General features: G+C 41.3%; 1 protein-coding gene across 1 annotated transcript; it reads left to right on the forward strand.

The window, feature by feature from the left end:
- Positions 1-9,555: 9,555 nt before the first annotated feature.
- Positions 9,556-31,999, forward strand: LOC104516568 (hormonally up-regulated neu tumor-associated kinase homolog A-like; the record flags this gene model as incomplete). Its single annotated transcript, XM_010160975.1, has 8 exons — positions 9,556-9,807; positions 10,753-11,045; positions 15,486-15,541; positions 16,670-16,808; positions 21,237-21,364; positions 23,471-23,606; positions 25,073-25,250; positions 31,780-31,999. Coding segments are annotated over exons 1-8 (1,402 nt in total), but the record flags the coding sequence as incomplete, so codon positions are not given.
- Positions 32,000-52,204: the final 20,205 nt, after the last annotated feature.

Genomic DNA, 52,204 nt, shown 5'->3' on the forward strand with positions numbered 1-52,204 from the left:
GAGGCCTATGTGGATGAACAAAGAGCTCCTGGACAAACTCAAAACCAAAAAGTAAGCCTGCAGAAGATGGAAGCAGGGACATGTAGCCTGGGAGGAACACAGAGAAATTATCCAAGCAGCCAGGAATCAGGTTAGGAAAGTTAAAGCCCTGATAGAATTAAACCTGTCCAGGGACATCAAGGGCAACAAGAAGGGCTTCTGTAAGTACATAGGTGATAAAAGGAAGACTAAGGAAAATGTGGGCCTTTTCCAGGAAGAAACAGGAGACCTGGTTACCAAGGATATGGAGAAGGCAGAGGTACTCAATGATGTTTTTGCTTCGGTCTTCACCAGGAAGTTCTCAAGCCACACTGCCCAAACTGCAGGAGGTGAAGACAGGGACTAGGAGAATGAAGAACTGCCCACCGTGGGAGAAGACCAGGTTCAAGACCATCTAAGAGACCTGAAGGTGCACAAGACCACGAGACCTGATGAGGTGCATCCATGACTACTGAGGGAATTGGTGGAGGAAGTTGCTAATCCACTATCCATCATATTTGAGAAATGTAGCAGTCCAGTGAAGTTCCCACTGATTAGGAAAGGGGAAACATAACGACTATTTTTAAAAAAGGAAAAAAGGAAGAACTGGGGAACTTCAAGTCAGTCAGTCTCACCTCTGTGCCCAGCACGATAATGGAGCAGATCCTCCTGGAAACTATACTAAGGCACATGGAAAATGAGGAGGTAATTGGTGACAGCCAACTGACTTCACTAAGAGCAAATCTGAAAAATTTGTTGGCCTTCGATGATGGGGTTACAGCACTGATGGATAAGGAAAAGCAAATTATGTCATCTACCTGGCATCGTGCAAAGTGTTTTACATTGTCCTGCACAACACCCTTGCCTCTAAATTGGAGAGACATGGATTCGATGGGTGGACCACTCTGTGGATAAGGAATTGGCTGGATGGTCACACTCAAAGAGTTCTGGTCAATGGCTCAGTGTCCAAGTAGAGACCAGTGATGAGTTGCGTTCCTCAGGGGAACAGCGCTGTTCAACATCTATGCTTGTGGCACGGACCATGGGTCAACAAGTTTGCCAATGACACCAGTTGTGGTGTGGTTGACATGCTGGAGGGAAGGGATGGCATCCAGAGGGACAGGCTGGAGAGGTGGGCCTGTGGCAACCTCATGGAGTTCAACAAGGCCAAGTGCAAGGTCCTGCACATGGATCAGTACAATCCCCAACACAAGTACAGGCTGGGCGGAGAATGGATTGAGAACAGCCCTGAGGAGGATGTGGGGCTGTTGGTTGATGAGATGCTCAGTATGACCCAGTAATGCACGCTTGCAGCCGAGAAAGCCAACAGTATCCTGGGCTGCATCAAAAGCCCATGGCAGAGGGAGTTGGACTAGATGATCTTTAAGGTCCTTTCCAACACGAAACATTCTATGGTTGTATGATTTTTCAAATCAAATTCTACCCTGGAGCAGAAAAATCATTCTTAGTGGAATTGTTACATTCCCATGAAACATCATTTTAGTATTTGCCTACTGCAAGATATTTCCATTTAAAAAATGCCAGCTTGTTCCAGTTTTACAAATTACAGTCAATGCTGGCTATTCAGTTTGGGATCTGTACTGTTAACTGCAAATTTTTGGTGAAATCTCACACAATAATCAAAACCTTTGAAAGAATTGCAGCCTGGGACATGTTGCACCCAATTACTACTTGCACCAAATCTGCTGCTGTGTACATTCTTTTTAATGTCCAATTCAGCTGTCAGCACAGTAGGACCAGGATTTCAGGTTTTATTTTGGGGGCACATGGTGCTCCCAGCTCTTGATGTGTTGCGCAGCATTTCACCATACCGAAGCTTGTGACTCCTATTTCACCCTCCTTAATTTCAGCAACTGCTCCTATAGGAATACATGCTATCACAGTGGGATGTCATCAGCACTACCCTGCATGACACTTCTTTCCTCAGTTCAAAGTCTTCCAACTGGGGCTCCATTTGATCAGAGATTTACTGCTTTCAGATTGTCTAGATATCCTGTGGATATCCTTGACTTAGCAGCTGCTGAGAAATTAATATGAAGGCTGAAGAAATTATGCTGAACATTTGCAGTTCTGACAGGTCCAGAACTTCTTTCCACAGTGCTGCTCAAAAACCTGAACTCTTTAGTAATAAAAATACTAACTAATTAAAAAGCAGAAATACTTCATAGAAGTCGCTAGCCACTGAAACAGCCCTTCATTTTTGTTTACCTTATTTCCTACCAAAGGAATTTTTCTCTCAGATTTATCACATCAAATTCTGTGAGTGTCCTAAGAAACTATATGAATAAAATATTTTAAATCCCCCAACTATGCAAGTAGAAGCGTATGCCTCTTGAATATAACCTATCTAGATTCTTGTCTAGACTCTTCAGCTTATTATTATTAAAGTCAGGAGCATGCATCCTACAGTGTTTCCTAATCTATTTACTCATCGTCACACATCTGCTCTGGGACTTTACATTTTTTAAATGCCTTTTATTGCCTTTTTAAATGGTCAAGCACAATTTTGGTTCTGGTTTAGTCCCTTAATGGAGTTATTTCACAGGTGGCAACTCAGAGGAGAGTTGGCAATGAGTGCCTTTCTTTATCAGCACTCAGAATCAGTAACTTCAAAGCTATCCTTGTGTCTCTACAGCCCAGAGTAAACGGTGGTTGCAGACTTACTCCTCTGATGTTATTTTTATCCTCTTTGCCTACCTCATCCCTGTTTAGGACACTGAAAAAAATATTTATAAAAGCAATGAAGACAAAACCAGAATGCTGCCTTACCCTCCACGCAGCCATGATGTGTATTTGACCATGAGCCTGCAATGAACCTTTCTCAGCAAGGGCTTCCAACCGACTCCTGGCATGAGTGGGAACATTACCAGCAAGTTGAGGAAGGCAATCCTTCCTCTCTGCTCAGCTCTGGTGAGACACATCTGGAGTGTTGGCTCCAGTTCTGGGATCCCCAGACTCTTCCCAGTGGTACCCAATAACAAAGCAAATGGGCACCAACTGAAACATGGGCTGTTCCCTCTGAGCACCAGGCAACATGCTTTTACTGTGAGGTTGACTGAGCACTGGAGAAGGTTGCCCAGTAAGGCTGTGGATTTTCCATCCTTGGAGATACTCAAAACTCCACTGGACATAATCCTCAGCAACCTGCTTTGGCTGATCCTGATTGACCAGGGATGTTGGACAACATGACTTCCAGAGGCCCCTTCCAAACTCATCTATTACATGATTCTGTGATATATGACACTGGATTCTAAGCTGACACTGCTGACAAACCACACTGAGCATCCCAAGGGAAGGAAAGCATGGCTGTGTGAAATATTTTCTCACATCTGCAAACTTGTCATCAAGAAAGCTGCGGAAAATGGGGATAGTCAAAGAGCAGATTATTAAACTCTAAGTTTTGGGGTGGAAAGAAAACATGTTATATAAATTTCTCCACAACTTTCATAGATAACTTAGTTTATGATATGAAAGTTGCATGCTGCTTATTTGGGATATTATGTTTCCACTAAGTCACCCAAGACAGTATTGACATCTCTCCTTTTCTCATCTGGTAGGAAGGAGAAGAAGAGCTGTCTCCCTCAAGACTGATTAACCCCTCAGTAAGAGGGAAACCCAAAAGGTGCATACTCTTTTCCCACTGCAGGAACCAGGTGTCAGTAACACCCAAGATTCATGCTTTCTCTTATGTTCTTACACTTCAGCCAGGTACATGTGACCAGACTCCAGCTTGTCTGAAAAATCATACCACTGGAGAAGCTTGGCTATTGCCAAAGCACTGGCTATCAGTTTGAAAGATCACAACAGGTAATTCACCCACTCAAAAACTGTGGGGCTTGCAAAAAGAAAGATTTCTCTGGTTTTCATTTTTCCCTGTGGTCAATGACCATGCTGTAGTGGCCAGCTGCCCTCAAAACACCACCACTGTAAAAAAAGCAACCTGTATACAGCATATTGCATTGCTTGTGAAAGATAATTTGGCAAACAGAAGATGCAATTCCATACAGAACTCTTATTACTTCAGCTGGTAGATGAACAAGCAAGAACATGGACACTGTAATATAAAGAAATTATTTGTATTCTTGACAGAGCAAAAACTAGCATTGTTGTTGTACAGTTTGTGACCTTCATGTGTTCGGTATGTCAGTGATCTTGGGCACTGGACAGAGGGTACCACTCCTACATGGTACTTTATGCTTGGGAACTCTGGATGGTGAGGATTGAAAGAGAGAAGAAAGATAAAGAGAAGTCTCACAGTCATACAGACTAACAGCTCCCATTTGCCTCTTTGCCTCCAGCAGTATATTAAACCTGTGAACAAGAGCAGAATGTATAAGGCACTTTTTTTTTTTTTAATTGTCCATCCTTCTCTTGGTCTCCAGTGATCATTATTAACTGAAGGTCCAACATATGTTTGCATTAAAGTGTATTAGGAAATGGTATGGTCTCCACCTATCTTCAGTGGGATTTCAGGGCTGTTTGTCGGCATGATTCGGCTCCCATTTCAGTGAGAGGTAGTTTTTCATTGACTTGAGCAAGGACAGTGTTAGGCCTATACTGAGAGTTTTAGGAGAAAAAAAAGTTGCTTGTTACAGCTGACTCCAGACAATAGCAGTATTGCTTTCTTATATTCAGAGCAGTAAAGCAAATATAAAACAAACAATAAAAAATTGTCAAAAAAAGGAGTTCATTCTAAGTTCAGTCCATTAAGAATTACAGTTTGACGCTTGATTTCCCCTGAGTTCAATAAAGACAAACTAACAAAAAAGTGAATGTATCTCTCCTTTTCCAAAAGACATTAATGAAGAAGGGTTACAATGAGATCTGACTTTATCTAATCAATTAGTAACTCCAGCAATACAATTTTGTCTTCTGAAGTCATACCGCTGCTAAGGATCATAGCGTTACATGTAAACATTACGATGATGCAGTGATAAAAGCTGCTTTTAAATCAGCAAGTTATCAAGGGCACAGAACTATCTTCACACACGCACTCATCACACTGAGGAGTGGTTTCTGCCTGAGACCAAAACCCCTATGTGGAAGGATCTACATGCCAGGGTCTGTGGGCAAGAGGAGGGTCAAAGCTCCTACTGTACTCAGTGGAGATGCTAGTACATTTGGAGAAGCATTGGCAGTGATTCACCTCATCCTTAGATTGTCACCGAGAGCTCACTCCAATTGCCTAGTGTAGATGTCTAGTGTCATTTGAGATGCTCCATGGTATCCAAGACACCCTCAAGGGGCTGGTGGATCTGATGTGGGACCTCAGGGATGCCTGTGACTCTCTTGAGCAGAAGCTGATGGGATACCTGTGAGTAACTCAAATACCACTAGGTGCCTAAGTTTAGGTAACTGAGCCCCTTTACCACCTCTCCCTCTCCCATTTCAAGACACTTAATTATAAAGTACTAAGTTAAGGTATCTTATTCTTGATCTTAACCCCACCAAAGACAGCTGAAGATGCCAGAGGTCTAAAAGTAAACAAATACCCACACCAATTCCCCCTTTCATGAATGCATAACAGTTTGGGCCTTCATCACACTATAGGTAAACAAATAGAACAATCTGGATGCCGTAGTCTTTGCAGTCACCTTGATGAGTATCTTGCCCCAGTCAACAAAAAAAAAAACCCAAAAAACAACTCTTCACAATCTGCACTGGATGCTTATGGTTTAGGAGTAAAGCTGAAAGTGTTATTTTTGGCTTTGAAAGTTAAGCTCTGCAAAATCAGGTCATGTTGGAAATTAGGATTGCATTGCCTAGTGGTGCATTCCTAGAGGTCCACTTCATTCCTTTCTCCCCATTTGCACCCTCATCCATCCTGGGGGTGATGCAGCACAATACCTTTCCTCTGTCCACGTTTTTCCATACGTGGCAATGCAAAATCATAGAATTCTGAGAGGACAGTCTGGCTCACCCTTAAGCGCATGCCTTCTTACCCCTTAACACGTGGCCATAAGTAAATCCTGCAGAAAAGCTGCTGAACTTGCACATGCAGCAACCTCTAAAGTAAACTCCATGGCTGCCAAAAAGCGTATGAGAACTCAGAAATAACTTACAATATGGCAGGTGTTACAGTGCAATAAGGGCATGTCTTAGGTATGTTATAAAACACAGACTGAAATGGTTCCAGAATCTGAGAGTTATTACAATAACGTTGCCATTTAGATGAAATTCCTCCTACCATGTTTTCAAACCATTCTTTTTCTCCCCTTCTTTCTCCATTCACCACATTTAGATGCCACCATCTTGGATTTCCTTCTCTGAAATGGAAATCCCCACTTCTCAGCATGAAACTTGAAAAGCGTTCAGTCTTAAGAGGAGCCGCTGAGCCTAAGTCCTACACCCAGGTAACATAAGCCATGTGGAAATATGAACTGTTCACAACCCTTAAGTCCTCCAAAGCGGGCCAAGCTCAGGACCTACGCCAGAACCATTAGAACCTCAAGCAGCAGATGGCAGTGGTTAGTGGGAAAGTCAAAAGTCAAGGGAGTGGGGAGAATTTCCAAAGCACTTAAGAATATATGTACATTAAAGCACCACTCTTGGAAAAGCGATGTTGGCAGTCGTTCTATGCATGCCTGTACATCCCTATGACAATGTCACTCCAGCAGGAGAGGCTGACTTTTGTCCTGAGAGTAGGATGCTTCCCCCCAACTAACGAGTCCTGTTTTGGATGTGATGCTCCCTTCTGACTAAGCAGCCTTGTCTCGCAGCCCACCGCAGCATTGCTCCCGCACAGCAACACAGCCCCCCACCAGGTCGGCACACCCTCGGTGCCCGTGCAAAGAACACCTTCAGGTAGGGCATGTGCCCTTCGACCACAAACAGCCAGGCTTCAGGGGAACTCTTGAGTCAGATCAGTGGGACTTCACAGCTCTAAGAATCTGACTTTTCGGCCCTTTGGAAAAATCTCACACTAGATCTTACGGAACTGGCAGTATTCACAAGAGTATAAATTAGGACTTCAAAAATAATTACTCCAAGAAGTAAAACCCAACCTTTCATTAAGCCAAGGCTTCACCCTGCAATGGTAAAAAACAGAAACCAGGACCACGTTGCCTCATCTCTAACGTGAGACCAAAAATGCTTTGTATAGGGCTACAGTCAGGATTTTGCTTCACAGGAGGAAATCCAAGATGGTGGCTGCGAAGTGACAAATTCTTGCTCGTGCTATTTTATTTCTGCTGGACGTAATGAGGTTTTTTAACTAGCCTGGCCTCCACATAAAGTTAACTCACACACACACGGCTTCATATTTTCTGGATGAGTAGCACAGATATTGTGAGAAAAACTTTTCATTTCAGTTTCCCTAGAAGGGCACTAAGAATACGGAGTGATAAAGCAAAATTTGCCTTCTCAAACATGGAATTAGTCTCCAATTTATATAAAACCTTTTTTCACTTGCTGATAGGAAAACTGCATACCTGCTTCAGATCTGCATTTTTGTTGGTTTGGGTTTGTTTATTTCTCAAGGAAGCAGAACTGCCTTCCCCTCCCACCCCTCCAAATGAGTGCAAGGTGACCAAAATAGATGACAGTTTATTCTGAGGTTTGTTTGGGGAGGAGGTCTGTTAGTTTTTTGAAGCCCTTAAGGTGGTCATTCCTTCTATGGTGCTAATCTTTCCTCCTTGATGGAGATCATTCCTTATTGACATTTCTCTTCTATCAGAGATCTGCTTTATTAGGTCTCTTCTTACACATTTTTCACACTGCGACACAGCACATCACGCAGCAGCCGTATCACAGAGCAGGGACACTACTAGCACTGGCGAACAGCTCCCTTCTCTTCCAGGATTTCAGCTTCATTTGGCTTGTGATCAGTAGTTGTGGACTCCCTAACACAGAGGTGGACTCTCTTTTGCTCTCTTTTTTTTTTTTTTTCTTAAATCCTCCACTGTGCCAAAAAAATTACTTTGAAAAGTATTTGGAAGCTTTTTGACTTCAACATTTTTCAAGGTGTCAGGCTGGGACTTTCCCCAAAAATAGCAATAGTTAACTTAGCTAGCTATCATGTTTTAAATGTTTGTTGTATTTTTAAAGAGGTTTTTTCCTTTCTTCTGAAATGTGCCAGAAATATCGGGTTTCTGTTCCATACAGCGGTTCCCCTCACTTTTGTTCTCTTGTTTTTAGTGGGAAAGTCAATGAACAGCGGTTTAGGAAGATGGGAAGGAGGCACAGCAAATAGTAAGCTGAAATCAAGGACAATTTCCTCGTCCTTCCCTCAGCAAACCATGTCTCCTTTGTTTCTGGCTTTCTGTAAAGAATAGAAAAAAGCCACTTAAGTTAGCAAACAAAGTCTCATTCCAGCTGGGCAACTGATATAGTTCAAAGCGTGACAACTGAGTATGTCATGAAGAGAAAACCTGCTCAGCTTCGTGGGACTTTATCTTCTACTTAGATGCTAAAAGGCAAGGGGTTGCCCTGGCCCACAAGCAGCTGCACGCAGATGGCGATGTACTGAACTCGCTCACAACAGTCTGAACTGTAAATCCATTTCGGATTTTAAACACTTCTTAAAAATCCCTTCTCGTTTTCACTCGTCCTGGCAATTTTTATTCCCTTTGTGAGCTTCACAAGTCAAATCAAGCAAGCAGGGCACCGCTTATTGTTCAGCTCCAATTGACAAAGGGTGGAGAAAGGATTCGTCATCGTACTAAGTTCTGGGAAGGGCTTTGGAGAGAGATGGCAACTCCCATCTCAAATTGCAGGTATGTGAAAGCACTCTCTGGAAAGGCTCTTTTCTCTCTCCATGACTTTGGAAAGAACCCAGGTAATGAAGACAGATATAGACAGACAACAGCTGTAGAAAAGAAAACCTCTTTTCTTCTATCAGCCATTGCTGTAAGGAGGAAAACGCTCACACACATACATACACGCACACTCTGTCCCCACTGCTACATTTTACTGAACAGGAATCAAGTCCCAGGACATGCAAAATACCTCTGTGAGACATGGAGTCGGGCCAGGACCCTGGGACTTAAACGTGCTACAAGTGCATATGTATTTATATGCTTTACACAGCAAATGTGTAAATGCTTGCACAGCATCAGGGACTAACTCAGCTTTGCATTCATGCTACCACAGGGTTTTTAAAATAAACTCGTGCCCTTGCACACCAGCAATATTTATTCCAGGAAAACTGTGGCTTGGTTTAGTCTGGTGCAACGTGCACCGAGCATGTGCTTTAGGGAGCTGTTGTAGGAGGAAGAGCGCTGTATATTCCAGGCTAATACTGGGATTATGTGTCATCTCACTTGGCAGCCCTGGGGCATTAACTGACATCGCCTATCAGGTTAGCTTAATAATCTACCACTTGGTTCTGCTTGAGCAGATCTGCGTGCTCAGGGTAGAGATCAGTGACAAACACGGAGGCTCGGAGGGAAAGGATTAGTTGCTGTGTGATCAGCAGGATGGCACTCGCACCACAAGATGTACAGACTTAATGCCTGGCTCTGCTGTGAATCAGAAGCTACATCTGGAAAGTAGCAACATAAATCTGACTCTCCAGGGATGCCCACAGCAATGAAAGGAGGCTTGGATGACAAAATGACAGATACTGGTAACTTGGACAGACTACTACCAGAATGGGAGAAAAACATAAAGGATATAAAAATCCCTGCTTGCTTTAACAAGATGCCCCAAGAGACTGGGAAGACATTCCCTTACTCCAAACAAGTTGGGAATTACCTAGTAGGTGAAATGATCAACAAGGGCTCCTTTGCCAAGGTGATGGAGGGGCTGCACATCCCCACGGGGGAGAAGGTAAGCTCCTAATGAGAGGGAACGACGCATTAAGAATTGCGAGTAACCTCACACTAACTTATGTCAGAGAATTTCAGACCTTTTAATCTGCAAACCGCAATCTACTCAGTGAATTATCCTCTGAACTTTATGCTCATAAATTAACCTCATAAATTGAGTTCATTGCTCATGTATAATCAGTCACGTGTGAATATGTACTGACTGCAACTGTTTTCACAATTATAAAACAATATAGACAACAAAGATATCCTCCAGCTAAAAGAGAATAGGATGATGGCATAAAGACAATTTCCAATCTGCTTTCCCTGATAATCCTCACTGAACAATTAGTGCCACGTATCCAACCTTTAAAGCTATGGACAACACTTACTGAAAAGCCAGCCAATCCAACAGCAGTCATTTATATGGCAGGACAGAGATAACATCTGTTATCTCTAGATCAGTCGGTCTAAAAATACCACTAGACATAACTATGGAAAGGTGAATTAGTAGCAATTGGGTTTTTGATTTTCACTTTTATTGTGGCTTCAGTACTGGCTGAGTAGCTTCCCAAACTGCAGAGAGCCTAATCCCAGCACGTTATAGTCAGTATCTTCAGTGGCTTTTAGATCAAGTCAGAAGGGAGCATGTTAGAAAAAATGCGTGGTACAGTGCAAATGCAGTTACCAGTCAAGCATGTAGTGATTTCTTTGCATTTGAGAACATTTCATATATGCATATTTATAAATCAATCAAGAGGTATAAATATGACAGAGTTCAGCCTTGCTGTTTTGGCCTTCAACAGAAATAAAAAGTGCATCCTTCCATTGGGAATGCCTCCTTCTGTGGTACTGATTATCAACATCATGTCAAAAAAATCTTCTCCCACGTCATCTTACTCTGAGTAATGAAGATTAATCTGGGTTGCAAATCTTGTTGCCAATTTGCATATATCCTGCAATTTAGGTAGCCATAAAAGTCATTGACAAGAGAAAAGCCAAGCAGGATTCCTACGTCTTAAAAAACATGAAGCGCGAGCCAAGGATACACCAGATGATTAAGCACCCCAACGTTGTTCGGCTATATGAGACCTTGGAGACTGACAACTCCTATTACATGGTGATGGAGCTGTGCCTCGGCGGGGACCTCCTGGACAGAATCTGTGACAAAAAGAGGCTGGCAGAAAGGGAAGTAAGGAGATACACCAGGCAAATTCTGTCTGCAGTAGAGCACCTGCATTGCCAGGGAATTGTTCACAGGTAAGATGTTTCTCCCCTTCCAAACAGTCAGAAAATGTGTGCAAGAACGTAGAGTGCTCTTCTTCACAGAGAGGATTTCTTTAATTTTCCCTTGTGAAAACAGGGATTGCAAAGAGGATGATGTTCTTTCAGCCCATCTTTATAAAGCATTTTATTCTCTGTGGTGGTAGAAGATAAGCTGTTACTCACTCCTTGGGAGTAAAGCAACAAAGTCCAGTGATAAGAGCTGGTAAGCACAACAAATTAATACTTTCCCATGATTATCTCAGAATTTACTTGTGGCAAGCATGCACCTAATGCAAGTATTTCAGTGAGGCTATAATACAAATACGTATAAATATTGATTTCACTGGGTTAGCCACAACACATTGAAATAACTACACGTCACTCAGGACAGGAGATTGAGGAATGACTGCTCACTGTTTGCACAGAGGACACGGTCTTGCGGGTGCAGGTCTGTGGCAGGTCTCTGACCTTCCAGACTGGCTTTTGAATTATAAGGGCAGATCACAACTTCAGCCACCGCCAGAGGAACCTGAACAGCTCATTCAAGGAGTGCAGATCTTCTAACCCTCGCCAGGGATCTTGGTGCATATGCCAAGAGCAGCAGAATAAGGACTTCCATTTTAGGTGGGAGAACAGGCAAGAAGCATGGTTTTTTCCTCACCACTTTTCTGCTTTACTTAATAATGCACCCATCAAGAAAGCCCCAGGACCTAATAAGACATCCAGCTGACCGTATCATTAAAGTAACAAATAAGCTGTGAATGTGATGGCTCAGCATTTACAAGCACTTCGTGACATGCAATACAGCCCTTAAGTATATTGGGTTTATTAATTAATAAGGAATAGACAAGAAAGAAGTAGTCAGTATCTGACCTAGGGAATTTGAACAAAAAAAAAATCCCACCAGAAAATAAACCCATGGGGCTTAACTCATTTAGTCCAGGCTAACATCCCTGCCTTGCTAGTTCCCTAACTAGTTTACCTTACAGCATTTCTTCAGTGCTCATTAACATAACATTTACCTTCTTCCCATGACAGCATTCCTCATTAACTTCCCAAGCACTCTTGACTTCTTTTTGTTTGGAAACAACTCTTCACAGTGAGCAGGGGCATATTCTGACTTCTTCTCCTACCTCTCTCTTCTTCTGTTGGTAACATTTTGCTGGGAAAGCTTTGTGAGAGGGTAGAATTTTGCTGCACACCCTGAGAGCAGCCAGGTACAAAATAGTATGAGCTCCTTTGGAGATCTGCTTTACTATCAACCCCTCCTGATCAAAAGGAAACTCATTCCTGGCTCTCAAACACCTTGTCACAGGGTTTATAAAGTTGCACGGCTCATCAGGAGCCCAGCCACCTTGTCAGGTTGCAGGCATAGGTTGAGTCAGCAGTACCTCAACTCGTGACCTGCTGCTAGCTTTGAGACTCAGAGCTGTGGCCTTGACCTCATACCAGAAGCAGGCTGGGAAGGACCTGGAAGGGCTTCCCTGCTCAGCTCCAGCTGCAGTGATTTACAGCAACTCGCTGTGGAGATTAAATCAACGAGAATAACTGCGGGTGTGTCCTCTTCTGAAAAAAAAGAAGCAAAATTTCCAGAAAGATGAGCACAGAAATAGGAAAGTTACCACACAAAGTTGATCTGATTTTCTCACCCAAGCACTAAGCAAAGCTCAACACTTTGCATCACTTTAACACAAAGAAAGGAGGGTTCCCAAATTGCCTGTTGGGAACAGCTGCTGGTAAAATCACACCAGGTATCATGGTTCAGGGTAATTGTGTGCCAGTGCTCGGGTCTATGCCTGGGGGACCTTAATTTTGCTCAAATCGACAGGCCTGGTGATTGCAAAGTCTCATTCTTAAGTCATGAGCTTAGGAAATTGCTAATTTAATTTACTTTTGCTCAGAAGTTTCTTATAGGCATTCCTGATTTTTACTCTGGGATATACCTTGGAAAAAACCAGTATTTTCTATCATCTTAATAATATACTTGAGGAAAAACTGGTCAGTTTTGCAACTATTTTTAGTCCAAATTAATATTGCTGATGAGAAATCTTGTACTGTGTTTTGACAGCTATTTTGTTTCTTGAGCTTTACTTTTCCTATTCAGCAGTAAAATCGACACTGATCCAACAAATCATTATGGCTTAAATTAAGGTTGAGTCTACTTTTCACAGCAAATGTAGTACCTTTCTTGTCCATGAAAGATCACAGTTGATTTTGATGCCACAGTTGCCAAAATGATCCAGGAGACGGATCATTAATTCACTTGCCTATTCTCCCAGCACACAGTATTTTACTATGCCAGATATAAAGTGGCTCAGGCACAAGATCAGGTTCAACAGATTCACAAGCTAAGACTCATCAGCTGAGCTCTGCTAACTATCCCTATGACTGCTCTCGGCATGGCCAAGTGGCGAGGTAATGCATTTGAGCTTAATGACCTCAAATAAAGACATATAGGCTAAATCACACTACCTTGTAATTGGATTAGGCTAGTGCATACACACAAGTCAGCTACCAAATCCTAAAGCTGGCACATGCCAAGTGACAGTAGCCTGCCTGTATGTACAGTTCCTAATTTTTCCTGGACGTTTTCCCTTCCCCCATATAAAAATGTCATATACCCTTTTGAATCACTACTGTACCAAAGACTTGGCAAAGCCTCACCAGCCGCCCTCTAGACACTCTCTCTGAAGTCCCCATGAGAAGAAAAAAAAAAACCACACACACACACCAAAAAAAAACAAAAACAAAAAAAAAAAAAACCAAACAACAAAACACAAAAAAACCCACACCACAACACCACCATGATTTGCTTAAACTTACCACATTTCTGGGAAAGCTTCCTTCAGAAAGAAAGAACAAGATGTATCTTCCATGCAAGAAAACTTCTGATACTGTGAAAACTTTAATAGTGACGATTATCTTTCATGCAAGAAAACATACATTTTTATCAACTGCATGAACACACAGCTCAGTCTACAGAACAGCAGTTGTGGCGATCCAATGTAACATTATTTAACTGTAGTGTAGTAAAAGTCATCAGGGTGCACTGTGGGGTGCTAAATCCAATAGAAGTGTCAGATTTGCAGTGGTCTGAAATACGACTAGTTTTAAACCACACAGTTTTAGTGCACAATTATGTCACAAGGATAGGCTATGAACAAAGTTATCTTAAATCTACCTCCCAGCTTTTGGGCACTGGCTTATTTGCCACTCCAGAAAACATGCTATTCAAATTAAAACCGATTAAAAAGTTATCATTAAAACCATCTCCATCCCATTGTCAGCCTGGGGCGGCAGAGGGTTTTGAGCACAAGGCTGTCCCATCCAGAACCATGGAGATAAAAGGACACTCCCATAAAACCACCCATCGGGACCACTGGGTAACCTCTGGACTTCATCCCCTGCCGCAGTGCAGTGCTGTTCACGCAGCATTGGTCCTCTCTGCCCTTGCTCCTTGCTCCTGTCCTTGTTCCCATCCCTCCTCCTGGTTTGTCCTCCTGTACTCTCCAAGGTCTTTAGGCTGATGAAAGCTCTTCACATCTTCAGAGAGGGCAGGAGGGAAACCCACATACCTCAAGCTGTTTCTGAAACTTGCTCTCTCCCCCTGTATCCCCCATGGAGCCAAGGGAAGCCCCCAGCAGAACGCGGGAGGCTGTGGTGGGGATCAGCAAAGCATCACGGGCTTCTGGACCATCTCCCAGCACCCAAGTTACACTGGCTGAGGATTGTCCCGTGCTGCGAAAGATTTCAGCTGCCACTTCAGGCGCTCCCCACAGTGGAGCAATATTGCAGCTTTTGGTTTGAATTTGTAAGGATATGAATGTTCCCACAATAAGCAAGTAAGCGCCTGAGCCAGTGAACAGCATTTTTCTTGCAGCTCTGAATTATGTCCTCCCATAGGGGTGGCTGATACTGGTTGACCCTGTTTACATAAACATCACTGCGGAGATGTCTCCACCTTCAGGGTATCTGTCCCCAGTCCAGCCTTGGTATGCAAGATCTTACTTTCCAGTTCCCTTTTCATCCTGCATATCTCTCAGGCACAATTTACTCAAAAAGAAAGCAGAAATACTCAACAGTACTTCACACAAAGACAAAAACCTTCCGAGTCCAAGTATGCACAACTTTCTCTTTACTCAAAAGAAGAAATAAATGCTGTTCATTTAAAAAAAAAAAAATCAGTAGAGCAACTGATTCCTAAAATGAATGGTCTCTTTAAAATACATATGCATAAAATATTCCCTGAAATACAGAAAACTTCCATTTTTCCCAACTGAAAACTTCAGGAAGGAATAAGGATCTTATTACAATTGTAGGCAGAGCTGTGCGGAACTATTGTTGTTATTTCAATTAAACTTCACTAAAAACTGTCTGCAAATGGTTAGCTGGGACATCAGGCATCTTAAAGTTTGCTTTCTGTCTTCATTTCAGGGACCTAAAAATTGAAAATTTTCTTCTTGATGAGAACAACAACATCAAAATTGTTGGTAGGTGCATATTACCTGTGAAGCTTGTTTCCAGCTTTTTACTTTGTGTGACATTCAGTGACAGTTCAGCTACCATTTACACAGCACATTTGATGAGTGAGCTTGTGATTACAATAAACATATTTGAGCTTTTAGGATAAATAAAAGTTATGAAGTATAACTTAACAGCTTGTTTATTTGAGCTTTAACTGAAACATATTTTTAAGAGAAAAAGGAAAACAATTTTGCCTATTATTTTCCCTTGGGTATTGCTGGCAAAACAAGAAACAATTACAGCTTTTATGTGTAGAAAGCTGTTCCTAGCAGAAGTGATTTGTAGACAAAGAAATAAATCTTCTGGGGTGAAAGGCAGGTAAGGACACAGCTTCTGTCATTACTCCAACTAGAAACTTCATCATTTGGTATGTGTAAAAAAAAGAAAAAGACTGTTTTGGTCACTAACAGAAACTTTGCTAGGGTTGTGAAGCAAATGTTTATAAAAATGAGGGAATTTGCACCAAGCAGTTAACACAGCTCAGAGAAACATCAATTTTATTCTATGGAAACCGCACAGAAAAAAACCCCGCAAGGGAATCTCACTTTTAGAGACGCCACATGTTTAACTCAGTGTTTCCCAAACTTTTAAAAGCTTAACACCTCTGGGAAAAAAGGCACCAACTCTTCACCCCTGTTTTATAGCCAGCCAGTCCTTTACAATCACACCTTTCTCTTCCCTCCCCCATGCACACATGCACATAGGCAGAGAAAAGGGCTTAAGTTAGCACATTTTACCCCACGTTCTTTCGGGCTAAAGCACACCCAGCTGAGCCCAGTGCATGAACCCATGGCTCATTAAGCCATGCTAATGAAGCTCTGTAGCTGTGCTCTTGTACTAGCATAGCGTCAATCGAGGCAGACTGAAATGGCTAAACCAAAATCAACCAAACGAGACCCATGGCTGGGTCACTTCACTGTTACTCCTCTGCCAATTCATGGCACATTTATTTGAAACCATTGCCATCCAGAGCAGAGATGTGACCGGATGCTAAAGCCAGCTGCTGTTTTCACCTTTCTCCTATCTTCAACCAAGTCTAAAATTATTTTGAGAAGAGACTAAAACTTCTTCACCTTTGTTTCTGTGACCATCAGATTTCGGACTGAGCAATACTGCAAAGTTTGACGGTCTCTCCCAGGAGTTGTTACATACCCAGTGTGGAAGCCCAGCTTATGCTGCCCCAGAACTCCTTGCTCATGGGAAATACGGTCCAAAGGTGGATGTCTGGTCCATGTGAGTAGATCTAACAATACACTTACTGAAACATTCTCAGCACTGAATGGTTTAGTGAAGATATAAATAGGTTGGTGACACCCTGCATTGCGGCATCAATGGGGAGAGCAGAAATATATCAGAGAAGGGTTGTCAGAAAAAAAAAAATTATTAATGGGGGCAAAAAATATGTCTTGAAATGTGTATCCATTGCAGAAACTGGAGAAGAAAATGAATGACCATGCACGTGCTATTCTGGAGTAAGGGAAGCCTGCAGAATTTAGGGTATCCTGTCCTAGGAGTCTGTTCTGAAAAGGCAGAGAAAGTGCTTGTACATACCAGCCCCCTCAGATGAACCCCCCCACCCTCCTGTCCTTCTGGCACATAGGTACAGCTGTTATCTGAGTAACTTATGTCAAGATCAGAAGCCCTGGAAACTCTGGGCTGACAAATGGCATTTTTTGTCTAAGGCAACTTTTGCCAAAGGAAGAAATCTGAAGAGGAAAATTGAGTCTCAGGGAGACACAGACAAAAGATGTGTCTACAGCAGAGCTTGAAGACCTTCATCCATACCTGGACTAGGTCCTTTATATCAGATTATGATAAAAAAGTGGACCTATTTACTCCACAGGTGGCACAGACCTGAATGGAGTCCATTTTCCTTGTTCACTAGATCTACAGGAGATGTCTCATAATAAAGAAAAATGCAAAAGGTGCCATCAGAAAAGTAGTCTTTCACATAAATAATCTCAGGCTTTTCAATTACACTTGCAGTTTGTGGTTCTAGCTGTCAAGCTTGTGGGTTTTTACTTTTCTGACAGTTTTTCTGGATGGAGCTGGGGAAAAGTATATTAAGCTCATTTTTGTATCCCTTGATCTTTACGGATCTAGATAGGAGAGCGGCTCTTCATGGTCATCATTTGTTGAAAGGCAGTTCATGTTTATCTACATGTATATGTGCCCACATATCAACTTCTTAGATGTTTTGATAGTGATCACTTGCCCATATCTGAGTGTTCCCTGTAGAACAGGGTTTTAAGCCTGTTTCTAGCAGGTATTATTCAGGGCATAGAAGTTGAGTTGGAGTAATATAGACTAAGCCAAATCTTCATCTAGAGTATTAAGAGTCAAAAATCCAGTGGCTGGTCAAACATACTTTTGTCCAGACTCTTCCCACCTATTTACAACCGCAACTGTAATTCGTTGCAGTATCTTAACTAACAAGTGGTAGGCTAAAAATCCAGGCCAATAATAAAAACCTGTGGATTTCAAATATCTCATAAGGCTTGTAAGAGTAATTGGAATTTTTGACATAGTAGTGCTACCTCCTATCCCACCCCACAACTGTATTGATGTAACGGATCATAATGTTCTGCTTTTGTTCAACACAACACTGCATTTGATCCAAACCCAAACCACCTTGTCTGGACACCTGCCAGCAGGAACAGGAGGTCTGGATGCACAGAGCTGCTTTGAACCTAGGTGTCCCACCCGCGTGTCCAGATGCAAGAATACGGAGTCTCCTTGAGGAGTTCTCAGCAGTCTTTACTAAACTGTGTATCTACAGAGGACAAAGCATTTTAGTGTGATTGACAAGGTTGCTGGTACCTACATATAGGCATCTGATTCAGGCGTCTAAAGTAGAAGCTTAGCATTCCTACACGCTCTAAAGAGAAAGAGGATTTATATACACATAAATAAATAATCTACACTGTTCCTCTCATGACCTGCTTCTGGCAGACATACTATATATTCAGGTTTTGAACCTCAGCTTCCTCTAAATTTATAGGATATGCACAGTACACAAAGTTAAGGATGAAGGGACAAATCATACTAAATTACTTAGTGTAAGTCTGGATTTCAAGAGTGCTAGTCTGAATTTATGTAGACATAACACAGACCAATCAGGTCTAGAGGATGCTGTCAGCACTTAAATAGGATTATACTTCAGATGTCTGAATAAAGGCAAAACAGTAACCTTAGAATCATTTACTGAGCTCTCTCTGTTAATAAACATCACATAACAGGTCAAGGGCTACTTAAAGCTTATACACGGTCCTTAGTGTTTAACATAGACATATGCATCTTACGCATAAAACATATTTTCAATTTAAATCTGAATTGTTCACATTATCATAGTGGAAAAGGGAATTTTGATGGGCTAAAATATTAATTAGAAAGATAAGTTACTTCTATTGTCACAAAATAAGTAAATTTGATAATCAAGTAAATTGATTACAGATCAACTGGACTCTGGGATCAAAAGATTTCAGTGAAGTGGAGAAACACCGACTTTATGCAGCAGGGCTGACAAGAAGTTGTTACAACAGGAACTAGAAAGCCGTATTCAGTCAGAAGCACATTCAGAAAACCAGCCAGATTCAACTGCAATGCAGCTGAGGCTCCTATGAGGCAACAGTGAACAGCAGTGCCTATTTTGCCTAATCATGATCTTTGTGCATACGATTTTAAAGATTCTTTGGAAGACTGGAAAGTGACTAGCTTTCATGCACCAGCTGAACTGAGGAAACAGCTGCTGTATTCAAACAAATCCAGATAGTTCAGTTGAATACAGGAGAAACAGTCTGTTACAGCTAATAAACTTTCAAGTTTAACATACCATCAAATTCCATCTACGATTAACCACTAAGTGCAGTACTGTTAACTAGCTACAATTTGTATGTAAGATTTTAAAAGACATTTTAGGATGGCAGCTCCATCCGCTCCCCAAATTCCCGTACCTTGGGGATTTCCCCATCCAGAAAGCTGATGAAAAGAACTATTGCCAGTTTAAAGCACCAATCATGTATATCATCACCAGCAATTTAAAGTGCATGGTAGTGTTTGCAGTGTTGAAAAGAAAAATTTATTTAATGTTGTAATGACATTAGAGATCCATTTGCACTGCATGTTACTCCCACTCATCAGAGAATATTCAGGGGCCCTTTTCTCGCTTCAGCTCCAGCTACGTTTAATCTATGTGCTATTATGTGTTACAGAATGACAATTCTCGCTACTTCAGTCAGCTCAACATCATGTCATTGCAGCATGTTTCCTTTGTATCTATGGGTTTTTTTTACTCAAAGGGCCCATCAGCAAAGTTTTGAAAAGCACTCAAGGTCTAGATTTATCAGAAGGTTTGGTAAAGTGAGGAGATTGATCTCTCCTAAATTTAGCCATTTAACAACCAGGCGTCTGTGTTATACCAGGCAATTAGTCTCCTGTTATTGTCAGTGCAGAGAGACTGAGACACTTATTGTCAGGACGGAGACACTTATTTTCAGTCCTGAGACATATAACTGTAGCCTAAAGTAGCTGTATACATAGCTGTGATGAATCTCACTTGGAAAGGTCTGTCTCTTTCCATTGATAACTACAGATACCTAGGTTTTAGATGGTTAAAGTGAGACAATTCTATTTGAGAGTAATTAAAAGCATTTATCCACAGGTCACTGGTTCAAATGCAATCCAATGCAACTTTTAGAAAAAGATGCCACCATCTTTTCATGGTTTTTCAATGGTGCCATCATCTTCTCACAGTTTTTCACTGTTTAAAAACATTTATAAAAGGTTGTGGTTGTGCACACCACGAACAGATCTGTTTCACAGATAACAGTGTCACCATCTGCACTAATGTACCAACCAGATCAATTAAATCAGAATTGCCTGAATTCCTAAAATGACTGTCTCAACAGAGTCCGGTAGAGAAACGGCAGAGGATGGCAAAGGGAAGTGCTGGTGTGGTGGGGCAGCCCAGCAGGAGCAAGGAAGTACCATGGAGAGTGTTCAAGGAAACCTCCCTGTTCCTGAACCAGGGAGAGCTAAGCAAGTTTTCCAAACATTGGTATTTCTCCAAAGGGAATGGCAACCCTTCACAAGGCTTGCTGATCACTGCTAGCAGACTGTTAGTCTTTCACAAGAGTTAAAGTTTTAAGTCTGTAGCAAACAGCAAGCTGTTACCAAATGAATGCCTTCTAGGCGTAAGTCACACCTAATTTAGCAATCTGAGCAAAGCAAGAAGAACTGAATTACTCTTTGGAACAGGATCTATCGCATCAGTCTCAGCTCTGTGTTGTCACTCAACCTCCAAACAGAAATGCTTTATTCTGATGGGCTGGGTACACTACACTGACACTCCAATGAGCTTATTTTAAAAATAAACAGCAGGTTTCCACTTTCAACACTAGAGGCTTTCCAATCACTCACTGTACAGTCTGTTTTATACACACTTCCCACAACATTCTTCACTAGATAAAATGGCATTTACACAAAGAAAAAAGGCATAAGATGTGTATTCAGAACAAATTGCTGCTTAGAGGTAATTTGTAACCTCTCCCTTGTTACTGAAGGCAGATCTCTGAAACCTGACTCATAGCTTTGTGGGATTTTTTTAAAAATATATTTATCAGCATTATATGGAGCTCTGATGTTTGTCTTTTTCTTTGACAGAGGTGTAAGCATGTTTGCTATGCTAACCGGCACATTACCCTTCACAGTGGAACCTTTTAATATCAAGCAACTACATCAAAAGATGTTAATTGGAGAAATCAGACCTATTCCATCAGATATCTCCCCTGGTAAAGCACTTCAATTTTTATAAAGAATAATGAGGTATAAAAGGTCTAACCCATGTAATAAAATGCATTTAGCAATAATACAATCAATTTGTCCAATCGCTTTGTGTGCAATCAGAAGTAACTTCTGTGTGCCTCAGGCTAGTAGGAAAATAACATTGTTGTCTCTTCAAAAGAGCACTAGTCTCAGTTCTTTTTCACAGGGGAAATAAAATGTACATTGCTTTTACATAAGTGAAGCAGCCGTGCAGTAAATAAGAACACTGTCATGTTTAGTATGTCCCATGCTGTCTGTCATAGCCAGGCATTCTTTTCTGTTTTTCCCAAAAATCAGTTATCAATACCTTAATTTTTCCTGATGAGCTTATCTTTTGGCTACAGACAGAACCCACAACAGTGACATAATTAAAGACATTTGAGAGCTATTTTTGGGAAGAGTCTGTTCATATTTTTCAGGAGAAAGAACTGAAAAAAAAAATTTCATTGAATTTTACTGACAATATTTAATGAGGTACAGTCTATGGAGTATTTTAGGACAACTGGGAAAGAGTTCTCAACAGGTCTAGCCTGATGGCTCTAAAACCCAGAAGTTCAGAGCCATTTTTTTTTAACCACTCTGGGCTAGCAGTCCAAAATTTACTTCACAATTCTGCTGTTTTGCAATGACTGCTATACACCTCTGGCTTTAGCCCCTGTTTTCTTGCCACCTGAACTAGCGTCTTCTCTGTTGACCACCATAGGCTTGGGGCTCTTCTCACAGCCCTTATTGTGCAGCTTCACTAAACAAGGCAGAAAGCAGAGCAGAATGAGACATGTTTTGCCCAGCATGAGTTCAGATCTCCCCATCGTTTTGAGCAGCTTTGCACTGATGTTAGGCAAGAATGAGCCTAGGAAGCAAGATTGGCTTCAGTGGCTGCCTGCAGCCAAGTGCTGGGAAGCAGCAGGCAGTTCCAGACTAAGCTAGCTGCATCTAGTCTGGCGTTACAGTAGTAAGATAATGTGATGATTCAATTTCTTTTTCTCCCCTAGTAAATGGTATGAAGACCTCTACCATAGCTGTCCAGAATGTTTGTACATTAGTCTCTCATTTATCTTTCTTTGGAGATGGGTGACCAGATAGCAGCTCCAGTTTGCTACAAGCCCTCCACAGATGCAATTACTATATTTCTGATTTTTCTTATTTATGCTATTGTTACAGCTTCTACTAATAAATGCATTATCTCTGCTTTTCTACAAAGCCCACACAGTCAGTGGAAGATTGTGGATAACTCCATTGTTCCCTTGCCCACTGGGAATTTAGTGAGAGAGCAGTAGTAAACAAGCTTTGCATACTTTAGATCTAAGTTCTGAAGGCGATTACAAGTGAAAGGAGCGGTATGTTCCCAGTTTAATGCTCACTTGCCATTATGCTCATTTCAAAACATCCCCAAGGACTATGGAAGAATTCGGTAGAGTTTTCTCAAGAAGAATAAAAAAAAAAGAGGGACTTTATGCAGTGTTGTATCTGAGTGACAGACATACGGGAATGTTTGAGCTTTCTCTGTCCCAGCTCCAGGAAGCCAAAACACAACATATCATTTGAGTACTCAGGCCCATCTTCCTCCCTCAAAACAGAGAGTTTTATCAATGAGATTAGCTTCTCTGTGTGAGGAACATAACTCCTCGGTAGTCAGCTGGCACAGGAAGCCCCTTCTCAGAGCCTCGACCAAATGCTGAGGGAGCACAATGCTGAGATTACTATTGATGCCATAGGCTGCCTTCACTGGGGTAAATGAAACAAATTAGGAAGCGAGGTCCAGCGCTGTATCCATAGCAGCATCCATAGGTCCACAGCATGCCTCCCGGCACGTTTTGGCCCATGGTGCCCACCCTGCTCAGGCATCTTTGGAGGAACAGGGTCACCAGACGGGACCACGGCAGCCTCAGAGGAGAGCCGGAGCTGTTTTAATTGGCAGTTCAAAGGTAGCCCTGGAGTCTGGATTTTAGCTGAGATTTTTACAGTGTAGAGGAGGAGGGGAAGTGCCACATTAATGAAAAAGGAAAATTTTGCACTGCTCAAGCAATCAGATATTACTAGTAAGCGAGACATTTCATCTGAACACTGCGCAGGAGCTGTACACTTCATGCAGTCCTTACTTGAGCCTGACCCTGCAAAGAGGCCTGGAGTCAAAGAAGCAATGAAAGACAAATGGTTGAACGAAGGCTTCACCAGGAAAATGCTGCATGCTGCTACCTATGAGAACAGGTAACAAATTTCAGCTCTCCCTTCTAGCCTGGGTTTCAGGACTCGGGGGTTGGGAGTGTGGAAGTGCCACTAAAGTTATACCAAATTCTTCTTATTCTAATAATTTTTATGCTCATCCATATTTGTAACTGGCCTTAATTAGTCACTAATTTTTGTTAGCAAGCCACTTTACAGTTTAAATTATAGAAGTTTGAAATAAATATCTGCAATAAGACACTTCACATAAACATTGCCAACCTTCTAGATGTTATCTTTCATATTGGGAGGCTGTAAAGCATACATTGCATGTCTTTAAATACCTAATTTCAGTGATGGACCTTTTTACATCTCACAGCTACAAGTAGCTAGATCATAGAATCACAGAATGGCTTGGATTGGAAGGAACCTTAAAGTTCATCTAGTTCCAACACCCCTGCCATGAGAAGCTGACTGACTGCCTGGAATTCCTTTGTGGTGCTCTTCAGGTGCTGTCCTGCTGACCTGTGATCCTTCACCAGGCTCGGGGTGTCTATTGCTGGCACTGGCATCAAACTAGTAGATAGTAGCTAGTTATGGGTCAAATATTTTGTGCCCAGATAATTCTGTAAAAGTCAGTCGTTCACATCAATCAAAAAAAAGAGAGTGATTTGGCCTATGTAATCTGCACCCTCTGCAGTTGCATCTAAAGGATGCATGGCAGGTTTTCCTACCACAACCCAGGTGATCCACCACCAGTCACAGCCAGGGCGATTAGAAATCTATGAGCAATTTAGTAATTTCTCTCAGAATTTCCCACTCTTCCTACCTTTGCCCTCCCTCCCCACCTTCGCCCTCCCTCCCCTTAGGTGAGTCAGAGCCCATTCAATACTGAAGTTTGACAAGTTTGAAAAAATATCTCAGCAGTCTCAAAATCCAAGGCTGTTGCATTTCAAAAATGCCTTTCCTAAACTTTACTACCTACAGAAGCCTGTGAGTAAAATAATTATCATTGTAACATAATCAGTTTTATTTCACAATCTGATTTGCATAAAACCAGAAATCTCCCTGTACTTTCCATAGTTCTTTTTTATTTGTCCTTTGAGGTTTTCCTGCCTTTGGGGCTCTTCCTGTCTTCTTACACACATGCACATACACCATCTCTCTGTTTGAGAATATTGTACTGAGAGCCGAAATATACACACTAGATTAAAATGAGAAAAGGCTGTTTTCCATATTTTAATTTTTCAAGCTTAATCCTAGTGGGTGTCCTTTCAGAGTAATCCATTATATCAACAATAGGATATTTAATAATGCAGTAACAGAGCCTCAGCCCAGCAGTCAAGTTAGCGTAGCCAGACAGAGCACAACCGTGTGTTATAATTTGCCTGTACAATCAACTTAGCCTGCTCCAGCTACATCACAAAAAGTGTGTTGTCCACTTACCATAAATCCCAACATTGTACCTGAATGCATCATTGGTGTTTAAATACTTTTTCCTAATATTTCAGACTTTGCCCCAGTGACGTGAATCCTGTTGTTTTAAACTACATGACAGAGATGATGGAGTTCAGTCTTTCAGAAGTTATTAGCATTTTAATAAATAACAGACCCTCTCCTGCCATGGCTTCTTATTGCTTATTGCTGAAGAAACTGCTCAGGTACCAGAAAGACCGCAAAAGAGCCCAGGTAAGATATTGTAAGCATGAAGTGCTACCTGGATTCTTATGAGGAACATTATGACAGCCACACAGCACGTGTGAAAAAGGTGGTTGTGCATGGAATGGAGAGAAAATTAACCAAAAATAGTAACGAAATTGCAGATCTGGGTGCAGTCTTAGGAAACCTACATTCTGGCACTCTTGGAGGTGATTATTTTAGGAGATTTTTTTTCCCAGATATGAACATATCTTTTTTTTTAATGACTAATGAATTTTAAAAATGGGCTGCTGGTCATAATGGGATTGAGCATTATTTTTCTTTACACAAAAAGATATTTTTCTATCGGGAAAAGGAGCATTAGCATCTCAATGACCTCACCATCCTTTGCCTTTCTGACTGGTCTGCGAGGGCCTGATCCAAAGTCCGGGAAGGTGAGCAGGAAGCTGTGAAAGTTGTAAAATCTTTTCCCAGCATCTTTTTTTGTGTGTGTTTTTACCACTGTATCTTATGCTCACACTCCACATTCGACTCATTCAGGGACATGGAGTGAGATCAGAGGGGACAAAAATTTTTAAAATAAATTCAGAAAATCTCTGGTAAGGCCACAATTAGTTAAAAAGGTTGTAAGCTTTTCTTTTACAACCGTCTCCACTAAGGGGTTCACAGCTCAGTCATAAAAATTTTGCTTCAGGCAGAAACTGGGCAGACAGGAAGCCAAATTCCAGCTTCTAACACACAAGTGCAATGGGAAAAGTTTCAGCTACAAAACAACACACATCAGCGATTAGCCTCCCATTCAAAACCTTCACCCCGGAGAAGCTGTATTTTGAGAAGGTCCAGTTGACTCCTCTAGAAATTATTCAGATGAGCTTGAGCAGATCCAGATCTCCATCCCAGCACACAGCCCCAAGGTCACAACAGCCTGTGCAGTGTTTGCAGGCAGAGCCATAACTCAAAAATATGAGTTGGGGAGTGTGTGTGTGTGTGCATGCTTAGGGGGAGGAGGCTTTCCTTCACATATGGGATTTTTTTCATATTATAATTTTAAATTGGATCTGCTAAATCGTAAGTCACTCAAGAACAGTTGTATTGTGAAGGCTATTGACCAGCTTTCTTGAATGTCTGGTTATCAAGCTGATTTACAGCCTCTAGAGAATGAGCCTTCCAGGCAAGTGGTAGCGTTTCACGTTCTCTATGACCTCTTTCAGCATCCTACTCAGGTGGAAGAGGGAAGCGATCATATGCATAAAGTAAGTTACAAGGTGATTAAAGGGCTGTGGTGCTTCCTGCCACTCCTGGCATCCAAAATGCCCTGTTAAGGCAGAGAGTCAAGCTGAATTCAAACACAGACCCAAAAAATGGCTCTGATTGTAAGGACTATAGATTATTGTTTTGAAGTCCTGGTATATATATATATTTCTCAGGCAGGTTGGAGGGCTTGGTAGACCGAGGCAAAAAGGGAGGTTTAGCAGAGGAATGACTGACATTTTCTTTCTCTGTGTTGACATTTTTCCAGTCAAAGGTTTAAAGCTAGACTGGTACTGACCCAAAATAACCTAACCAGCTACCAACTCAAAACAGTGGTGACTTTCACAGTGTCACAGACTGGCTGAGGTTGTCAGGGACCTCTGGAGGTCATCTGATCCAACCCCCTGCTCAAGCAGAGTCATGTAGAGCTGGTCGCCCAGGACCATGTTCAGATGGCACTTGAATATCTCCAAGGATGGAGACCCCACAGCCTCCCTGGGCAGCCTATGCCAGTGCTCGGTCACCCTCACAGTGATAAGGAGCTTCCTGATGTTCAGAGGGATCCTCCTCTGTTTCAGTTTGTGCCTATTGACTCTGGCCTGTCACTGGAGACCACTGAAAAGAGCCTATCTCCATCTTTACATCCTCTTTTCAGGTATTGGTATATATTGAGGAGATTCCCTTGAGTCTTCTCTTCTCCAGGCTGAACAGTCCAACCTTTCTCAGTCCTCACAGGACGATGCTCCAGTCCCTTAATTGTCCTTGTGGCCCTTCACCGAACTCTCCCCAGTATGCCCATGTCTGTCTTGTACTGAGGAGCCCAGACCTGGATGCAGTACTCCAGGTGTGGCATTACCAGAGCTGAGTAGAGGAGCAGCATGACCTCCCTCGGCATGTTGGCAACGTTCCTCCTCATACAGCCCAGGATACCATTTGCCTTCTATGCAGCAGGGGCACATTGCCGGCTTGTGGTCAGCTTGGTGTCCACCAGGACCCCCAGGTCCTTTCCTACCAAGCTGGTCTCCAGCTGGGCAGCCCCAGCCTGTCCTGGTGCCTGGGGTTGTTCCTCCCCAGGGGCAGGACTGTGCACTTCCCTTGCTGAATTAAACCTAGCAAGGACTTGTGTAGCATGTAAACTGGGAACACACACTGGGGTCTGTTCGTTTGTGTCATATCACAACCTCCCATTTCTACACCCTCCCCATGTCCCTTTCCACGTAGCAACCAGGTATGCTGTTGTTTCTTCCGCACCACAAAACAAGGCTGATCTGCCAATCTTCACATGTTCAGTGTGGGGGTTTCTTAAATTTGCGTTTAGGCAGACAGAATCTCTCTTTGATCGCTTTCCAGGGAAATAACTCACTTTTAGGAGGACAGCTTTGCTGAGAACCTGAAATATAGGCACAAACTAGATGCCTAAATTTGGCAAGTAGAGTTCTGTTATAAATAATACCTTCTAATATCTGTTACTAAGGCAGAAATTAGGAAATTTCCCTGTTGTTGATTGTTTCCTCTTATTAGCACAGGGTTTGTAAATGCTACCTTTAAACTCATCAACTGAGAGCCCTGCTACTAGTACTATTTAGAGATTATTCTGTTATCAAAAGGTGTTCGTAAAACTCAAGTTTTTTTCCAAGATAGCCACTCTGCATCATCTCTTTCTTAATGCTGTCCATCCACTCCCTCTTACATTCTTCTGTATTATGAAAATTAATTTTTTTCCCTTGCTAGTAGTTAGGCTCAGCAAATATTTGTAGTTGATAATGATCACCTATCAGCTGCTTCTTATTCAACCCTTATACACAATTGACCTGTGCAATCATTCCTTCCCCAGGAACTCTTTTAAATCATGATGATCAATGCTACCACCTTATCTAAGTTTCTCCAATGTTCAAGAATATTCCTATTGCCCAGAAAGGCTGGAGTTTCAGAAAAAAAGAGAGAAGGGAGAGGGGAAGCCAGGCTAAGACATCAAGTTGGGCGTTCTTAATCAGTGCTCATATTTTTCCAGTATCCTCTGGCCTGATCTTCAGCAAAAGCTACTTTATGCACAGGCTTACACAATGGCAAAACTTAGCCCTAAGCGTATGCAAAGTATATAGGGAAAAGAAAAGAATGCATCTCTTGGATCCCAAGGCGGAGCCCCACAAGGGTGGCATGACGTTTTTGGGCAGAGGCAGAGCCAAGAGCAGCCCCCAGCTCCTCTGGAGCCTAGCCCACGCTGCGCTGGCGTGGCTCTCGGAGGAGGCAGCTGGCAGGGCTTTATCTTGAGGGGAGGATTCTCTGCTTTGGTCTAAAAGAGGCCACATTCAACCACCTCTCTGGCAGGCCATGATGCAGTTCTCCGACCACCCGGCCACAGAGAGTTGAAACTGAGGTAGAAGCGTAAAGATTGTTAACAGAGTGTGAGGGGGAAATTTCCCACTTTTCTTCATCTTCTTGTTGAGACCCTGATAATGTTACTGGAGCTTAATTAAAACAGCATGGGTATTTGATATTTGTATTACAAATTATGCCAAGGATATTTCAAAATGCATAGATAGATGTTCCTTCTGTTCTGTATAATGCCAACTATTTGCTATTTATTGCTAGCACTGTGTGATCCGTCATTAAATCACATAATATCCTTTCAGCTCTCCAGATCTTGCAAATGTATGCATCTGCTTTAACTTTAAGTACATGAATAGTTTCACTGAGCTCAACAAGACAACTTGTGTACTTAAATTTGAAGCACAAAATTTAGCATTTGCATTGAAATGAGTGCAAATTTAAATCTAAATGAGTGAAGCAAAGAAGTAAAAGCTAACTGTCACAGGAAAAACGAAATTCCCTGAAAACAAAATGCCACTCGTTTACATTATTTCTGCTTAAGACCATAAAAGATACTGCGTATTCTTGTCTGCCTGTGAAAAAGAGATATTTACAGACAGCTAATATTTATAAAGGAGAAAAATCTATGGTAAAAAAATACTCCAGTGTTTTTGAGCAAATTAAAAACCTCCCCTCCCCTTAGTAAATTGTAGAGAAAGTTGGCATCTGGCTCTTCAGAAAATTCTGTCCAAAAAGATCAAATATCAACACAAACGAAAAAGTATTTGCATTCATGATGCTTATGAATAATACGCAATAAAAAATTCCACCAACAAAATCAGCCCAAAACATTGTTTGGAATTCAAACACATAGGCACAAACCACTGCATTCAACTCATTCCAGGCAGCAGGCTACGATTTTTCACACAATACCGAAGAAACATACAATTTCCTGGGGACAAATTTTCAGCAGAACTTCTAATCTGCAACTGCAAAAAAGTCTGGGGAAATTATTTTTCATGTACAAAACCCCCTGTGTTTGAAAAAACAGTGCAGGTCATTGTATTTGCAACTCCTCCTTGTATACACAAGTTAACATGGGTACATGCAAATAATAGTTTTGGTGGATGCAAACAGATGTGATTCTCATTTTTCTGGGTGCAATTAGAGAAGTCTGCTGAAAGCTTGACCCTGAAAAAAGCCTAAGATCCTTTCCATGTTCAAATTTGAGCCATAAGTCATTGGATAAACTTAAAACACAGCCTGTCCTTTTATGCATCGTAATTTCTCCAAGCAATGTATTTACATTTTATGTGTTCTGTAGTAGAAGAAGGAGCCTTAATGATTACAATTTGCCATCCAGAACTTTATAGCTAGTCCTTGCAGAAAATAGCATTTCTGCCAAAAAGCTTCCTGCCCAGGTGCTTAACCAATTAGCTCTTAAGAGGTCTGGCAATAAAACCAGTCATGGCAAGTTTTCTGATATACTGTATATAAGGTGACAGCTTGCAAAATGTAAGATGAAAATTTGTTTTCTTAACTAGCAGTGTGTAAAATCCTGGGAGACTATTTGATTGCATAGTCTAAAATGCTTATGACATCTCAAATTCCCAATTGATCTGGTGTGGCTTTAGCAGTATGTTGTCAACTTAAACATATTGTGTTTCTTTTTAAAAATACTTTAAAAATAATTCCCTTAATTGTGTTTGGGTGCTGCAAATATGTAGGAGGGATGGAGTAACCCCACAGGTTTGAGGTTCGGGGCCCTTCAAATTTTTCCAAACATTTTTGCTAACTCACAAAATGCATGCAAGCTTCCCAAAGTGCCTTTTCTCCACAAATTATGCCCACTTTTTATAATGGCATGTTAGATCAGAAGCATATTTTTCACAAGGGGAATATTTTGCAATGCAAAGAATAGAAGAAAACTATGAAAGATAAATATATCATAATAAACCAAATGACTTCTCTGATTCTGGAAGCAAGAAGTTTGTATTATGCAGGGATGGAAGATCCAAACTCACTACAGATAACCCTTGAAGTAGCAGCTGCATAATGACAAAGTGAGTCTGTGAAAGACAATGTAGAGGACATGCAAAAACTTTGGTATTGAACTGGAATATCCAGATGGGTCATCAATACATTTCAGAAATTTCAAAAAAAAATGCCAGTCCTGATATAAGATGGGCTTTGGCAGAAGCAGCACACAGGACTTAGTATTACACAAGGGGATTTATTTCACCCTTCAGCCCTTGCATTTTCACAAGGTTGTGATACCTGAAAATCAGCGTGCATGAGGCTACCACAGTGAGGACTCTGAAAACTTGGATCATGGGATAGACAGGTGTCCTACATATGAGAACTCACCCTCACGTGCATGTAGGGTGCATGTAGGATGCATGTAGGAGTAAGGGTCAAGGTACTGCAGCAGGAGGGAGTCCTGGAGCCCATGCTCGTGTCAGAATGCTCAGCCCTGTTACCACAGATCCATGGAAGTCTTATCCACTGCAAAACCTTCCCAAGAATGGACTAGCCCTGTGCTGACTGCCTCTCCTCACAGCAGGCAGCAACGGTCCCACAATAATCTCCCTTGGGGATGGGGGGATGGCTCATAGCAGCCTGCGAAGTTTTTGCTTTGCTGCATGAGCTCAGTGGTACCCTGGTCTCCCTTAGATATCTCCTACCAGACTCTGAGCTATAAACCCCGAAGGAAGTGCTACAGGCTCTCCAAAGATGGTGTTCTAGTATCCAGTTGGTTTTCATGAAAACCTGCTCCCTATAGCCTGTGTGGAAAGAGGCTGGGTCTGCCAGCCCATGGGCAGCTGGGTTTCAGGAATAACCTCTGGCATGGGGTCTGCTGAGATGAAAAGTTGGTGTGTGGGACTAAGGCTTGTCTGAAAACAAGATTTCCCATTGCCCACGTTATACTGTATACTCTTTAAAGATCAAGGTGCTTTCGTGTTCCATACTAATTGAACGGTGTCTGATAATTTTGCAGAGGGAAAATGAAATTGAAGAACACAATAACAATCCTGATAAACATTTGAATAATGCGTCAGAAATACAGATTTCCCAGAAGGATGAAATGGATACTCTGGAAAACCTCAGAAATTACGGCAATAAGGCATTCCCATCTGTACTAACCCTGGCAGTGACAGATGCTAGCCAAGCAAATGAGATTGCAATTACACTGGAAAACCAAGAAAACTTGCCAGAAGGTACTGTTCTGAAATACAGTCTTGGCATCTTAATCTGAAAGGGTACTAGGGTATCTGTCTGGGGGGGGGGAAAAAAAAAAGGAACAGGAATCCTGAAAATGTTATAGAAATATCTTTCCACTTTGTTTTAAAATCACAAGTATTTTGAGGAATTGTTTACCAGCCTCAAGGTTGGTGATTGATCTAATGTTGATCGGGTAAAACAATAGCAGCTGAACCCCTGATCCAGTTTATACCCTGCAGGAACTGATTACAAATTACTGTTTGGGTCATTGCGCAGGCTAGTTCCAATATCAGGCACCCTGGGATGGTACCAGTACTGCTAAGGCACTTCCAACGATAGGTATTTCTGAGTAAGAAAAGGAGGTTGTTGACATTCCCCAGGATGAAGGCAAACATGATGCATGTGTCACAACTTCAGCCATCTCCTCACTTTCCATAGTCTTAAAAAATATAGAAGATGCACAGTACCAGATAATCAAAGTCCAGACCTGAATTTAGACTTGTTTCTGCTTATTAATGTGACAAATAGCCCCAGATGCATAAATGAACAACAGTCACTAAAATTAATCCAGGCAACTTTATGCTGAGATGCTCATTTAAAACTGTTCACCCAACCCAAAAATTGCCAATTGCCTACCTCCAGATCACCATTTGCTTTAAACTCTTAATGCAAAGTTTCATTCTATGTCAGGATCTACTTTTATTTATGCCTTTACAAGTACTGACTTCTTTATTATGGGATGAAGCTGGTTTTATATTAACATGTTATTTTTCTTGAAAATACCATTCCAGCACAAGCTAATCTGACTTTTTCTATATTCTATTTAGTTTCCAAGTTTACAGGGAGAGAGTTGGTCCCCCTTGCACCTCCTAAGTCATCAAAAAAAGGTACACCTTGTGAGCCCACATGTCAGCCAGTTCTGGACTTTCAGGAGAATCATTATGATTTTGAAGACTTCATTGAAGCCAGGAAACAACATTTTCATGAGACACTGCCATCCACACCAGTAAATAACCAACTTCCCTCTTCAAAAGTTCAAGCAATGACATGTACAAGCAAAGTCCCTCCTCGATCCGTAATGGAAAACAGAATTATTACCAGGAGTCCTTTGCCTCATCAGGACATGAGGTTTAAAGACCTTCTGAAGGCAGTAGATGACAATATTTACACCCGAACACAGTGGCATCCTGATAAAGAAGGCACTGACCTCCTCATGGTTGACTCTCCCCAGCTGTTGCCTTTCCCCAGGCTGCAACAAGCTGCCCAGGGAGAAACCCTAGCTAGAAAGGTTTCCTGGCTGGGGACATCACAGCAACATAAAAATATCTGCCCTCTGGTTTTAGTCAGTGGTTCAAAACCACCAGCCTTCCCTATGTCCCAACAGCAAGCATTTGCTGTGAGAAGTATGAGGCAGTCTAAAGAAAACCCAACTAATTTTTTTAACAAGAAAACTAAGAAAAATTTTATCCAGCTCAGACACACACCTAAAACTACAGATCTAAATCTTCCAGTTTTGCCTCCACTGTACAAAACCAGGTTGGGGAAAACCCCAGAGGTTTTAAGGTTAAATTTTGCATAAATAGAACACCCACAGAGCATCAGAAGAAAATAGGACAAAGGGGCAGGAAAGAAACAAAGATGGACAGTAACAGAGAGCGAGAAAAGGAAGACAGGAAAATGAATCCGAACTTAAAATGAAACACCTCCAAACACAAAGAAGGATGGTATGATTTAAGCTGTGTATCCTCTGATATCCATCAAACATTGGGCTACAAATTCTGCGGAGCGCACCAAAGATGCAGAAAAACAGACACCCCTGTAACAGAACAACATCATCAAGCATATTTAGGATGAAAAGTGGACACTGCAGGCAGAAGATATTATTTTAAACATTTTGTATCAATGCATGTATTGTCCCAAACTTGTGTCCCGTGTACTTACGCATTTAATTCAGGAAATAAGCCTGGTCAGCCAATTTTCATTAAACAGAATATAATGCAGAAGGTAAACAAACAGTAATAATCATGGAATAACCCGTTTTGGGGGGACTGGCATAATAAACAAAATAGTTATGGCACTGATATTTTCTTTATTTATCTATTAGTTTTAACTCTGTGTATTTTAATTGATGGAGACCATGCAACCTAACTCCCCTATGAGGAACAAATCAACACATTTTCCTTGCCAATTTAACAGCTTAATTAGGACTTCATATCTGTGTGCCTTTGCAACATTTCTCCTTTACTATTGAAAACATGCATTTGCTTTCAGTGTCAGTGATTTATGCTTCTTTATGCTAGATTTTCATAGTACTAAGCTTTGAGCTTGATTCAGTCTTCAAACCAGCTTTATATCAGTTTAAATCCCTTAACTTCAACAGATTTGAACATGATTGACTCCAACAGGGTTGAGAATACAATGGGAGTCTTCATATTTGTGTAAGCCCACATGTAGAAGGAAAAGATGTGCGAAGGGTTTCTAAGTAATACCAGATAGATATACAAAGAATAGCAGCAAGAAAAAGCTGCATGAGAAGAAGGCATAATCCTATGAGCTAAACTCAAGACTTCTACCTGATAAACACATTTGGTTATACTGAGAGGGACCAAACCTGCAGTCCAGTTTTACTCTGCCTTCCCTCTGTCCATTGCTTTTCCTCAAAGCTTAATGTCTCAGAGCATAATAGTACATGTAGTCACCCCAAGATCTAGTTGGTCGGAATGATCCAGGTTGGAAAGAAACTTACTATTAAAACTACTTGGCGAACCCAGCAGGATTTGCCAGAACATGGGCAGGAAGCAGACACACATATCCCTCTGCTCAGAGGAGAAGGAAGGAACGCTGGTCTCTGGACAGGGACAAGGAAGGTCAAACCCAGCAGTTTACCTTATGAACGCTCAGGCTAATGTGCAGAGCAGGGGCCATTTGCTGAGCTTGTAACTCTGGCCCTATGCAATTCAGGACCTAGAGGTAGCTGAGTGATTTCCAGATAATATTTTTTCAGAAAATCTGATTTCCTTTGAATTTAGAAAATGTTTATGTCTCAAGAACATTTTTAGTTTTGATTCACCCTTACAAAACACTTTTTGTTGGAATATATGGTTTGAAACAAATGGTTTCAGTTGTAAGTTGACATTTCAATTTACTGTTTCCTTTCACAATACTGAAATGCTTCATTCTGACCATAAATGTCTAAAAGCTTTTTCCTCCACATCATATTTTTCCAAGAAAAATTTCTTTCCTTGACACTTTTTAATATTTTGTCCTTGTACTCTAATTCCAGATGACAATAACATCAAAATGCTCTAACTCTTTTCATTGAGTTGAAACTCCATTTTCCAAACAGCTCTGCCACCATCTTCCAGCTCTTCCATGTGCCCTTAGAGAGAGGAAAGCAGGAGGAGCTTCTGCTGCTCCTTTACCAACTCAGTTCAGGTGTGTCTATGTAGGCCCCAAGCAGACAAGGACACCCAGAGAATACCTGTTCCCTACTAAATCAAAGCCCAGAAAGATCAGTGTTAAGTGACTGTGCACCATGACCCAAATGCAGAAGAGGCAGCTCTTCCTGGAAGATCTCCAAATTGTGACACCTTCATCCTTCTATGGCCACAGCTGCCTCCAGCCCAGCCTCCCCTTTGGCTGCAGCAGAGAACACAGATTTCCAAGGGGTAAGACACTTAGCAGCAGTCGGAGAAAACATCAAGTTGTTGCAGGGTGCCTTCCACCTGCCTATTGTTTCCATCTTCAAGGTAATATGGACCCTTACTTCTAGGAGTGGTTTACTAAAAAGCAAGGGAGTATCCCTTCTTCTGCCCTCTATGGCCCTTTAAAGGTCACAATGCTGAAATAAATGCTTCTTCAATATGCCACAGCTGCATATTGATTTACAGACGTTATGTAGAGAGAAAAGAGATTTTCTACCTTCGCTTTCCATACACTTATTTAAGGGCTAGCTTCAACCTAGCCTTCTCCTGAGCTGTTCCAACACTTCCGAAACATCTATCTGCAGCTTGCACAGAGCAGCCATGTATGAGCAGGAACGCTCAGCTATCATGTATATTAACACTTTGAAATAAAAGCCATCTTGTTCCTGAAGAGGAGAAGGGAGGAGTGCAGTGAATGGGTCAGTGCCATCAACGCGGGTCCCAGATCGCGTGCTGAGCTGGGAAGGGGCAGGGAGCACAGCGCAGTATAGCTGACAATGCAGCACGTGGTGACGGGAACACCTCCACGCAGCCAGACTCCGTGGGTGGCCCAGGCAGGGAGATGGTGCTAATATTTTAACAAGTGGCTCCCACAACAACGTTTCCCTTCAGCAGAGGGGATGTGATGTCTTCAGAAAGAAGTGAGGGGCTCTGGAATACACCCTTTTATTTAACAATGTAAAGAAACAAATATGCTTCCAATGAAGAAAGGGGACAATGCTGCTTGGCAAGAAAACGTACATGAAGACGCGTTTGGCCAGAAATGCACTGTCATGCAGAGCAGTGTTCAACCAGTGCAATTCATGTGGGGGGAGAGGAGGGAGCTGAATGCCTTACACGGCAGTCCTGCAGCATCCTACTGCATGATGGGTTATTGAAAATACTTAACACTGAGTAGAGTCTTACTACAATTCTGATAAGAAGCCAATGCTAACAGGATTCAGTGCAAGGTGAAGTGGGATGGCAAGGCTTTCACACTTCCTGTCTTGTGCCTGGTAGCAGAGACATAACAACAGGCTCCCAAAGAGACAGACAGCTTCTAAAGGAGCGTTTAGCTACTTCATTACATCTATCGCAGTCCCTTCCACAAACAAACTTCACATAGAGTCTCTGGTGGGACTGACACTGGATATATAGGTCCTTCGAGTTGGTTTCTATAAATGGATCCTGCTATTTGCAGGGTCTGTCAATGCAATCACGAGAGATTCCCAGCCCTCCATTTCATAGGTTTTCCACTTACACATAGGAAATGGCACCTTTTACTACTATCCTGTTTCTGAGCCATATTAATAAGTTCAACTGCTTTATGTATTACCAGTTTCAACACTGTTCTGCTTTTCAAATCACAACTGTTTTCATGTCCGCAAAAGAATTTCAAACCACAGGAAATTCTGGAGATGGAGTACAAATATACACTTAGAAATCAAACCTACAGTTGGAAAAATATGCAAAAAATGTCACTGTTTTCATACTTTTCGCACTTTTAATTTCATCATTCTTTAAACACATAAATGAACATGATTAATAATTCAGCCAGTAAAGGAATTTCTGTTTAGCCTCTGAACAATCCCTGAATAAATTCAGAAGTTCTGACATTAGATAGCCTTTGTCATGCTGGGTGGTTCTGACATTAGATAGCCTTTGTCATGCTGGGTGGAGGGATAACTGAGGAGAGATGGAAATGACTGACCCATTCTCTCACATCCCTCTCACATTACAGTTTATAAACAAGACTCCACAAAGCAGAAGCTCACAAAAACTAAGAAAGTAGCTCATGTTCACCTGTTGTCTGTGCCAGCAAGATGATGAGAAAGAGCAAACAGGAGAATTTTGTTAATTCCTTATAAACACAATGTGTTTATAAACTGAAAGTGAGGCTGAGAAATATATAAACACATATTTTCTTCTATAAAGCAGCACTAGAATTTTTATGTTCCTTATATGTAACATGCATTTGCCTCACCCATATATCTGAAATTAAAATCTTTCAGTATCATAATGATAGTGAACTATATATACTTTTCCTCTCACCACTTTTTCAGTTCTGGTCATTGTTTTGGGTTACAGATCCTATAGATATAGTATATATATATATACACACACACACACCCACCCCCAAAAAAAAACGTAAGGTGGTGAACTTCGTCATCTTAAGAATACATATTTGAACTTTCTGCTAGGACTCCTGGCACAAAACATTCCAGTATGACAATCAGCAAAAACCTTCCCACCAGGTCCACCATTTTCCTGGCTGTAGTGTTTGGGCTCTGGTTTTTCATACACCCATATTTTGTGGCTAATCCATTAGAGAGAAAGCAAGAGGAGGCTTTCAGGGAGGGAAGAGCTATTTCCAGCTAGGAAGGAGCTATCATGCAGGCTAAGACGTCTACCACCACCCAGCAGAGTGGGCAGCGGGGAAAAGGGAACAAATAGAGCTAAACATGAGGCATACTCGGGTTGAGATTTTGAGGAGCAATAGGGTCCTGCAGTGGGATGTCACCTACCCAGCATTAAACAGAGGAGACAACTCTGACTAAGCTGGTTGTCTAGACTCCTTTGTAGCCAATGAAGTTGATGAACAGCTGGAAAAGAAGGACAGTAAATTAGTTTCAGAGGTCCTTAAACAGAATCTTCAAGGGCTGCCCAACTGCACTGTCATAGGAATGACTTAATCAAATATTCTGGGCTTTGAGTTTCCACAGGTTGGGGAGTAAGAACAGCATTCATCTCACCTCATGAACAATAGAGCCAGCAGGACTCTTTCCTGACCTCCACAGGAGCACAACAGTAAGAGTTTTAGGTCTTTATCTGGAGCATATATCAAAGGATCAGAAATGTAGAAGGTAGGATGAAATGGGTCCCTAAACCTAATCAGCTGTTTCTAGGCAGGTGGATATTTTACTTGGGACATCTGTATTTAGTAGCTGTAACAGCCTTCTGAGGCCAGCAGGAAGACTGAAAGCTACTTTTTACAAATCCTTTCTTAGAAAGCAAGTCCTCTGTAAAGCAGAAAGCAGTATTCCCCTATTTAGACAAAAGAAAGATTTAAATATCAAGCTTATCCATTGCAGCAGCTGAACAGGCAATGAAAAGCACTGGGGACTATGTTACACAAGCCTTTTCTATGCTAATAAATACTTAACTCACATCAGCAGTTTCTACAGTACACTTCAATGGGACCACAGAGGAAAGCAAGTGTTCCCCCAGCAAAGGAGGAGCCCTTTGGTTCAGACCTTCAGGGTGTCTTTCCAGTGAGTTCTGCATACAAGCCCTTGTGGGTATGGCAGTATTTCAAACTACCAAGAGGTGCCTTTCACAGAACACAGCCTATACATCTGCCAGGCAGACACTCTTAGACAGCCTACACCCTTTCCTAGCATGACCATGAATTCCCACATTATGGACACCCTGCTCTTTCTAGGCATTTCTACTTGCTGCTTCCCATATGCTTTAATAGCTTAGTGCCTTTACTACAGCTAAACCAAAAAATAACTCCCTGAGACAACTGACAGATAAGCCACATATATTTACACGTAGGCTAACATAGAGAGGTGTGAAGGATATGCTGTTACATGATGGATATGAAAGGTCAGATGACCCATCCTGTGTTTGTCTATAATGCCTTCCTTTTATTGCTGCTAGACCACCCTTCCTCCTTGGACATCCAGTGAGATAGACAAGTCAGAGAGATGATGATAGGCTACCATCCCAAGCTGTTTTGCTATGACAGCCTTCTAGAGAAAGAAAACCATGTTCCAGTCACTTCCCTGTTCCACCAGGAGTAAGTAGGTGAATGACCGGATCCTGCAGCTGAGAAGAAAATTTATGTTTTGGAAAATGCACCCCAAAATGGTGGAACTGCTCTAAGGATACCCTGCTCCAGTGAGCCTGTTTCTCTTCCATTAAGTTAATTATCTTCCTTCCACAAAAAAGCAAGTAAGCACCCCTTGAGTTCCCAAAGGCAATCCTCAGAGAACAATGGACATTTGAGAGACTTCTGTGCTCATGCAATATATAGTAAAGATGGCAAAATTTCCCAGAAATCTTGAAAAATACTTACAGTGACTGAAAGTCAGTAAAATCATGAGTGTCATATAGCTATTATGTTACCCTGATAGATATCAGTATGGGACTGTCAACTGAGCTGAAAAGACACAGCCTGTGACTACAGATCATACATTAAACACCTCTATGCAATCTCAGAAATAATTCATGAGCTGCCCTTTATTGCTGCTTTCTCTGCAGGAGTCTCTCTCTGCTTCTGTGTCTAGTTCTGCTTTTGCCCTGTGGATACGATAGAAGAAATGCCAAGCATAGATTTTCAATGTATAAACATTATGTGGCATGGTAAGAGAACCTCATAATAGCCCAGTTTAGAAGTACTGACCAAAAACTGGCTTAGCACAACTAAGAGCTGGGATTTTTGCCCTTCCATTAGAAAGGAGAGCAAACCATGGCTTTAGGCTTAACCAGTTGCATCAAGCTCAGCATCACTTCAGTGACTGAGCACACTTGTTACACTTTATGCTTTCATACCCTGTGTTCTCTACAGATTTTTTCATTTTAATTCCTCTTGTGAAAACGAATGCCTGCCCACCTCATCCTTGCTTTTGCTTCCCTGTGCCTATCATTGACCCGTAATCTGCATGTTGGAAAAAACAAAAGTTCAGTGTCTGAAATGAAAATAAAATCTCCCTTCAAATGGTACAAAGTTGCTTAAAAATGTTAATCTGCCTTATTTTTACGATGTATTTAAAATTAAATGTTCCCATATGGTTACAATAGGGCAAACCACGTCCTTCCATTTAAATAGCCTGTTTACTTTAAAATCCGAAACTAGCTACAAATTTAAACCCTTTTTGCTTTTGTTCACCTGGAAAAAATTATCAAATTCTTAAGTGTGTATTGTAATAGGACCAAACACTGAAGAGTGTGAATTCTTAGGTTTCAATAACTATTTTAAATTGTTTGTTATGTAAGCTTTTAATTTAGATTTAATAAGATTCTAATTGCATTTTTTTAAATACCAGTTGATTATTGAAGACATATTTCTGTATGATTAACTTACATAGCTTACACTTTTAAAATATTGTTTTAAATAATAATTTGGTATTTTATGATTTATGCTACCAAATCTAAATATAGTTAGTGTAAAATAATTACAGACTGATTGCAAGAAATAAACTTATTGAGGATTATCCATTTTATAATAGATACATATCTATGTAATTATTCCATGTCCATAAGTGTCTTCAAAAATCTGTTGGTAATTAATGCATGATGAGTGCTTAGTTATTTTTTAACTAATTGTAATTAAAGCCAATCAAAAGTTTTGCCAGTTGCCATTACAGCTCAGAAACAGGAAAAAAATTAGCATGCTAAATGAAATGAGCTGTACAGCTACATTGTCAAGTCTGCTCCAGCTGCTTCTTGCCACTTCAGCAGTGCAAAAGAGCCAGAGACCCAGCAGTCTTGCTCTCCTGACGGTTCTCTATAGAGGGGAAATACTGGGTAATTCAAAGCGGCAAAAGTGGCTGTATGCCACCTTCCCTTCTCCAGCTAGGGGGTGCAGTATCAATACTGCATTCGTCCCTTGTTACCAGATGAACTCTGAGCTCCAAGGTAGCCAAGATTAATTTATAATAGTTTTACAGCAGCCTAAAGATCTATAAAGTCATTTCTGCCTTGCTAATCTGGCACTGCCTGCTATAGCGGACCTGGGCCTTCAAGCACAGGAAGGTCTTATTTAACTGTAGTCTTAGGCTAACGGTAGGCTTTAGACCTGGATTGAAAAGGCATTAAAGTCACCTGGAATCCGTCCCTTGCCCTCAGTGGGAGCTGCACAGCCCCTCAGCGTGTTTCATGCTCCATGGAAACATCTTTCTCCTGGCAGGCAAATATCTCCTGGAATAGTTATTATAACAGATACTGTAAGAAGGACAGCATTGGCAGAGAGATTAATGAGAGAAACTATTTCTTCTTTCTCACCAACTTATTTTTATGTTCTCATAAATACCACTTCTCATTCCACTCTATTATTATGACCCCTCCCATTGCATCCCCTAAATATTATATACATTCTCTTTTGGAGTTTTAGAATAAAAAATGCTTCTTTCCTGCCTTGTTTTGCTCTGTTCAGGTTAAGCCACCGAGTTTGATTTTTACTTTGATGTATAAAACCTGAGCTAAATCAGTCATTCATTAGCACCGCCCAATATTCAAGAGGCGCTGAGCACTGGAAGAACCCACAGAGGCAACATCTGCCTTGGCAGTGTGCCTCCTGTGAGTAAAACTGCCCCTAGAAGTGTTGCAGAACAACAGCAGAAGAATGACTTCTCCTTGTAGATGACTCTTCCCTTAAGTGCTTTTAAATACTTTACAGGTGTCTTCTGCACCACCTTCCTTCCCATTTTAGCTCATGAGATAAAAGTAATCTTTGACATCTTTTTCTGACCTATTCCCACTTCATATCAAAAGCTAGGTCCTACAAAAGTGCTGTACATGACATGTAAGCAAAGCCCATGTCCCTCTGCACACCAGCAGGAAACTCCAAAGAGCTGGAAGACTTCTGGTGATCCACATCATCAAGTAACTGCTTGTGACCGCACTGATCATGGAGCTGTGTTTCTCTGCCATGAATCACTCTTCAAGTAATTAAAACCAGTGTACAAGTCAGAACGCAACAAAGAATAAAAAAGCCTGAAACCCCTGATTCTGATGCCTGATCAAAGCCCTTTCTCCTTGTGCAATGTGGTGGCACTATCCCGCTGGGCTGCTGAAGGCAGCTATCAACCAGTGCAAACATGCCACTGGCCCAGGCTGCACCCAGCCCAGTGCGGGTTGGTAACGGCAACAGGCAGTCACAAAACAAAGGTTTTTCTGAGTCTGACGCTTGATTCATGCCATTTTTTTTCTAGGCTTTTGAAAGTTAGTGAAGACTAAGCTAATCAGCTTGCTCTGTCTTTATATTTACTGAAGAGAAGTATGTCTGATGGGGAGAAGATTAGTGAGAATGTGGGCGCTCTGCTCAAGGGAGCAAGGGACTGAGTGACAACAGGCATGGAAAAGGATGAGGTACTCCATTTCTTTTTTTTCCCCTCAGTTTTTATGGGGCAGGTGTGTCCTCAGGCCTTCCAGCCCCTGAAGGCTCCCAGCAGAGTCTGTGGGAATGACACTATACCCACAGGAGAGGAAGGCAAGGTCAGGGACTCAAGCATACTGAGGACATGGGAGCAGATCAGAGATATCTGAGGGTGCCGAGGGAGATGGTTGACATCATTGCAAAAGAGCCATCATCTCTGAAAGGTCACTGCAGACAGGAGAGGTTCCTGATAATTGGAAAAAAGCGAACATCACACCCATCTTCAGGAAGGTCAGGCAGGATGACTCGGGTCAGCCTCACCTCAGCCCCTAGACAGGTTATGAAGCAAATCCTCTGGGAAGCCATTTCTGATCACATGAAGGGCAAGAAGGTGACTGAGGTTTAGCAAGGGCAAATAATGCCTGACCAACCTGATGGGTTTCTATGATGGGACGACCGGTTCCATGGAAAAGTGACGAGCAGAAGGTGTTGCATATCTTGTTCTCAGCAAGGTCAATACTTTACTAGTAACTGGACACACTCAGCCTCTTCATGGGTGATACCAAACGGGGGGAGCAGTCAATATGCAGGAGCACAGGATGCTGTTCAGAGGCACCTGGACAGGCTGGAGAAATGGGCTGACAGAACCTCATGAGATTCAGCTAAGGCAAACACAAAGTCCTGCATCTGGAATGGAATATCTTCATACAGCAATAAAAGCTAGGGCTCAGCCCTCTGGAAAAGAGCTTGGCAGAAAAGGACCAGGGCATCCTGATGGACAACATACTGAATATAAGTCAGCAGTGTGCCCTTGCAGCAGAGGGCCAACTGAACCGTGTTAAGAGTGTAGCTTGCATACCAAGCGAAGTCTTTGCCTCTATTTGGCCTTTGTGAGACTGCATCTGGAGTACTGCACCCAGTTTTAGGCTACTCAGTACCACAAAAGCATGGACATGCTGGAGTGAGTGCAATGGAAGGTCACCAAACTGGGCAGGAGGACAACACACAGGATGCACAAGAGGCTGCATGTTCAGGGTTTGTACAGCCTTTAGAAGAGAAGGCAGGGGACATACACGACACACCTTATTTCTGTCTGTAACTACTTTGTGAGAGGCAACAGAGAAGACTCTTCTCAGAGGTACACAGGAATAAAATAAGATGCAAGAGATGCAAGTTGGAGCTCAGTGGGATCAGAAAATCTGATTGAATTAAAGGGAAAAAAACTTTCTAACACCAGGGTGATCAAACACTGGCATGGGTTTCCCAGGAGATTTTCAGAACCAGGTTGGACCAATTCCTGAGCAACTGGCTTGCCTTTGAGCTGGGAACTGGACCAGAAGAGCTCCAAAGTTTGCTTCAAATCTGCACAGTTCTGTGATTCTGTTTTAGGAAAAGACAGGACTAGATGCATTTGCCCCAGGGCAGTGCCCATTTCTTTCCAATGAATATATATGGAGATGGCTAGCTTAGACACAGAAAACCCATTTTAGGCAATTAATTTACAGGAAAGAAATATCACTTTTAGAACAGAAAACTTCAGTAAAATAGACACTGAGTAAGCATAGTATTGTACGTTAAACACTAGTAGAGCATGAGTGTTCAGTAAGATACATACCACTAGATACTGTTAACCTTGAAAAAGTTCCCAGTTTATTAGAAGTAGATGCTTTAACTCTTAGGTTTTTTCCTATCTCCCATATTTCACTCGAGATAGCAGAACCAAAATGAGAAAAGAATTTTAAAAATATAATAGATAATTATATATTTTATATGTACATATAAAATCCACGATATATAGAAACATACATCCTTAGTTGAAAGTTTAAAACAAATTAAGTAATACAAAGCAATCCACTCTACAGTTCTTCTAATTGTCATCTCTAAAACCCCTGACTAACGTAACTGGATCCCAAGTTAAGTAAGAAAGGATCATAATAGATACAGGATATTTTAAGTGATAAAGTCTTGATTCTTAAGTTTTCTTTCTTCCCTTTGTTCCCCAGAGTCTGATTTTACTGATTTTGAGGTCTGTTGTACATCAGTATCCATTACTCCAAAGAATCCCGTGGTGAGGTTGACTGACTGGGAAAGGGTTGTGGGAGAGATTCAGTCTGTGTGGTTTGAGCATACCATTAAGGTTTGTATTTTAGTTTGGTTGGCAAATTATTGGTGGTTTTTTCTAATTAAAATAAACAGGTTTGATTTGGGGAAGGAAGAAGAACTGTTTTCTACCAACGCTACAGTTTAGACTTTAAGACCTGTATTGCCTTCCAGCAGTGTCCATCACTGTCCAGTGACTGCAGAGATCTTGAATGACCTTGTTCATTATTCAGACCCTCCACCAAGGTGCTTGAAGCAAGGTAGTGTACACCAAACCCTACAAAGTTATGTGATTATGTGAGTTACGAAGGTGTGAGACCAGGTACCATTTTAATGCATTTGCTTTGTATTTTTTAAAGGGACATCGGGGAGGATGTTGGTGCACACTCTTGACATTTGATGGCCTTATTCCCACTTAATAGGTCCATATTCCAAAGAAGTTCTCTTACCTGTGGCACCCTTGTCTGAGGTAGGAAGCATTTCTTATGTTTCCCGGGTACTTAATCAGGGCAAAAATTTTCCAGGCTCATCCACACAGAGGATATTCCAATTAGTTTATTTATGAGCAGCAAATGGCAGAAAGTATGGCACATAATTATCTGAAAATCTGATTTCTACAATAACCACACCTAAAAATAGAGAAATTGAGTACTGCTAAAAGTGTGTTTACTTATTCATCAAATGAGTCTGGCTTTGGATAAGAATGACCTGTTACGTCTGTACTACACTTTCAGTAAATGCTAAGACTTACATGGGAACTGGAATAGTTCAGAGACTTTCAAAAGATGTGTTACATTTTACTTTGAATATCCAATCTGGACCATTTCCCAGACCACTAAACACTTTCTAGGCTTGGGTAGCATTTTCTCCATGATGTCTCCCCGCATTTCCTGACACTAGATAGATTATGGGATTGAAGTATCAATAAAACCACAAATCATTTGCAATGTGCTTACAGCCCCCCTCCCTGACCCCCACCCAAATAATTAAGTATTGTAAACACAACTTAAAAAGAAATAACTTCTTACAGTATTTCCGGGGCAGTTTCGCAGGCTTTGAATCTTGCCCTGCTATCTTGATCTGTTAGGACAGTTTTAAATTGACAGTATTTTACGACTGAAGTTTAGTCAGTTCAGAGGGAACTTTGTTTACATATGCAAGGAGCTGGGGTGAAATTTGTACCACGGTTCTCTATTTTTCAAACAAAATCAGACAACATAGATCACAGACCTTCAGCTGGTGCAAATCAGCACAGCACTACTGCAATCATCTTTACCAGCAGCTGGGACTCTGGCATGGATAAAGCCTTTATTGTTGAATTAATAGTACTTCTTCTTGTCAGCATCTCCCTCCCAGGCAGTCATTCTCAAGAGCACTGATTATGGCTGCTCAAATGTTTTGAGACTAGAGGACTAGATTAATAATGACAGGCCACACAGTAACCATATTTCTTTCATCATTTATGTCTTCTTTTCACTGCAAGGAACAGGTGCACCCAGGTCCCAGTCCCATATTTCATCTAAGTTGTCATTTAAAGTAGCTAGAAAGGCAATAGTCCCCCTGAGAAGCCTGAAAATCAAAATTATGTAGGTTGGAAAATGGGAAAAGCCTTCTAGCAGGAGTCGAGTCTAACACTGGCGTAGACTTCCTGTAGGAATTACAGACTCTTTGGTGGACATCCTTAATAACAGGAAAGATAATCTCATCAGGACCAACACAGTTATACTGCATCCTACCTCTGGGCAGGATAATGGACTAGGTGATGTCTAAGATCCTTCCTTATTTTTTTGATTCAGTAATACTACCAATTATCCTTCAGTTCATCGGAATACTACATCTCCTTCCGACGTGTCATGTCAAAACACTTATTCCTTTTACATCTCTTCCTGACACTGCAATATTACATTTAATCCTTATTTGCTGTTTGTTGTTATGCAAATCTGTGATCACTAAACTATGGCACCTCGCCTAAAATTTCTAAATACTGTAAAATTTATTAATTCAAGCTTTTAGACAGTCCAAAATGTTGTTCTAGTTTAACCGGAATAAAGGAGTGTTACAAAGCACCAAATTATCAGATGTGAGACAGCAACTCAAAATCAGAATTCATAGCTAGCTGTGTATGTGGTCACAGAGACTGTACCACAGAGTGAATGACTCAGCCTCCCGTGGGGGGGATTATGTGCAGGAATTTCTGCACAATTCTGGGTACTTCAATACCAGAAAGAGAGCAGCAGAATGATGGCTATGTGAAAAAAGCCATTAAAATGACTGAACAGCTGGAAGGGCTGATTTATGAGGAGAGATTAAAGGAATGATGTTTGATTGTCTGCACAATGTCCAACAGCCATATGTTAACCACTTCAAGTATCTGAAGAGTGTAAACACCAAGGAAGGGAATAAATAACCAGGTGTGCTGGTTTTGGCTGGGGTAGAGTTAATTTTCTTCATAGCAGCTGTTATGGGGCTGTGTTTTGGATTTGTGCTGGCAACAGTCTTGATAACACAGGGATGTTTTCATTGCTGCTGAGCAATGAACACAGAGTCAAGGTCTTTTCTGCCCCCCACTCCTCCCCACCAGTGAGTAGGCTGGGAGTGCACAAGAAGCTGGGAGGAGACATGCGGGACAGCTGACCCCAACTGACCAAAGGGATATTCCATACCGTATGACGTCATGCTCAGCAATAAAACTTAAAGGGAAAGTTGGCCGAGTGGACTGCTGCCCAGGGACTGGCCGGGCATCAGTCAGTTGCTGCTAATTGTTTTCATTTGCATCACTTGTCTTTCTTGGGTTTTATTTCTCTCTCTCTGTTACTTTATTTTTCACTAAAACTATTATCATTATAGTTATTACTGTTACTGTTATTACTATATTTCAGTTATTAAACTTCTTATCTCAACCTTTGAGTTTTCTCACTTTTACCCTTCCAATTCTCCTCCCCTCATCCTGCTGGGTGTGGTGGGGGGAGGGAGCAAGTGGCTGTGTGGTGCTTAGTTGCTGGCTGGGGTTAAAGCACAGTACCAGGCTGGGACAAGAAGGTGTAACTAAAAATACAGAAAATTAATATACATGGGAAAATTCTTAACAATGAGCCTTGTTAACTAGAGATAAGTATCTGAAGGAAAGCAGCAGGAGTCTCATTTTTCCTACTAACTTTGAGAACAAACTGGACAAATCACTGAAAATACCATTAGATATCTATCTGGGGCTGGCTGGCAAGAGAGCTTGCCAGCTATTATTGTTTGGTAATTCTTTCCTTTATGATATTTATAAATCAAAATGTGAAAGACAAGTGATGACTCATTCAACTGAATTATCCAGTTACATCATTTAACCTTACTTGTATAAAATTTTAAAGTGAACAATATTTTTTTTGTAGTAAAGATAGCAAACTACCATTATGCATACTCTACTCATAAACACTTCCTGAAATTATTTTCTGTTACATATTTTTAAAATTAATAAAAGCCCATAGAGCTTTATATTTAATACAACCAAACCAAACCTAGTTGTCCCTAAACAATAGTTTGGGAAGCAAAATCAGAATTATTAACACAAAACCATTATCTTCTACTATGTCATTCTCAAATCTCTACCTAATGAATGTATAAATCTCTTTATACTGTAGATTATATAATATTATATAACAGAAGGACAGTTTTGTATCAGAAAATGGTAGTTTCATACTTGGTATTAATGCCTCTTCCGGCTTCTTGTTCAGGTTCAACAATCCATCGTAGATTTGCAAGACTTTTCATAGTAATCCAGATTTATACTGGATTACAGTATAAATTAAATAAATTGCAGTATAAATTATATAAAGGTTTGGTTGTAATCCAGAATTCTGCAGCTTCAGAAAATGTTATTTTGCACTTCTTTGCTGTTCAGCTTTCCTGTTATAACAAGAAAAGTTTGTTCCTTGTCAAAAAGCTGGAATTCCCATTTATTTGCAAAAGAGGAACTTGATATTCCCACTACTCTTGCACAAAGCCATATCACTATTTACTAATTCCCTCTTAGTCTTACTTCTGTGTTTTAAAGATGGATTAGAAGGTGCAAAACATACAAATGTACTAAAGGTGGGCTCCAGGGAAAATTCCCCTCAAAAAACATATTCTATGCATATATCTGTTTGGAAATAATTAGACTCAAGATCAGCTGTAAAAAGGGGACAGGGTGTTGACGTTAATGATAGTCAATTAGCTACTCAACAATGCAGGAAAGGAGCTGACATCAAGAGCTTGCTTGTTTGAGAAAAAAGCTTGGGAATAAACCAGTGCCTCTGCTGTTGGAAAGCCAGGTCCACAAGTCACAAGAGGGTACGAGGTAAAGGACCTTTTCTGACATGCCATTATGGCCTAGAGTAGAGGTTCGCAGCTTTGGTACAGACATCAAAATGCAAAATGCTTATAAGAGTATCTAACATAGATAGGGAAATCCTTTTTTTCCTAAAACCATAGGTTGAGAATTATTGCCTCAATCCAGTTATCATCAACCATTACAGCTCCCAACATTCTCCATTCAAAGCATTTCTAAAAAGTAGTTGCTGCATTTCCAAATTGAAATATTTCTCCTTTTTAGATTTTTTTTTCCTTACTTTCCTGCTTTCTGTGTTTTCCATGCCATCCCTGAAGGAAGCAATCTGAAAAGTGAAAGAAGGAAAAGTGGGAGGGCAGAAAAGGAGAAAGAAAGAAAGACCTAAGGGAGAAAAAAACCCACAAGAAAAAAAAAAAAGAACATGGATCACTGAAAATATGTTTCAAAATCTCTGAAAAAGAAAAAAAAACTCTGAGAGCTCACACCAGAATGCAGTGAGGGTCTTTCTTTTTATTATGAATGGATATATCCCATCCCCTGGTGCAGCTACTCACTGCAGTCTACTACAGCTCCAGCACAGCGATTACTCAGCAAAGGATGGATAGGTGGAAATCCAGGACTGTAAGTGAGAATCCATCCTGCCGAGCTGGCATCACCTACATGACCTTCTGGCTCTGGCTGTCTGCAAGGTTTAAACCCACATCCTTAAAAGCAGTTAGTGTACTTCATATGAGTCAGTGGAAATGAGGCACCTACATAATGGTTAGTCACCTAAATACCTTTGCAGATCTTATTTCAGCAGAGCACTACAGGGCATTTTTTGTCATGGGAATCAGGATTTGTCACAATACAAACAACAGAAATTGCCACAGAAGGTCTCCAGCCAAGCAGCTTTATTTGGAAATGATCACGTCTACAACAGCAGCTACTTTTCTGAGCGCATTTACTCTTGGTTCACAGGGAAACATTTACAGAAACACTGAAATATGGAAAGATTTTTGCCGTATCATGTGTTTTCATAATAGAAAGCTTGTCCACAAACACTGTCTTCCAAAAAAAAGAAAGAAGTGTGACTCAAGGAAAACAGCATCCAGGGCAGAACAGAAAGTGAACTGACAGCCCTGTGAACCCAAAACAGCCCCCAAGATCTGTCTGCCAGCAGAGCTCGCCATGGCGTCAGCCAAAGAAGTCAGCCACAAATCCAGACACGGCTGCTGGAAAAACACATTCCAGGTCCTACACACTGCTGCCAAGTCCACCCCATGATTATAGCCATGGACTTTGGAGAACCCAAAGGAAGAAGGTGAAAAGGAATAGCATCAACATTGCCTGCACTGGAAGAGGCAGTGCCAAGGCAACACTAAAATTACTGGTAAGTCCCATTTTACTTTGTTCCTGCACTATTTTAATGCGGATTCTAGCCATATTTTTTCAAAGTTTAAAGGAGATTTTGTCATTTTTGGCAGCAAACCCAGCTTTCTTAGCAAACACGATAATGGCCTTACATTACATGGCCTTGTGCCCCAAAGGATTCCAAAGCTTTTTACAAACTTAAGCTGATACATGGCCAATGTACACAGGGACCTCTTCATCCACCACTGAAATCTGCTCAGCCTCCAGGACAACCTCTCATAAATGCCTAGCAAAGCACAGAAGCTCTCTGCAGTATTTTAGACTAGGATGTGATGAATGCTTTACACTACCGAATGTGAAGGTGAAACAATTATGTGAGCAGAAATTCAGTTGCACACAACACTTTAACTCCTACTCCTTCAGCTCTACACCTACTCTTAAACTCCTACTACAGCGGCTTTTAGTGTTACAGTTTGATGACAACCTTTGTTTTCCATAGCCTCCTTCAGTATTGTCCTCAGCTACACGGTTGAATTATCCTTCCCATCGTAATGGTGCATCGACTGTATCCACACCAGTGGTTACTCCTTCATGTAGGTGTCCCACCACAGCTTCCCAACCAGACACAACTTCTTCTGGGACAGCAATATATCAAGGCCAATAAAATTCTGAGTGAAGTCTTGCGAACTTGCCTTTTCAGTTATTTACTGCACAGGGATAATTTCACACGTCATGCTTTCTTTCATAACCACTGCTGTGTTTTCACTCCTCCACCAAAAAAAAAAAAAAAAAAAGGCATTAAAGTTTTCAGGCCCAGTAGCTACCTGTCCACAGTAGGACAACTACTCTTAGCCACAATTTACTTCCTTTTCCTAATTCTACAATAAAGTTATCATTTTTACTCTAAAATATTTATTTTGCCATTTAACTCTCATGGCCTTTTCAAAGTCAAGAGAACACCAAATTACTTAATCCTTTAAAAGAAGCTTCCTATAGCTAAGCAGGTTTGTGCAAGAGCCTACAGAGGGGGTTGTGGGGTTTTGAAGTGCAACAAACCATCTTAATAAAGGTTTTCGGACACAAAGCCACTCCAAATTCATGCAATGCTGACTGTGGCTGCCATTCAAAAAGCATCATCAGAATCCCAAATATTCTGAACAACAAATAAAATGAAGCACACTTTTAAACTTCACCTCCAAGTCAGGGATACAGGCTCATATATCTCTTCAAGGGATGTTAGGACAAAAAACGCTTTCTAATTATAGTTGCTTTCAACTTTCCTTTTTTACCATCACCCTAATTATTTTCTCTGGTAATGTGACTATTTTTACAGCTATCACTCATGCTGCATGCATTTCTGGCCCCTCTGGGGCCACCATGGACTCAGAATAATAATTGTAAGAATGTCAAACTCAAGGGTTTTTTTTTATTTTAAGCTTTTGAAAAAGCATAGTACCTTCTAAATGCAAAATATTTCTGGTCACATGTGAGTAATAAATATTAACTGCCAATCTGACTCTGAAACTTTCATCCTAAACCCATCCATTTCAGTACACCTGCACCTGTTGCACAGTACTACACTGTGCATCCAAGAACAGAACCAGGGCTTCCCTCCCTTAGTTGATAAGAGAATCATAGAATCATA

This window comes from Eurypyga helias, unplaced genomic scaffold (assembly GCF_000690775.1).
Source record: "Eurypyga helias isolate BGI_N326 unplaced genomic scaffold, ASM69077v1 scaffold3600, whole genome shotgun sequence".
In the NCBI taxonomy this organism is placed as follows: domain Eukaryota; kingdom Metazoa; phylum Chordata; class Aves; order Eurypygiformes; family Eurypygidae; genus Eurypyga; species Eurypyga helias.